Here is a 54,746-nt window from a genome sequence, read left to right as displayed (position 1 = left end):
GTCCTCTGGAGGAAAACGGCCCACAGAAAACAGCTGGTAATAACTAACAAACATAAACTGCACGGCCAAATGGGACATCAGGGAACCGACAGGACACTATCTTTGATTCGAGACCGCTTCTTTTGGGCATAGGTGCAGCGTGAAACAGAACAGCATGTTATGAGTTGTACGTGTTTAAAACAAAAGAAACCCAACCGTGAAACAAGAACACCTCTCGTAAGCATCACCTCAATCCATCCATTTGAACTTGTGTCTGTTGACTTCCTCCACCTTGACAAATGTAAAGGTGGCTATGAATATATTTTAGTAATTGTGGATAACTTTACGCGCTTTGCGCAAGCGTACCTGACCACATCGAAGTCAGGCAAGGTAGTAGTGGACAAAATATTCAATGATTATGCCCTCAAGTTTGGCTTTCTGATGTGCATTCATCACGATCAAGGAAGTGAGTTCGAAAATCAACTCTTTTCACAACTCAGCAAGTACTGCAGTGTAGCTGGCTTGAGAACAACCCCTTACCACCCACAGGGGAACGGCTAGGTAGAATGTTTTAATCGAACCTTGCTACAGATGTTTAAGACCCTCACAGACAAAGATAAGACCAATTGGAAGAACTCTCTGAACAAGCTTATATTTGCTTTGCAGAAACCTCTTATTACCATGTGATCACTTGGTAATGTAGCAGGTATTGAGAAGAGAATATTATTGTTATGATTGGTTATTTCATTGGTTCATGTAGTTTGTTATGGTGCAGTACCGAAAGACTCCAGCAGGGGGTGGGCAAGCATGGAGAGTTATTATCAGGCACACAGTTCCCTTCCCCCACTCATAATACAGAGATTGAGGGAAACACAACAAGCGTTGTTCCCCTTTTCAGGGAGACTACACTTTATTTTGTGTAAGAAACCACATAATCTCACAAAAGGATGCTCAAATGACACGTGTTGTTTTTTCAAAGGCACATAAGTGACTCAAAGGCTACGTTCACACTGCAGGCTGAAACGACCCAATTCCGATTTTTTTGCCCCTATGCGACCTGTATCTGATCTTTTCATGACAGTCTGAACGACACAGATCCGATCTTTTCAAATGCGACCCAGGCCACTTGGGTATGTGGTCCCAAATCCGATACATATCCGATCTTTTGAAATGCGACTTCAGTCTGAACGGCCAGGTCTCATGCATCCGACCTGCACGTCATTGATACGCGAAAAACGTCATAATTCTGCGTTGAAGTAGTCGCTGGTTTGAAAACGGACTGCATATTCGTCGAGCTGAGGTAAATCTGCCGAACGGGTCGACCTCGACGAGCCCGTTAATAATAAAAATAAAAAAAAAAGCCCACGGCCATTATATATATACGTTATGTTAACGTATTTGTGCTGAAACTGATATTAGATAGGTCAGCGGCTGCTGTCTGGCTCTTGTGTAACGGTCGCTGCGCGCGCTCGTGTGTGTGAGAGAATCACAGTTAAAGTTTAGCTACTTCCGCAAACAACAAGTGACGTCGTTGACCGTTGAGTACTCTTCTGCGCATGCGGGTCACTTCTGGGTCATTTCACGTTCACACAGGAGATCACAAAAGGTCGCATTTAATTGGAAATGTGAACGGCCTTGCAAAAAAAGCGTTTTTTTTTAAAAAATCGGAATTGAGCATTAAGCCCTGCAGTGTGAACGTAGCTCACAGATCTTTCAGATGGATTAGCATTCACTACTGATCACTGACATGATGTGCAAAAAATTATCGCAGCCTTTGCGATTTCATTATTACACTAAGCCACGTGTTTCCCAATTAGGAAACAAGTATTCATGGACATTTTTGTCTCTGTCAATAGTGACAAGTGCTAGCCAACTACCTTGCAGTTAACGTTCGTCATTGACTAGCAGATGAAGAGAGCCGTACCGCCCTGCAAATAGTCTAACTCAGAGCCTTGTTCTTTCTTTAAGTTGTGTTTGTTGCCCTGTTTAAATCATGGAAATTTGTCATTAGCCCACTTCACCTTCGACTTCAACATCCACTTGCTCTGGCTAGAACAGTAACAGTAAACACAACGACTTTGTCTGCATGCGTGAACCGGCGTAGATGCACTCAAATCAGACAGGAGAACCGTGACTGAGAACACAACGTCGGTAAGGTACAGAGGCTTTAGGGCAGTTGTGGCCTTATGGTTAGAGAGTCAGACTTGTAACCCAAAAGTTGCGGGTTTGAGTCTCAGTAGCGGCAGGAAATCTCTTCCACTCTCATTACCCATAACATAGGTGTCCTTGAGCGAGGCGCCTAACCCCCAATTGCTCCCTGGGCGCTGCAGCAATAATGGCTGCCTACTGCTCCGGGTGTGTGTGTTCAATACTCACTGCTGTGTGTGTGCACTTGGATGGGACACCATACTTGTCACTTTCAAACTTTACAGGACAGTCCTCACTTCAGGGTTTATACAACATTTGGCATCACTGGCGAGAGAAGGAGGAAGGGCATCTATAACAGCAGAGAAAGCTAGCAACTGAGCTAGCAAGCTGAGGCTTCAAACTTCTCATCCGGGTCGCCTCACCTGACCTGATAGAGGTTGACTGATTTTCAAGAGACCCAAAACATCACTGATGATGTGTCCTCGTAGATTACAAATTTAATGTCAAATGATACACCTACATGAAAGAAAACATTTGTATTGATGATCATGTCTCTACTTGTACAAATCACTGTATATTCATTTAATTCTGACTTTCGCAGACATTTTTTTTTTTTTTTTTGGTTGTGTATAGTAAGATGCATTTATTTGCAACATTTCAAGTTAATTGTGCATACATTTGTTAATTTTGAGAATAATTGCATTCCATAAAATCTGGACATGCCAATAAATTTTTGAAAATAAATCACACATTATAATGTGGAGATATAAAACTTTACTCTGTAGAGTTTGGGGCATTTGGAAATCAAAGGTTGAAACAAAACCTTAATGAAGACTATATAGCTAATATCCAGAGTCTATAACAGGCATATCAATTGTTTGTGGAAAAACCTTTACATCGCATTTGTTACATTTCAGAGCCCAACATTTTTATTTATTTTTTAAACTGGTGCATTGATGCAGATTTCACAATTCAAATAGGTTTCACAAGCTTTCAATGTGATTCGATACCAGTTCATTTCTAAATATATGTCATTTTTAAAGAAAAAATCTGCAAATGCCGTGAACTATAGGGCTAATGGCTTACTCTCCTTTATTTTATTCTTATTCTAGAGCTGATGTAAAGCCAAAACAATCTCTGTTACTTTAATTTCCTATTATATATGTAAAGCTGCTTTGAAACAGTCTATATTGTTAAAAGCGCTATATAAATGAAGGTGACTTGACTGACTTGACTGAACTTCTCACATTGCTATTGAAGGTTAAACTTGGGAACACAGCCCAAACTATTATATTCAATTGGTATGTCAGGTATAAAAGGCTAATTAACACTCAAACAAATCAGTTGAATACAAACATTCAGATTAAACATTTCTAGTTTTAGTGAGTGAATGAAAAAAGGCAATGATATATGAATTAAGCAGTTTTTAAGTAAAAATAAAACATATAGTGCAAATATTTAGCAATATGTCCTCTCTCCATTCTGGCTATTATGGACTTTGAATAACTTTCCTGAGGTAAATGTCATTTTGTTTTTTATTAGCTATTATTGACGTCTTCGCAGTAGAAACACAATATTTTATAATTATATAAAAGATTATGATATTATTCCCTGTGATGGACTTTAGAGTAGATTTAGAGTAGGTTTCAAAGGTAAGCGAGTAAATGTTCATGTAGAAATATTACCGCAAACGGTCTCCCTCTAATGGAAAAGCAGTGTATTACAGTTTTTCAAAAATGCTTACAATTTTTTAAACTAAACTATGACTCCATTTCTATAAACTCTACACACAAAACCACAAAACACACACACAAGATGCAAAACGTCACACGTCTCTTGCAAACACTTCATTCGAAACTATTTTAACTTTAAAAAACCCCGCTATTTGTGTGTAGTAACTCCACACAAACATACACACCAAACTACTCAGATGTAAAAACACTAGTTACTCTTTTGCTTGTTCAGTGTGCAGTACAGGATTTTGTCAAAGGTGTAAAAATAATTTATTTCATTTTTTTTTTTTAAACACAGAGTTTTGATTTATGACCAATTGATCAATTTATGTAAGCTATATAAGTTATTTCACATGATCATTGGGTGTAGGTCATCAGTAAATGAGTGGCATTTAAAATGGTAGTGTTTCTCACATGAAACACAAGAGCTGTTAGTTTTGAAGTGTCTAATGTAGAGAACTGTTTAGAGTTTTGCAAACTGAGTTTAAAGCGTATAATGTGCTTGTAGTTTTGCAGACTTGGTCTAAAGATTATGAGTGAATGGTTTCAGCGAGTGGGCCTCAAGTATCACTTTTAGTGTTAAGGATTTTTTTTGGGACTGCTTGGGAATAATGACTCATTATTCAAGACTTCATCATTATGTAATTAATATTCATAAATAAACGGCTGAAAGGTCTGGAAGACCATCGTTGTTTCGCCAATAAAATCTCAAAAGAAGAAGAAGAAGGAAGACCTTATTAATATTCATAACCCAATCCTTCGTCATAGTAATCTGGCGTGAGGTTAGTTAGTCGCTAGCCGAGCTCATCGATCTGGTCATCATGCAGTTGCAGCGTCATTGTGGGCTGTCGTTTGAATGAAGTTACAAGACACACAGATCTTCCGCATCCCAACTTAAAACCCGGCCTTTGGAGTAGAGCTGTTTAAAGGACAAGCAAACAGAAAGATGCCCGTATTTACAGGTCTGTTCACAGTATGATTGGACATAAATCATAGTTAGTCTTTAAACGATAAGAGGTAATTGAGAAGAGGCAGCGCCGTTAGCATGAGACATTAGCTTCAGGCCGCAGTTGATGGTTTCAGTTTAAAAACAGAGGGAAAGCTAAACAAGAAGCAGAAATCCCATAGCAAGCGTTCTGGTGTGACTTGTATTTAGGCGTTGCGTTTATTTTATATGGAAATGTATGATGTGAAATGTAAACGTTCAGACTTGAGTAACGTTATTAGTGATGAAGCATGTTATCATGCTGGCTAGGCGGCTCACACTTTATTTAAATACCTTTAAAACTAACCTATTAGCATTTTCAATCAACAGACAGTATTACTGAACAGTGGATACAGACTTTAACGTTACACTAAAAACATTTTGTTGTTGCAAAATTGGCTATAGAACAGCTTGTAGACATCAAAACTGATGCATCATGGCTTGTATCCGCCGTGCTGCAAATCTGGTGTGTTGTAGATATTTACTTGTTCACTGCAATGGATTTCCAGTGATAAATGTGTTAAAGCTATATTATTTATATATGTCTTACTGCTGTAACAACTTCCATGTGTTATTTTTTATAGCATCTCATGTGGTTAGCATGTTTTGTGTGTAGTTTCATATGTCAGCTGTGTTAATGGGGGTTCAAACTAACCTAAGCAGAAATAAAATTGTATTGTTTTAAAAGACATGAAGGTGAGTAAAAGATGAATATATATTTACTTGTGGGTCACTTGTAAAGCAGGTGTTTTAAAGCTGTTCCCAGCTCCCCACACATTTGGGAGGTTTCCCGTATGATTCTCAGAAGCAGCAAGTGTCATGAGTCATGTTTCCATCCGCCTATTGTTATGCGCATTTTGGGATATCACATTAAAAAGATGCTGGATGGAATTGTCAAGATGCGCATACAGTTGTGATCACAATTGTTGGCACCCCTGATAAATATGATCAAACATGATCTGCATTGTTTATCTTTTTGATCCTTCATTCAAACAATTCACAAAAATCAAACCATTCATTGAAGTAAAATAATTAAAAGTGGGGGCAAAATCACATTATGAAATGTTTTTCTCCGAAACACGTTGGACATAAATTATTGGCACACTTTTATTAAATACTTTTTGCAATCTCCTTTTGCCAAGACAACAGCTCTGAGTTTTCTCCTATAACGCCTGATGAGTTTGGAGATCAGAGACCATTCCTCCATACAGAATCTCTCCAGATCCTTCAGATTCCCAGATCCATGCTGGTGCTTCTGCCCTTCAGTTCAGCCACTCATCTTCTATAGGGTTCAGGTCAGGGGACTGAGATGGTCATGGCAGAAGCTTCATTTTGTGCCCATTTTTGTTTTGATGTTTGTTTTTGGATCACTATCCTGTTGGAAGATCCAACCACGGCCCATTATAAGATTTCTAGGAGATGCCGTTGGTATTATGTTGGTATTTGCTAGAATCCATGATGCCATGTATCTGAACAAGATGTCCAGAATCTCCAGCAAAAAAATATGCCCTCAACATTAAAGATTGAGCGGTAGATTTAACCGTGGGCATGGGGGACTTTTTAAATCCCTGTTTGCACAGAACCCATCTGGTGGATTTGCTGCCAAAAAGCCCTTTTTTTATTAGTTTGATCTGACCACAGAACCCTGTCCCGTTTGAAGTTCCAGTCGTGTCTGACAGCTGAATATGCTGGAGTTTGTTTTTGGATGAGCGAGGAGGATTTTTCTTGAAACCCTCCCAAACAACATGTAGGGGCTGTTTGATTTTTCGCCAATTTCCCAGGAAGTGACGATTATGTTCTTCTGAACACATTTTTATTTTTTTGTCTTTTTAACACCAAGGTAATATAAGTGTAGTTATTAATGTACAATACATTTTTTTTTATATATATATCAATATTTTACAATTTCTTATGTTAATAATTGTGAAAATCACTGTCTGTGAAAAAGTCCATTGGAAACGCCAAGCTCATGTTTCCAGCACTCTGCAGATCAGCTGAGGAGTTATTTGAGATGTGCAGTACTGGGTGTGGAGAACCATGGGATAGTTTGAAAACCCCTGCTTTAATTAAAACCATACATCTTTTCTTAAAGCACAAGATGCAAAGTATGATGAAGTCTGTATCTCGGTGCTCTTTCGATGTGGGATAGTTCAACTTGCAAAAAATATGAGGCCAAGGCATTTGAGAATGTAGAAAAAATATACAAAGCCTTCTGATGAAGTTTTATTAGCTGCAACACACACACACATTCTCTTTCTGTAGACTATCAGCAATGTGCAGATGCGTGGTACTGAATCATTTTGCTGTGTCACAATTTTTTGTGTCTTGATTTTTCTTTTGTTTTTTTCTTTGAATATCTTAGTGAATGTGAAATGGGGAAAGGAGAAGTTTGATGCGGTGGAGCTGAACACAGAGGAGCCGCCCATGGTGTTCAAAGCCCAGCTTTTCGCTCTAACAGGAGTTCAGCCGGAGAGACAGAAAGTCATGGTGAAAGGAGGAACACTGAAGGTACTGGCTGGGATCTGTAATGGAGAGCTTTCATATTTACGGTCCTCTGTTATTGCATGTGTGTGTGACTTCTTTTACTTTTTGTTCACCAGGATGATGAGTGGGGCAATATCAAGTTGAAAAATGTAAGTATGTGGCTGTATCTTGACTTCTGGTAGATTCAGAAAATGCCCTTTAAGAGTCGACCTGTAATAAGAGTTCAGCAGCTAATAGTTAAATATTGAAACATAAGATCCACAATAGATTATCCAACAGTACACCTTAATTTAATTCGTTCCTTAATACACGTTCCTGGTCTTATTGTGTGCGTTTGTTGATGGCCAATCGCGTGCTTGTCTATAACAGCGAGCAGTCGCGTGACTGACTGACTAGCGTAGCAGGCTAGCAGCTAATCGCGTGACTGCTGGAGCACTTCAGGTTTTGGTGGACTACCAAAAACAATGTTACAGCCGTTCATAAATCGTATAAATACATAACCATTACACAACTCCAGTTCAGAATACAAGATGATTGGCAAGATTTATTGATAACTTCCGAGTGAGCAGCTTTGTCATTTCAGCTCAATGCAGCCCTTACATAACGAAGCCGCGTTCCTCCAGGAACAGGGTGCTTCATAATGCACGACTACAAAAAAACTAAACTGTACATAATTCAATAAAAAGTAACTAAAATATAGTATTCATTTTGACAGCCAGTTTTGATTTAGTTTTAGTCATATTTAGCAAAATTTTGAACCTGCTCACCAAACCTACACCGTTGAGAGGGGCGCTTGGGAAAGAATCAAAAGACATTTGACTTATTAGAAGTCAGTGTACCATTAGGCGAGTTTTGAAACTGATATTTCTAGGTGAAAATAAAAACTTGCATACAGTTGCTTTCACTGCAAACTCAGGTCTGGCTCCATGGTTTCATGTTGACTTTAAATGTGTGTTTTCTTCAGCTAAATAGATGTTTTGATCCATGTAGGGGATGACTCTTCTGATGATGGGCTCTGCTGACGCCCTGCCTGAGGAGCCCGTAGTGCGACCCATGTTTGTAGAGGACATGACGGAGGAGCAGCTCGCGTCTGCCGTACGTTTGCAGCCGATAGATCTGCTGTTACAGTGTTTTAGCAGGAATCAGAGAAACAAGCCAACAGCTGTGAAATCATCTCTGCTATCTGTGTCATGTTCAGATGGAGCTGCCGTGTGGATTGACGAATCTGGGCAACACATGCTACATGAATGCAACAGTGCAGTGTCTACGCTCCGTGCCTGAGCTCAAAGGCGCTCTCAGGAGGTACAGTTTAGGCATGGCCTTCATGTCAAGTCCACGGATGTTATGTGGTGTAATGCATCAATGTGTTTTTGTGGTAATTCGCCTCCATCTGTAGGTATTCTGGTGCCTTGCGGTCTTCTGGAGCTAACGCACCTTCCCAGTACATCACAGCAGGTGATCAACTTCCACTATCAGTTTTGAGGTTACCAAATTCTTGACTCTTTGATTACTTATATCCCCAACTATTTGGGATCAGTATGTCCAAGCTAATGCATATAAGAGTCAAGCTGTGTAGCCATACTGAATCCCACAGGGTTTGTGGGCCGCATGTAGCTCATGTCTGATTCTTCTCTTAGCTCTGCGTGATTTGTACGAGTCCATGGATAAGACCTCGTCAAGCATTCCACCCATCATTCTGCTGCAGTTCCTGCACATGGCCTTCCCACAGTTTGCCGAAAAAGGAGACCAAGGCCAGTACCTTCAGCAGGTCAGGTCACATATCTCTGGCTTAATACATATCTCTGGCTTAATACATATCTCTGGCTTAATACATTTCAGCAGAATATGTTCTGTCAAAGTGGAACATTTTTATATATACATGTTATTTTTCCATTTACTCAGGATGCCAATGAGTGCTGGGTCCAGATGATGCGGGTCCTTCAGCAGAAATTAGAACCTGAAGAACTAGAAACCCCACCAGAGGCAAGGCTACTGTATTTTTTATATATATATATATATATATATATATAGTACCAGTCAAAAGTTTGGAAACATTACTATTTTTAATGTTTTTGAAAGAAGTCTCTTATGCTCATCAAGCCTGCAGTTTAAAAAACACAACAACAACAAAAAAAAAAACAGTAATATTATGAAATATTATTACAATTTAAAATAATGGTTCTCTTTTTTTAATATATTTTAAAATGTAATTTATTTTTGTGATGCAAAGCTGAATTTTCATCAGCAAGTACTCCAGTCTTTGGTGTCTTATGATCCTTGAGAAATCATTCTAATATGATGATTTGATACTCAGTTATTATCAATGATGGAAACAGTTGTGATGTTTAATATATTTTTTTGGAATACTTTTTTCAGGATTCATTGAGTAAAACGTTAACAGCATTTATTCATTAAAACAGCATTTATTCAAAATAAAAACATTTCTAACAATATAAATCGTTACCATCACCTTTTATCAATTTAACGCATCCATGTTGAATTAAAGTACTAATTTCTTAAAAAAAAAAAGTTATTGTTCCCAAACTTTTGAACGGTAGTGTATATTGTTACAAAAGATTTCTATTCTAAATAAATACAGTTCTTTTTAACTTTTTATTCATCAAATAATCCTGAAAAAAGTATCTCAGGTTATAAAAAAAATATTAAGCAGCACAACTGTTTCCAACATTGATCATAAATCAGCATATTAGAATGATTTCTGAAGGATCATAAGACACCAAAGACTGGAGTACTTGCTGATGAAAATTCAGCTTTGCATCACAAAAATAAATTACATTTTAAAGTATATTAAAAAAGAGAACCATTATTTTAAATTGTAATAATATTTCATAATATTACTGGGGTTTTTTTTTTTTTTTTTTTTTTTAAACTGCAGGCTTGATGAGCATAAGAGACTTCTTTCAAAAACATTAAAAATAGTAACGTTTCCAAACTTTTGACTGGTACTGTATATATATACTCATACATAAACATTAAAAAGTACAGATACTTTGTTTACAAGTTGGTATTGAACTCTGTGAGGAGCATCAAAGGTTTCTATTTACAACGTGTTTTTGAAGCGTTGATCATTGTAGCCAATCACAGACTTATGTTGCGCATGAATGCAATGAATGCCAATCAGAGATGTTTAAGTTAGTTATAATCCACTCAACATGCTCGTGAATCCTTTAACCAAAAAAGTGTAAACGCGATGTAAATAAGAGATTAAATTGTGCAGTGTGGACAGCTTTTTTGACAATATTCACAGTAGTGTGTATCTAACTGAGTACACTAGGGATTAATTGTCGATAATAATTTATTAACTATTATCGATAACTCATCGATTGTCGATTAAGCCGGTTAATGCACATACGTGCCGCTCAACCGCGAAACACGTAAAGCAGACACGAGTAAAAAAAAAAGCGAGCGTGCCGAAGTTATGTTTGGGACCATTTAGGCTAGCATTACAACTTCATGACTATAAGTTTGCATGTGCATTCACAGCCTTTTGTTTTGTACAAATATAAGTTGTAATATTGTTTATTTTGTGTAGGCCTATATATATATATATATATATATATATATATATATATATATATATATATGAAGAGTTCAGATGCAAAAGCCTCTAAATGCCATTTGAAATTTTCTTATAGAATGATCATTTTTATTAAGCTTGTATATTTAAGTTCAGTAATTTCACTTAAATTATAATTAATAGGTAATCTTCATGGCCATTTAAGTGAAATTATTGAATTTAAATATACGAGCTTGATAAAAATGATCATTCTATAAGAAAATTTCAAATGGCATTTAGAGGCTTTTGCATCTGAACTCTTCATATATATATATCTGATTGATCTCATATAGGATGCTACGGTTGAGAATGATGCTGTAGTAAAATACGCCGGTGTTCAGCTCAAACAGCAATGCACGATTAATAATAGCTATGATTTGGACTGTCATATTACATAACATCATGATAGAGAGAACTATATTGTAATAAATCATTGTGAATTCATTGGGTTTAGCTGCCGTGTTTCAGCGCATCCACAACAGGACTTACACATTCTGACAAGCACGCGCAATCTGAGGCGCCGTTGGTGACATGTTGTAGTCGTTATATTTGATTATTAAATTAGTAATTTAATGAAATGATCAATCACATCAACTCATTTTACAATCCCACCTGCCTTTTTATTTTAAATGAAAAACCCATTGCAGTATTAATGCTAATGATTAATTGATCATTAATTTAAACAATGATCGATCATGGGAATTTGTGTAAATTAACATCCATAGTGTACACTGCAAAGCTTCTTTACATCGGTTTTGAATTGCGAGATTGAATAATGAACTGCAATGATTGACAGGGATATAACCATAGCAACGATGGGACGAAGCAATCTGATACTGTACGTCAAAATAGATGTACATTAAGTCTTAGAGTGTAAATGAACACTAATTGACATGCCACTTGTTCTATCTTTTTATAAGCAATGTTTACTTCATACATTTAAATGTTTACATTTACTTATAATTAGTATCATCATAATTAAACTCATTGAATTTAATTAATATTTTTGTATTTTCACATAGTGCAATAAAATAATAAATTAGTTCTTGCTATGGTATTGAAATTGGTACTGACAACCGTGAAATTTCACTGGTATTTGTACCGACTACTGGAATTTTAATACCGTGACAACCCTAATATATTCAAACTCTTTCATTACAGAAATGCAGAGCATTTAGTGTTATAAAATGGGTCTTTATCATATTTGTCTGGAAGCTAAAAAACTATTTTACAAATAATGTATAATTTTTTTTTCTGTTTGTTTTTGGTGTAATAACAGACTGACAGTGATAGTGGAGCTGCCGTCGCCGCAAAAAAGAAGAATTTCATCGATCAGTATTTTGGTGTTGAAATTGAAACTACGTATCCTTTGATAAGTGCCTGTTGTACAAGTCTATATCATGTGCTCTCTCAGTCAGTGATTCTGTGTGCTGCCGCTGTTTTTACTTCAATAAACTGCATTTCTTCAATGTTTACTAGGGTTGGGAATCGAAAATCGAATACTTAAGGTCAAGACTCAGATACGTGTTTGATTCCTCTCATCGCTTCCTTTGTGTGCATTAATATGGCTTTAAACTATTTAAGCTCAAGAATCCACTGTTTTCTGTGCTGCGCACACATCCACGCGCACAGAAAGCCGTCTCTTATACTGTGTACTGCGTGATACTGAGTTCCTTCCGCATCTTTTTGCACTTGAACGGACAAATACACACAAAAACGTCCTCAAACAAAAAACTGAATAACCTTAACTATATTTGTAATGTATGTTTTATTTATAAAGTGCAGTCTTTTTACATTTGATTAGTTTCTGTACCTGAATACCTGTTTATTTCAATGGTATTTTTTTATGCGATTGTTAATTTTATTTGTTCTTTTTAAATTACTGAGTGTTTACTTGTCTTTAATAATACTTGAAATTAATATAAGTTAGGCTAGTTGTTTTTGCTATGGTATTTTTAAACCATATAGGCAAACATTTCTTGTGAACGTATTCTTTAGCCTGCTGATTTCTTTTGTTAATGGTATTCAGCTACAATGAAATGCTTTGCAATAAGACTTAGAATAAATGTGAATGATAACTACGTTTATTTCTTTATTGGAATCGAAATTAGTAATCGATTAGAATCAGAATCGATAAGCAGAATCGGAATTGGTCCAATTCAATCGATACCCAACCCTAATGTTTACCTGCTTAAGTGAATCATTCCCTCGCACCCCCAGAACCTGATTTGGATTTAGTAAAACGATTAAAATTATTCACACCCTGATCATAAGTAATAGCTTGTTGGCAGCCTGGCCTAAAGATAAATAAATAGATCGTCATTTGAATGATATGTGCTGGTTTGGGAGGTGGACAGATTACGCATCAGATGTTGTAGTCTGAGTTCACTTAAGGCCCGGGTATACTTCATTTTCTGAAGAATACTTTGGGCTTTACGCTACTCTGATAACACTGAGAAATGAACTCCTGAAGAAAATTTATACGAGAAGGATGATCGATATTTCATGTTTGGGGGAATGATCTATAATCCCGCTGACTATTTGATTATGTTACTCTTTTGAATTCACTGCACGATTATGCTTAGCAGCCATAATGATGTTATGGGGATGGCCAGACTGAGCGTAATGTGTTTTGTAGTCTTAATTTTCACCAGGGCCATAGATATGAACGTTTGCCATTTTTACAGTACTTAACCTTAATGTGTCCAGTATGAAATGTACCGAGTCAGAGGACGAGGATCCAACTAAAGGCTCAGAGAGCCAGCTGCAGCTCAGCTGCTTCATCAACCAGGAAGTGAAGTATCTCGCCACTGGACTCCGACTGGTGAGTGGAACGTCCCGTACGCAGATGAGCCACCAGTGCCCACAATCCCTGTTAATATTGACCTGTCTCTCATTATATCCAGAGGCTACAGGAGGACATCACGAAGTTCTCCCCATCCTTACAAAGAAATGCCCTCTATATCAAATCGGTATGTTTTACCTTTTGGCATTTCTGACTTTTGTCACAAAGTTTGAACAAAGTTCAATGTTTCCTCTTTCGTACATGAATACAATGAACAGTCACTTTTTATGTTTCTGCATTCAAGTCCAAAATCAGCCGTCTCCCGGCATACCTCACGGTTCAAATGGTGCGGTTCTTTTACAAAGAAAAAGAGTCTGTGAATGCCAAAGTCCTCAAGGTAGGTCTTTTACCGAGGAGGGGTTTGGGATATCAGGTGTTGTCACCAAAATATCTATACATTGATTGTAAACTTAAATTTTGCTGCATTTAGGATGTCAAATTTCCTCTTATGCTGGACGTCTTTGAGCTGTGCACTCCTGAACTTCAGGAGAAGATGCTTCCTATGAGGACCAAGTTTAAGGAGGATGAAGACAAGAAATTGGAGATGCAACAGCAGCCGAAAGCAAGTGCCCTGTGACGTCATGCTGAACACTTCGTGCTTTTTGAAAAGCCATCTAACATTTTGTTTCTCATTCAATAGGTGATTCAGAAGGTTGGGGCTCCAAAGGATAAAAAATATGAACCCTTCTGTTTTTCTGAAGGTGAGCACTCACTGCAAAGCTGCTAATTTCAACATGGTTCTGCAAGTTGAGTCTGCAGATTGATTTATAAGCTGTTCTCCACAGACTTGGGCTCCAACAACAGCGGTTACTACGACCTGCAAGCGGTTCTGACGCACCAGGGCCGATCCAGTTCATCTGGCCACTATGTCGGCTGGGTTAAAAGGAAAGAAGGTCAAGTATTGTCGTTGTCAAATCAAGTTTTTGCTTTCATTATTTGTTAAATGTATATGCATAGTCTTTATTTTTGCCTTTGTAACTGTAAACGCGACTTGATAGCATTGTTTCCTAGTGTTGGGTAATGTTACTTTTACAAGTAATCCATTACAATATTTCATTATTCCCTAAAAAGTAACTCATCATTTTAGTTGCTTTTTATGGAAAGTTATGTACCCACGGTTCCCTCTAAGCCACGCACGTCCGTGCACAAAAGAATTAAATAAAACGCTGCGGAAAAGGTAGAAGTAAAATGTGTGGGGAAAGCCATTACATTGTATTCTAGTGAATAAGAAATAATTGCAGTGTTTGGATCAACCGCTGTAGAGTTAGATAGACAGGTTTCATAGAGCATGATGTGAGCCAGATCACTCACTGTCGGTACACTTTAATGCACAGGGTACAAAAGAGCTCAATAGATTCTACACAAATGCAAAAACATGAGAAAAAAAGTCATGTTTTAAATAAGTGGTTTGATCAAGTGCTGGAAATAACTATGATTAGCGCAGCACGGTTTAAAATGACGCACTCACCACGGCTGTTGCATGCAATCTCAAAATAACTCGAGTCTCAAATAGATGTTTTTGTGTGCAGTGCATCATAGCTCTTGAACTACAGTATCTACATGCTCAAAGCACTTCTAGCTGTGAGACCGCAGCACCTTTACGGTATTACTCCGCCGCTTCTTCTTCTGCTTCTTCTGTGCATTCAATGAAATGCCCGTGGTTTGCTTGCAATTGGCAAAGGTGCATTATCGCCACCAACTGGGCTGGAGTGTCTATTATTCAAGCTCTCAACGGAAGAATCACGGGTGTGACGCATTTGGCAAAATAGGTCCACAAAAGCGAAATAAACCTAAAATTCTCGGGACAGCAGCATGTGTCCAAATTTTTATCTTAACCGTTCTATTTCATCAGATACGATCTGTAAACAGGGCTTTAAGTGTAAAATACCGAACTTGTCCTTTAAAGGGATAGTTCACCCACAAATGAAAATTGTCGTCATTTTCTCTCACTCATGTTGTTCTCAACCCGTAAGGCTTTTTGTTCATCTTCGGAACACAAATTAACTTTTTGATGAAATCTGAGCGATATCTGTCCCTGAAACTTTGACGCTTCAAAAAGTTCATAAAGAGATCACAAAACTAATCCATATGAATTGAGCGGTTTAGTCTAAATTTTCTGCAAAGACTCGAAAGCTTTATATGATGAACAGATTGAATTTAGGCTTTTATTCACATTCATCAACTCACACATCAGTTATGATTAACGGAAGCTCAAGTATGATCGTTTGACGTATGAGAACCAATGAGGTTCATTATCATGTTAAGCAGCACGTCGAGCAAATCTCAGATTTCATCAATAAGATCTTCATTTGTGTTCTGAAGATGAAAGTCTTATTGGGTTGGAATGACATGAGGGTGAATAATTAATGACTGAATTTAAATGTTTGGGTGAGCTATCCCTTTAAGACCTTGATTAGTAGTTTTAGCCAGGATTGGATCCCCCTGCTAATGAATGCTTTGCTGTTGTATCTGGTATTGATACTTCACTCTCTCTCTGAACAGATGAATGGATGAAGTTTGACGATGACAAGGTCAGCGTGGTGACCCCTGAGGACATCCTGAAGCTGTCTGGTGGAGGCGATTGGCATATAGCATATGTCCTTCTGTACGGCCCCCGGCGTCTGGAAATACTTGAGTAACGGTGTTTCACAGGAGAAACTTAAACCATAATTGCCATTTTCAAAGCACTGTCTGTATAGATGTGCAAATAAATTTGTGTCTTTAAAAACACGACCTTAATTTCTGAACTCTTCATGCATCAACTCGAGTGGCGTGTCTGTTAAGGGTGTTTTCCCCCTTTCATGGATGGTAGATTGATGGACCTGATCCTTTTTATTGGACTTTATTTTTTAATGTTTTCTATATGCATTGAATATTTTTTAAGCCTGTGAAAAGGTGTTCATGCTCAATAGACAGAAGTAGTGACTTGGTATCTAAAGATGCTCTTGGCCACAAGTTTTGGACATGTAAAACAAGGAGTTGTGTGATACTGGGATCTGTTGTGTCTGATCTATCAAAGGTGGATTTCATATCAAAGCACTTTGAGAGGATGTTTTTCTGCTCGATTACTGCTTCTGTCTTCAAGCTGCCATGCAACAAATGCCACTGTAAACTTATCTGTCCTGAAATACTCAGAAACAATCAAACAAAGAGAATTTACCTCTGTAATAAGTTATTGTTTACTGGCTTTTCATAAACCGTGAAGACAAATAAACATGCCATTAACACTCTTGTGTGTATTTTACAAACAAAACTTGATTCATTTCAAATGACCATTTATTTAAACAATGTAAAGTGAACAACTCATCGAAGTACAGCAAAAACATATCAAATAGTTAAAACGGAAGAAGAAAAAGGTTATGTTTCGTTGAGGCCATCTGTGATGTTCCTGAATCCAGCGGTGTTGAGGGCCGTGACCAGGCTCTCCATCGTGGCTTGAGGGCCTTCTCGGTCCTGCCAGGCCACCAGCAGCATCTTAGCCTGTAGCTCTACATCCTCGCTGTCCGACTCGATCACGCGGATCTCCTTCTCGCTCATCTCCAGCTGATCCGCCAGCGTCTTCCACCGGGACCCGAGCTTGGCTGCGATCTCGTCCATCTGACTGTTGGTCACCGCCTTGCTCCGAATGCTGGGACCTGGACAAAGACCATTTCACTTTGAGTCAAACTAAACGCTCCTAAATCTACACCATTCATAAAGCAGTAGCCGTTTATCTCATGTGACCACTTGTTCTTGGATTTCATAATCTACCTTACTTCCACTGACTCGCTGAAAGGAGTTCTCGGAGATAAGGCAAACCACGGGCATCCATATTGTTTATATGTTTTTAAGGGTGAAGCCACGGGGCAAAGACCTCTTGTGTAATCGTTAGGTTTGGCAACCCATAGAACTATATGGTAAAAAAATGTAATAAAAAAATAGGACTTGTGTGTTAGGTGAAACTTTGAGCAGTTCAGGGATTTGAAGATACTCTATAATTAAAATAATTATTAGCATGAACAAAGCCTATAACCAATTTCTGAGTTGAATGCATAACAGTTTAAGAAATTTCCAATTCGAATTGTCATAACCTACTCGTCTTAAACGGTTCAGTCCATCATGAAAATTGGCTCAGATCATTGTGAGGCCAAGCTGGCAAAAAAAGTTGTGTTTATGCCAAAGTAGAGGTGAGGCTGCATCTCTGAAACACTGGTGTGTTGAGATGAAACCGGACAACCTCACATCACACGCATGACCTGAGGAGCAGTTTTGGAAAGGAAATAAGAAAAACGGCTATTTTAAATTGGCCTTTTTTATTTTATTTATATTACAAGACTGGACTTTTAGATTTAGTGCAGCACACAGAGATAAACCAAGCCCAATTTTCATACCGGCCATTTTGAGTGTCTTTTGGAATTCTGACCAAAAAAGAAAAAAAGCTTTATTTTACGAATGCAGTGGTGTGTCATTATAAATCTTGATATGATATGCTCGCCACCGAGCCCTGAAGCAGTGTTTCCCAACCCTGTCCCTACCTTAGGTTTGGAGGACGGCTTTCAGCTATAATTACCATGAGTGTATGTTTTACTAATAGCAACACCATTCATTTCGCTGACTTCTTCAGTGTAGTTGTTACCTAGCAACAGCTGCCACTTTCGATAATGCCGTTCTGATCCAAACAGTCTAGTGTGAACAGAGTCCAGTGGAGGATATAGCAATGAAAAAGTCTTGAGGTTTAATAATACAAAAAGAGCAACAGAGACTCACTGTCATTGCTCTCTTTCAACAGGTTATCTCCATTCTCATCATCATCCTCCTCTCCGGTTTTTATCTCCTCAGAAGGAAGGTCTTTCTGTTAAAAGAAAAACAAACATTCTGTCACATTTATGCATTCATAAAATACTGAATATCTGAGTAAAATAGTAAATCAAAATATTTGAGTGAGTTTGTGTCTCACTTAAATTATATTATACATCGTCCTCCACTAATACGGGCATCCTTCATAAATACGAGCAAAACTAAAATATATGTGGAATAAATGTTTTTCTCCAAAATATGTGCCAAAATTATTGGCACAGCTGCAAATTCCAATGAGTAAAAAAAGAGGAGTTTTGGATTAATAACCATAGTTACCTCCCCCTTTAAACTAGGGATGGGCGATTAATTGATATATTGTTTTTGTTATTCCACATACATCATTAGATGATCAGGCGTGTATCGCTAAAAAGACTGCATGTAAGTTTCCATGGCAATATTTACCAAGGGCGGCAAAATGTGTTGACAGCACTGCATACGGCTTTCGCACAGGAGGAACATGTAGAAGTCGGGGTCCACCCTGGAGGCTAGTTCCTATAACTGAGTTGCTAATAGCTACCCGACGCGAAAGCCCATCAATATTAGCCACTGAAAAGGCTCTATTGGTCAAGCATAAGTTTGAATGTTATCTACTTTTCTAGAAAACTCCACTAGTGTTTGATAAGGTGGATGTCCACTCACAGGAAGCTCTTTGGCCAGTTTGATGACCATGTTCTCCAGATAGTCGGCCAGGCTCTTGAACTGCTGATTGGTGGGCTGGAAGAAGTGAGGACTCCGCCTGGACAGCAATCGCAAGGCTCGCCAGCCGTAGTTTGAGTTGCGCACAACTCTGAGGGAAGACGAAGACAAAGAATTCATTAATTCTGAGGTATAGTTTGTAATCATGTTGATTTAAGAGAGTAAATGATTAATGTACTTGTACTCATCCTCCACCATGTTTGATGGATCTGCCTGTTCAATAGCTTCTACAAAAAACTCCTCCAGTGATGGCATGAATTCCCTTTAAACAAGACATGTATTAATGCAAAATGTCTCGTATTAAAGCCTCTAAGCAAGTGTTTGCCAAACACACACACACACACACCTGCTTTCTGACTTGCAGGCCTCCATATTGTCAGGGTTCAGATTCCAGAGTCTTGTGAGTTCGTCACTGTTGATGGTCAAGAACAGCAGAAACGCAAATTAAGATCTGAACCGAAGTCTCGATGGAGTTACACAGTAATCAAATATTATCTTACTTTCCCATGATGATTTTGCGATCAGGACCTTTCCCCAAAAAGTCTTCAGGTGCTTGTCTCTTTCGGCTGGGGCGGATGGGTTTGGTCTCCGCGGGTCTGAGAGAAACAAAAGATTTGATTCACAGATTCATTCAGAGCTTCAAAAATAGCAGTGAGCAAAACGGCAAACTAATGAGAGATGAACAGAAGATTTTTTTTCCAAGTATAAGTACAATATGATAAAGTCTAGAAAAAAGGTCATCATTAACCTCGCATGAATGCAGTGTGTCTCTAATGTGTAATGGGATAAAGCTGTTCGTGTGCTGTTTTTATTCAATACCTTTCTTTCACAAAGCTTGGGCAGCCCTCATTTTTCCAAGAGTTCCAGTTATCTTCTGTGTTTAGGATGTGCTGTTGGAGACATAATTCATACATTTCTCAAGATGAGAGCGAAACCTAAAACCCATACGCCCATATGCATACTTTACAGACACTACTTACCTCAACCATAGATGCAAACTTGTCACCATCAGGAGGGGTTTCTCTCAGTAACTGCAATGGTAAGGAAATAGTAATAACACAGTACGACACAGCGGAGTGATTAATACAGAAGTCACTCCTGTTTGCTGTACCCAGGGTCCACTGTTCCCAGGATTCTTAAGAAAACATAGGGTTCTATTGCCTATATGTGTTAACATCATGTAAGTTAATGAAATACAGTAAATTTAAGTTCACTCGCATAAAACGTAAAATGCTGCTCCCATGTTTTTATGTCAAAGTGCTGGCATCCACAGATGCTGTTTTTTAATGTACATTTTATGGGTTTATATTTTACAGTGAGGGAACCTGAAAAAGGTCTCCATTTATATTTGCTTAATATGACATGGGATATTGTGGAACTTGTCAAAGGGGTTTTCTGCTCCTCTGCACTGCCGCATGGCTCTCAATATCATATCAGGGAACTAAACAAACGGTTGGAATATCACAAAAGGTCATTGCTTCCTTAGATTAGGGTTAGAAGTTTATAAAGTTGAGAGGGCAAATGTAGTCCTGAACTTTTAAAAAGTTTATTTACAGTGCGTTAACAGACCATTGAACTGGGGAACATAGGACCCTGGGAACATGGGACACTTTTTCATATCTGGGAACATAGGTGTACTCTCTTAATATGTGCCACACACCTCCAATCAGTGACACGTAAGGTTAAGACTGACCTGATATACTAGTTTAGCTGTGTCCTCAATCCACAAAGACTGATCATCATTCAAAACACAGCCGGAACTGCAAAGGTTAAAGACAAATTGCAGAAGAAAAAAACACATTTATTGACACTGACAGCAGGGTAAACTTATCTTCACAGCTGGAAAAGATAAGCGTGCGGTTTCCCCTGACCTCTTGAACTTGACCTGGCCCTTGAGATACTGGAAGAGGATGAGGTATTGAAGCAGAATGTGTCGTCTGAAGTTGCTGTCACTCAACTGAAGGTCCATCAACTGCAGAGAGATGGGAAAAGGCCTTGTGTTATCAGGTCAATGACTGGAGGTTTCTTTTTATTGAATAGTTGATTGAAAGACTGGAAGAACTGACTTTCTCACTGGTGAGGAACTTGGCAAAGTAGACATGGTCTCCAGCAGAGGTCCTCATCTCCTTCATCTTCCTCTTCGACGCTTGCATGTCATCCAGCTTATAGCTCTTGAACACAGCTAGAGTCTCATCTGAATACTGCACACAGAATACAAGGGAGGGAACATTAAAACAAGATGCATGTGGACCAATCCTGTCAGTTTTCCCTTTTCAGATGTTTCTAGTCAGTTCCCCTCAAGCTCACAAATGTGTCCTATAAGAGTAACCGCAGATATAGTTCATGACATCCACTACGGACAACCACAGTGTTGATATACTTTGGTCTTAAATGGTTAAAGTTCTAAATGTAGACAAATGACTTAAAATTACATTAATAACCAAATTTTAAGAGAAGCTTAGAAGTGCAAACTCTTCAAGAGTTGATTCATGAACTATCACCACTTTGCCCTTCATAAAATATATTCACCTCAAATGAAACCAACAGGACTGCTTTCGAGGAAGAGGTTTTGGTAACACTATTTTGAGGTGACCTTGTTACATTGTTACATGTACTAGTAATAACATAATAATGATGCATAATTTTCTAAGTGATTAACCCTAACCATAACCCTGTAGTAAGTACAGTTCATTAATATTAACTGATTTTTGTATATTGGTTTGGATAAAAAAAAAAAATCCACTACCTTAAGGAAAGTCATCCATGAGAACTTGTCGTAGCATTGTACCGGGTTTCTGAAATAGTCCTGCAGGGTCCAGAATTTTCTGTACAAGTTGTAGTCAATAGGAATGGAGCTGCAAAACAAAAGCCCTCTGAATTAGACTAACAAACAAGAGTCTGATAACAGGCTAAATAAAGCAAACGCAAGACTTGGGCTGCGTCCGAAATCACATACTCTATTTCCAATCAGTACTTACTATATGGATCGTTCTTCTTTAGCGCTCGCAAAGTATGAACGTAACCTGGACGTACTGCATCCTCTATGATGTCATTATCATGTGACCTACCGGCGCCAGTTACATCACTTCACTGCCATTCACAAATCCTCTCCTGTGGCCTCATGGGATAGTAAAGTGTCCATCATATACACACTTCAGAATCTCACCTGAAGAAGTGGGTGATCTGGGTACTTTTTGTCTACTCTTTTATGAGTACTGTGAATTCAGATATACTACTCTTGTCACATACTGCCTTTCGCCTACTATATAGTAGGGAAGTATGCGATTTCGGACACAGCCAGCCACTGACTTTGTAACTTAAAACTCAAATATCTTTTACCACGGAGCAGGTGCATCTTCGTCACCCATCTCTCCCTCCTCCACCTCCATCCCATCCTCCTTAACTTCTGCATGCTGGGAAAAAAACACACAAAAACATGTCTGACATCTGATGAACAACTCTCTATAGGTGTCTAACTGGCTATGTTTCCATTCAAGATGTCAATTTAACTTATGTGCAAAATTGGAATATCAATAAAACATCTGCGAATGATGCAGCATTTCATGTTCGAGAGGACAAAATCATCACTTCCTGGGAAACTGGCAAAATATATGACAAAATATCTGAAATAAAAATGGAAGTTGCCACAAACAGGCAAGAAACTGTGAGGCATTTATGATGGAGAAGAAAAGCATAGAGAAGACAGAGAACGCAGACAAAACGCAATAAACGCTGTCATGTTCTCCTGCGTTCGGACGCCTGGTGTTCGGGACTCTTCTGGCAGGGGAATTAAACAAATCATCCCGATGACAGACTTTGGCTCAGGCATTTCAGAAGGATCAAACCAAGATTAGAGAAGCTGTGCGAATGCGTTTGATTCGGTAAATGCGTTTCCATCATCGTTTATGCCATGTCTTCTTAGAGGATATTGAGAACGCCTTTTTTATTGGGATAAAACATTTATCCGCCTCAATTGAATTCATGCACATCGTCATTTCCAGCCAGCGTTTTTTTATGCATTATTCCAAAGATGTACATAAAGTATGTGGATTTTCTGAGGTCCCCCTGCAGCCAATAATTTTATCCCTTAAACTCATCTTCGATAAACAAAATTAAGCGTTTTTTCCCCGTGAAAATTTCTTCTTCGTGCCTTAAAATAGCTTGAATGTAACTCTACACTCTTGCTTAATTTCGTATATGTAGATACATGAATATGCATATTAGTCTCCGCCTCCACTCAAACACAGCAGATCGGCCTAGCTGATCCACTTGTAGTTGGAGATGCAGATTCACTGTAGTAAACGCTGCACAGTGGCAAGTGGATATATAGGTTTACTTCAGCCATATATGTTTGAACCAGAAACTGATTCAGAAGAAGCAGAGGAAGAGTGAATTATACAGGCTTGCATGTCTCAGAATGCGTTTTTATGTATCGCTTTTTACAATTTCGGTAGCCCTTTGCTTGTGACTACGTTATCAAACAGTTAATAATGTGATGCTTATGTTCCACAAACCATGTTCGCGTTCACCATCTCAGAGTCAGACAGATGCCTTCTAAAAATCAGCATCAGAAACGCTTTAAACAGCTTCAGTGGAGAAAAGCCCCGCCGCATTGGTTACATGTTTGTGACGTCAGAAACACCAGCGATTTCAAACCGTGTTTTTGAGACTGTCTTTGGTTCACTGAAAATACTCAGCAACAGTGTTGACTTATGAATTTGCACATGGTTTGTCTTAAAGCATATTAAAAACAGGAAACCGACACAAACAACATTAAAACCTTGACTTTAACATTATCTTCTCATATGCAGGTAAATCAAGCCCAATATGCATCATAACTTTACCTGCAGTCCAAGAGTGCTATCCTGCTCATTCTTGTTGAACACGGTGATGTTATCAAGGTTGAACTGACTCTGTAAGTTCAGTCCTGTAACACAGAGGACAAACCTGTCAAAAACAACCAATGAGCAAAGAACTAAGAAAAACAACTAATGTAAAAAAGTATACCTGATTTTTCGGACAAAGGGAAGAGACGTGCTAAAAACAGCTGGATTCGTCCACAGAACACTGTATTCTGAGACTTAGAGAGTCTTCTGAGGAGGTCTGTGGACAAACACATGGTCATGTCAGGCTCCTTCAGCACAGTCGTAAAGAATACTGATGTACTTGAGTCGAGTGTGTGCACATGGCCAGTTCATAAGACTCTGAACAGCAAATCCGTCTGTGGGAGCTAGATTATTTTTCCATGAAACACCTAAACTCTAAAACGGTCCTTCTACTCATCAGAAGCAGAACATCTGCCAGTTTAAATCTAGATTACAGACCCTTCTTTTTAACACCAATCAACTTGACTTCCACTGACAGACAAACTACAACCCCTGTGTGTGATTTCAGCACAGCCCACATCTGTATCCAAGAGAAAGGAGCTGTTTGAAGCTTTAGTGTTTACATTTGAAGAGAAATCCATCAATTAAATAAAGTTGCTGCCTTAAATTAAGTACAATCAACTTCGACATTTAAGTAATTTCAATTTCAATTACATTAAACTGACTTCTTGTATAACTTACAAAAAAAGTTGAAAATTGCTTAACTTATTTTGCTAAAAAGAAAAAAGAAATTGACAGTATACTGTAAAACCAGGAAGAAAATGTATTACTCTCAGTAGGACTGCTTAGATGTTAAAATTACTTTAAGAAACATTTGCACAGATTTGACAGTAAAACTGCTTTGAAGCTGTTTGGACTGGATCAAGTGTTTAATCTATAAATATAGATGTAAATAAACTTGAAACTCACCATTGCACATTCTTAACAAGTAATTTTTTCCAGCGGAGTAAAACGTATTCTGTGAACATGAAAGAAAGAGCAAACACATAAATATAGTTGCAAAACAAATACACTGAACAAACCATTCTGATCATTATTTTTGACAGCTGGTTTAAAATCCATTCAAATGTTGTAAATGGTGTAAATATCTCATTTGGTTTATGATAGCCATATCCATTAACATAAAGTGGCATTAACGCTACTTTTGTCAGCATCCCTTTGGCACATGAACTATGTTTGAACATATTCCACAAGATACACAAGAACACAATCAGCCAGGTTATTACATCAGTGGTTTCTTTTCTGATTGAACAAATGAGTTGAAATAATGCATTTTACTATAAAATTCAAAACTGTTGATACCCAAAATGGCCAACATGGTAAAATAATGTATAGCTCCACTGATTTAAGCATTGCTCGGTCTGCCACACTGAATCCAAGTAGACTAGTCTCCTGTTTTTTGGACAAACTGTTCAGTTAAGCAACTGTGCTGAACCTGTTGACTACACTAATGGGTTTCTTCATCAATTGTGAGAAAGGCTGATGTAAAAACATAACTTTCTATAAGTTTTTGCCAGCATTTTCTAATGATGACGACATTAGAAACTTAGAAAGACTGCCTGAACCGTCTTGCACAGATTTGAAAACAAAGGTTTTTCTGAAAAACTTCAGGAGGATATAGAAACATTCAACTCGGCTCAAAAGTTATTAGCATATAGGTGTGAAAATGTGAGCAGTTGGTGGCTCTGGATGGTTTGAAATAGAGATTACTCATTTTCTATGGGACAATGGTCCACTTTCTGTGTGCAAAATGTCACAACTTTCGGTTCTATGGGCTACTATAGACTTCAGTGGTGGAAGAATAAGAAGAAAACTAATGAATACAACAGGTTTCGACACTCCTTTGGTACCTGGCCTCTAAATATCTGTCTAATTTATATCTATAACAAAAACTAAGCACTACCAACTAAAAGCTCCAAACTTACAGACTTCCATGTAGAGACATTTTCTTCGACAAAGGAGAAGATCTTGTCACACTGATCCAGAGGAAGACAGTCGAGAACGTCTCCCAGCAGAAGGAAAGGAGTGGTAGCAGAGCAGATGCCTGTGTAGACACGAGAGATTGATGATCTGCGGATCAGTTTTCATAAGCACTGCTGTATGTGCAGACTAACAGGTGTACCTTCAGTCACGCCATCTATACTGATGTAGATCAGAGAAAGGAAATCTTCAACATTCACTTTCTGCTTCACCTTCAACATAAAATGCAATCATCGGACTCGCACGCAAAATAATTGCATGTATGCCAATGTTCCAAGATCATAAATAATGCACACATGGACTCACTATTTGCTCTTCCAGAACTCCACGCAGAGCTTGATCGAGAGTGGCCTTCTTCTCAGTTTCACTGTGAACAATCACACATCTCAACAGCAGTACGAAACTAATATACATTCAAACACATCTCTGGAGTTCAAGCGTAATAAACCAACTCCCTGCAGCGCAATTAAAAGCATGATTATATTAATAAAAAGCAGTTATTACTTTCCAGGCAGATGACTGAACGCGCTGGTCAGGGGTTTACAGTTCCTGATGTCCACAGCACTTTTAGTGGCAGCCTGCAAACAACACACAGAAAACAGCATGACTTCGACTGAGCCACTGACTGATGTGATCCTATTATGACATTACATGGATGATGATGATAATAATAATACCAAAGTAATAAAGTTTTATTAAGCACTTATAGTGTACATTTTATTTTGGACATGTTGCATATTAATACCATGTTTTTCAATCAGTAAGAAGGCATTATTATGGCCTTCACAAACATCATCATCGTTTTTAAAGCAATCACCAACAAATTACTGTACATACATATGACATATAAGTGTCCAATAGGCCTAATTAATTATAAACATATAAAAGGATAAGGTCTAATATTACATTAGACAAGAGGCAGAAACAAAACAAACAAAATAAACATTTTTATTTTTATATTAACATAGTTGTGATGACACTCCACTATTAATTTACCGTAAATGTATCTCTGGCTTCGGTGAAGTCGAAGAGAGACGGAGGAGACATCTTTACTCTTTACAGGCGCTTTGTCTGTCTCGTTCTACTTCCGGTTCTCCTTCTTCTTCGTTTACTGGCGATACACATTTTATGCGCATATCTCCACCTACTGGACTGATTCATGAGTTATTTCTTCCGATTTTTCTTTTCTTTCCCTGCAATCTGACCAGTACGTCTCACATTATAATATAATATTCAATATACCAGCTTGGCAGATCAATAACAGTACGGTTCTTTCATCTCTTTATTATTTTCCAGATAATAAGTAATGCATTACTGTTAAAAAACATCAAAATATCGGAGTTACTTTTCAAAAAAGAAACACAAGTTACTGTTTTCCCATGTATTGACGACAGGAGTGTTGTGTGCGCTGTGTGGACATATGATGCTTATTGTAGTTCAAGACTAAATGTGAGAAGACATTTACTCGTTGTCGTACACTTAATATACAACAATATTACTGGCTATTATAAATACACTATTGGATGAGAGCTGAACTGAGCTGGATGATGACATCACTGTTTTCTCCAGAGCTGCTTTTATAGATTAATTTAACTAATTTCATAATTAATGCATTTTACAGTTTATGAACCGAATTCATTTCAACTGAATAATGACTGTTGTTTACAACTGTCTTTTTTGAGCTGCTTTACAGCAGAATTGAATTCTGTTTGCATTTACTGAATCATTATTTTCCTGTTTATCTCTGTAAAGCTGCTTTGAAACCTTTGTACTGTATAAAGCGCTATATAAATAAAAGTGACTTTACTTGCACAAAAACAGTATTCCTCAAAATGAATAAAACTAGTGAACTGAAAACTTGGAATATTACACAAACCTTCAATATATTATTATGTTAAATAATACAAACATAGGGTGAGTCTCAATCAGGGTCTCTGACTCCTCCCTCAGTTGTATCCTCCTTTTATCCCTTAAAACTCACCTTTGATCACCAAAATGACACATATATATAAAAAAAAAAATCCGTGAATTTTTTTTGTCATGCCTTAAAATATATTGAATGTATCTCTACACCCTTGCCTCATTTAGTATACGTGGTTCTATGAATATGCAAATGAGCCCCGCCTCCACTCACTCACAGCAGCTCAGAGATCCACTGGTTGACGATCACACGTTGACCTGATTGGTTACAGGGTCGTTTGTGACGTCAGAAACACCAGCGATTTCAAACTGTGTCTTTGGTTCACTGCAGTTTTAAGGAGAAAATACTCAGCAATGGTATTATTGACATGAATTTACATATGGTTTGTGTTAAAGCACATAAAAAATAAAAAAAAACACATAGACATAAATAACAATAATTTCTTGGCAGCCAACAGGCAGGGCCGGCGCTCCGCACACGCACATCACGCACTGCGCGTAGGGCACCAAGTGCTTGGGGGGGCACCAAAAAATCTGGGTCGTGAAAAATCATCACAATAGGGTACTAGTATAAATAACAAATAAAATATGTCTAAAGCATGTTAATATTGGGTTTAAGTGGTCGTTCAATGAGGCCTATTATATGTTGATCCGACGAATGTGTGTATTTAAGTGGTCCAGTGGTAGAATATTTGCCAAGCGTGTCAGAGGTTCTGAGTTCTAATCCGCACTCATATAGTTTTTTTTTTTTTTTTTTTTTCATCAAAACCGATTATGTTTTTTAGTGGTTGTATATCAGGCAGGGACACTTTTTGTGCTTTTTGTTTTCTAATTGTACCGGAGCGAATAGAGAGTCTCTCCACAACGGATTGAAACGCGCGTCTGAGTGAAGGCTGTGCGCGAGCCAGAAACAAACATAGTATCCGCGCCACTGATCGCTCGGCAACGAGCACTTTGATCAGTTGATTTAAAAAAACAACACATTTCAGCGCTAGATCGACTCTTATTTAAAAAACGAATGAAATGAATGCTCTGCTGGTTAACTGGAGATGTTTTGTTTGTTTGTATTGGTACATTCGTGCCGCGAGATGTTTCAAAAGTGGTGGGGACATGTCCTACCCGCAAATTACGCCTATGCGTATGCATGTCCAGGGGCGTCGCTATAGTAGTGCAAAAGATCCGGGGCTTTAGCCCTGCATGGCTAAAATCTTTTTTTTTTTTTTTTTTTACTTTGAAACTGCAATTAGAAGAAAAAAAACCCCCACAATCTCAGTGTTTGTATATTTTCATATTCACAGAGTTGTCAAATTATGTACAGAATTATTATATTGTGGGGGGGGCACCACCAAGCATTTGTGCTTAGGGCACCCAAATGGCTAGCGCCGGCCCTGCCAACAGGCCAAGTCTTGGAAAGCTGAGGAAAGAAATATCGTTGGGGGCATAACCAAATTTATTAGAAATTTTATCCGAAGAAAATTAGCTGATCTACAAATGAAATGTGATGAAATATAAACAGGAAAAGCCAAAGGCCATATGCAGCACTGGCTTGATTATTGATTATAAATTTAGTTTAGTTTAGTTAGTTAATTCATACATATTTGATTGATTTTATTTTCTTATTGGCTAAATTACATATACATAAATGTTTTGTAATGTTTAAAAAAGAAGTAATACATTATGTTTAGTCAATCTTGCCCTTAAAAAACTGAAATATATTCCGACTGTACATGCATTTCTTTTCATGTTTTTGTATAATAGTCTTTGTGTAATATTTGTACTTGTTTATGTGCATGTTATTAAATAATTGAAAAAAGAAACTCAACAATGACTGTGACATCATCACAGTGAGGCGAAAACATACATTATCAAAAACGTGCCAGATTTTGTTCAAAACTACAAACATATAAAAAAACAACTATGAAAGGAATGTCATTGTAAAAACTGCACTCTGAACTGCTTGTCCTTATTCCAGCTTCTCTTTCTGCTGGTTGTATAAAGCTTGCGGAGGGCGTGAGATGTTGTTTAAATTTGTTATGTTTAGTACAGATGTTAAGTACACGACAACGATGTACTAAAATTTCCTTTGCGTTTTCCGCGTACAGATTGCAAAGTTGTCAAAATGATCCATGAAAATGACTAAAAACGCTGTATTCTGCTGTCAGGCCAGTAGTTGGCGATGTAACTTTGTAAAGAAACACTTATAGATTGAACACGTAATATGCATGCGCATAAAGTCGGCATTTTCACAAATTCGCAGTTTTGTAGTTTCCATGGAGACAATAATGTTATCGTTTCAAAAACATGCACTTTGAAACCCGTTTTCAAAAATTTGCGGTTTCAAGCCCCCAAAACGCTGTTCTGTACATGAACGGCCGAAAGCATGAAGAGTGTAAATGCCCCCTTAGTGATTAATTGTTCAGACTTAATGAAGCCACAGATGAACATATGGTGCAAATCAACTGACCAGAACAAATCTGAAATTAACTTCAGATTGTTATGCAACATTGGATATCAAAAATAAAATGATGTAGACAGAGAGCCATAACAATCTCAGCCGTGTGGGGTGAAATATATTTTATGAGAGCTTTTATTGCTCTTTATTGCATGTTATTGGGTCATGTTTGGTAAGGATGCAGCATTGGGATTGGATATGAGCATAAATTGCCTACTGTAATTTCGGACATGCACTTTTTGTATGACCAAGCAGAGAACCCAAATAAGTGAAACTCTTTCCACATGAATGACACTGATACGGCTTCACTCCAGTGTGGATCCTCTCATGTATTTTCACATATTCTGGCCGTTTGAATCTCTTGCCACATTGCGGACACTCATAAGGCTTTTCTACAGTGTGAACTGACTGGTGCAGTTTCAGTTCAGAATCTCTAATGAAGGACTTTCCACACTTCGAGCAAATATGATCCTTCACTCCGCTGTGTCTTTTCAGATGTATTTTTAAATTACCCATCTGTCTAAAACCCTTCCCACACAAAGAACACACGTGAGGCTTCTCGTTTGTATGGAGCTTCACGTGGTCCTTCAGGGCATCGGCCCTAAAAAACCTTTTACCACAATGATCACAGTTATAAGGTCTTTCTCTAGTATGAGTACGCAGATGTACTTTAAAAACGCCGGCCTTTCTGAAACTCTTCCCGCACTGATCACACGTGAACAGATTTTCTCCAGTGTGGATTTTTATGTGATCCTGAAGGCTTGGTTTTCGTCTGAAACTCTTCCCACACTCGTCACATTTGTGCGGCTTCTCTCCGGTGTGGATTTTCATGTGTTCATTAAGGGTTACTTTTAGTTTGAATTTCTTCCCGCACTGATCACACGTGTGCGGCCTTTCCCCAGTGTGGACTTTCATGTGTTCGTTCAGGTTTCCTTTATGTGTGAAACTCTTCCCGCATCCATTACACGTGTACGGCCTCTCTCCAGTGTGGACTTTCATGTGTTCGTTCAGGTTTCCCTTCTGAGAGAAACTCTTCCCGCACTGATCACATGTGTGCGGCTTCTCCATAGTGTGGACTTTCATGCGTTCGGTAAAGCTTCCATTATGTAGAAAACTCTTCCCGCACTGATCACGTGTGTACGGCTTCTCTACAGTGTGGGTTTTCAGATGATCATTAATGTCTCCTTTTTGAGGGAAACTCTTCCCACTCTGATCACACATGTGTGGCTTTTCTGCGGTGTGGATTTTCATGTGTTCAGTAAGGTTTCCTCTAATTGTGAAACTCTTCCCGCACTGATCACATGTGTGCGGCAATCTATGCAATCTTGCGTGAAAATTACGATTTTGTTCGCATGAGAAACTCTTTTCACACTGAGGGCAGGAGAAACATTGTTGGGTTTTTCCTTCCAATGAGTCACTTGAAGACATTTCTTCAGTTTTGACATGATGTTTCTCCTTCGCTTCAGTCGGTTCTTCAGTCTCCTTATTCGCTTCCATCAGGTCTAAAATAAAAGTACAATAAGTTCCTACGGTTTGATTTTCAGTAAGTCATAAAAAAAGCTCAAATGAGAAGCAATTTTAAAGCAATTGTTTTCAACGAGTCAAAACTAATATGATGGACCTGTTCACATTAGCCTTTATTTTTTATATTATGTCTTTTCTTTTCAGAGGTACAAGTTATGCCATTGGTGCCATCTGCTCTGATAAACTGAATGCCTTTAACAGGTACCAATAAACCTCAAACCATTGTATTCATCATTTCATAGCTCTTATGATTTTCTAACTGCAACCACTAAATCTGATAAACTGCTTGAAGTTTTATAACCTAACTGAAGAGTCAAGAATAAACACCAACCTATTTGTTCTTCAATATCTTCCTGTTTTATTCTGCAGGATTCAGGATAATTTATGTTCTCCATGTCCTTTTCATAAACTCTTCTTCACTTGTAGGCTGACTGGAATATTCCAGCATTTATTGGTGAATTTCTGTGGGAGGAGCAGATCTGCAAAAATAAATCTGTTATTAAATTGATGCTTTCAGTAATCCACACTGTCACATTTTAAGCATGTTTTGTGTTCATCGATCTAACTATCGAAATGTAAATTTATTTGCTTTAAACATATATTAACATATTGTTATATTGAGTTTTTGTTCATCGTTTTTATTGTTGAAAACATTAAATGTGGTTTATCACAGACTTTATAGTTTGTCTCAAGCTATGGACATCAATCAACTGACCTGTAACTGTCAAATTTACATGTGATCTGTCAACATCAGCATGACAAATGAAGTAAAAATGGGGACTATTGACATGAAATAAATAGTTTTTTCAGCGGCTCTGTTAATAGATACTCCCGAACCAGTCCTTTAGAGAGATGAGAGACCGTTTCATTAACCACAGTTAAATGAAAGTATCATATAGCAGTATAGCATTAACTTTAACAAACATTGGAACAATTATACCCAAACAAACAACTGCACGATATATCGGCCACCATATCGGTATAGGCTAATATATGTTCATTTTTAATGTTATCGTTATTGGCCCGATGAGAAAATTTGGCCGATAAATAGTGGATTATTTCCTTTTAACTGAGACACTTCAGATGCGCACTAAGGCTACATAAAATTAAAATAAGACTTGGGACATGGATTTTAATGGTAAGACTTTTGATTTTGTAATCAGGCTCTCAAAAATGATATAAAAATTTGGATTTAGATTTATCGGCCAATATATCAGTTATCGGATTTCAAATGCAAAGATTTATCGGTTATCGTTATCGGCCTTAATTTTCATATCGCTGCATTGCTCTGAAGTTCATCACATCCTTGCCTGCTAAATTATTATTTCAGCAAACAGATGCCAGAGGTCCATGTACGTTTACCCGTTTGAAAGCTTATCTGAAAAGGAATGGAAAAATGGATTGTGTTTTCGTTTAGTTTAACAAACAGAAAATGAGATTTTGGCTCGATTTCTAATTTTTGAAACTCACCTTTCATCTGATTGGTCAAACCGCTCCGTCTTCAGTCCAGTCGGTCAGGCAGAATAAGAGTCACACCGCCAAGTCCCAGTTTAAGGGCCGTGACACACCAAGCTGATGGTCGGCCATCGGTGATGACGTCTTCCACACGTCGGCTCTAGTCGGGCTCACGGCGGCGGCAGCTCGCCCAATTCAGCATGTCGAATCTGCAGTGGAGCCGTCGACGAGAGAGAGATCACTCTGATTGGCTGTACAGTTTAGCAAAGAGGTCCTATCACCCCATGGCATCGACACTAAACAATCAGCGAAACATTCACTCTATGAACACAATAATAATAATAATTTACAAAAACTGGGTACAATGAGATTTACAATACATTTGTTACATTATTTATTCATATTTGTTAATGTTAGTTAATACAGTTGTTAATAAAAATACAGTTGTTTGTTAATAGTTTACAGTGGATAAACTAATGTTAACAAATACAACTTTTGATTTCAATACATTAGTAAATGTTGAAATTAACATTAACTAATAATAATGCTGCACAAGTTTTGTCCATTCTTTATTAATGTTAACTAAATTTGTTAACTAATAAAACCTTATTGTAAAGTGTTACCGAAAAAATAGCAGCAACTGAGAAGAGCTCTTGCCATATATTCTTGTTATATATCATGCCACATTAAAATACCAAAAGTTACGTTATTCTCTTGACGTCTGAAAAAAAGTATATAAAATGAAATTTTACAGTTCATTCAGTCAAACTGACGGATAAGAATATGTTTAGCGAAAAAGGTGCATTTTTATGCTGTTTATCCATTTTGGATTTATTGTATTTGTGATATGAAAACAAAAAAATGTATTATTAAAAAACGCATCTACGTGATGACAAATACGGTCGAAATGATCCGAAGGCACCGGAAGAAAATACGCACAAATAGCGCTGTACCAGTTGAAAACAATTCAGAAATGACCCTGAACAAACTGTGTTTTTATAATTGTGTAATATGAGAAGCACTGTGAACTAACCTCAGCTCAGGGGAGTCTGTCACTGACGTAACATAAGGGGCGGGCGCTAGTGGTGACGTCTTCTTCTTCCTCTGATTTGATTGGCGGTTGGCAACCAGCTTTAGAGGCACGTTACCGCCACCTACCAGACTGGAGTGTGGAGCAGAAGAAAGAAAGAAAGAAAGAAAGAAAGAAAGAAAGAAAGAAAGAAAGAAAGAAAGAAAGAAAGAAAGAAAGAAAGAAAGAAAGAAAGAAAGAAAGTTCTCTCTATTATCACAGTAGTCTTAAAATGACCTTCTAAGAGGCTTTTAACAGTAATATTTTGATGATCTTTTTCATTTTTCTCCGATCTTTCTTTCCTCCTCATAGCCCTACACTCCAACAGCACATGTTGCTCCGATTCCATTTCATCACAGTTTGCACATATCGGGTGTTTACCTGAGTCCAGCGTGACCATAAATCCTTATCGAGTAATGACTGCCTCTTCCTTTCGGTTCCTGTCCCACCACTCGACCACCACTCGGATATTATGTTTAGCTGTATCCTTTATTTCCCAGTATTCTGGCCATTTTTCATCATTTGTCTCTTTATAAGCGCTTCCCCCCAGCTTTACTTAAAGGTGTATTGTGTATAATTTAGGAGGATCTGTTGACAGAAATGCAATATCATACATATTTATGTTTTCATTGGTGCATAAAGACCATGAGCCGCTGTGTTTTTATTACCTTAGAATGAGGCATTTCTATTACACACACCACGGGTCCCCTTACATCGACATGTTTTTACAGGAGCCCTAAACGGACAAACGTGTTTCGTCAATATGTTGTTCTTCGTGCAAAGAAGCTAGCTAAAGTCAGCGAATAAAAAACTGACACAATGATGATCAAGTTACAATAATATTCGCAATAACATATCGTTTAACTGAATAATTAAGTAAAACTAATTTTCTTAATTTATCTTTGTAAAGAAACCTCATTGCTGAACTGGCTACTCTCTGCTGTCTCAGACGACCACATCTTTTCCTGTCGACCACCGTAACTTCTGTTGGTTGCAATTCGCAACCTCACCACTAGATGCCACTAAAAATTACACAGTGCACCTTTAATGGGATATTAATTTTTTACTGTTTGCAATTTTGGTGATAACTTAGCCAGTTTATCAACAACCTCATTTCCATCTATTCATGGGCAGGAATCCAAACATAAAGCCAAATATCAAATCTTCTTTATGTAGTTGTGTAAGCAGGACAGGGCCGAGAGCCGCGGGTACAGAGCGAGAGGGACAACGGTGGCGACAGTGAAGGATGAGAAAGGACCAGGCCTGGACTTTATGTGTGTGCGGCAGTTGTCCTCAAAGTTACCTTTGTTTAGTTATTTGCGTTTTTTTATAAAAACGCTTGTCGGTTCCCGCACTATAAAAACATCCGTAAAAATAGGGCACTCTATTAATTTGACGGAATTTTCCGTATTTATTTTTTACAGGTGTTTTACCTGTATTTTGAATGTTGAACTTCATTGCGTTGTGTTTCAGCGTTAACGAAAATGACCTTTTCTTTATTTGTAATAGCTGACTTTCTATTGTCTTCCATTTCATGTTTCCTTTTGAAGCTGTCAAAAGGCTGCAAACACATTTCAACAAAAACTCAAAACACTTCAGATAAATGGGAAATCACACAATGATAGCAGAACAACACCAACATAATGGCGAGAACTGACACCATGATGGTGGGATAGACTGAGAAGCTGCTAAATGAAAGCCATTCACCACTTTACTATATAACTGTTATCAACACTACCCTCTACTGACAGATTATTGAATTGTTCTTCACATAGCATTCAAAATTTCTGCCAAATCTGCCTTATTATATGCCCATCTTACACCATAATAATTTAAAAAATATATTTTTTATTTCACAGGTCACTGGAAAATGATCACTGCCTGTTTTATAATTAGATACTGACAATATACATTTACAAGCTAATGATGCTGAAACTATTGTGATATCCAAACATGCTATTCTAGTTGGCTTCCCATTATTTAGACACACTAAAGAGTTCTCTTCCATGAATTCTTCTATCCCCCATTTTTATCTGTAACCCTGCTAACCCCAAACACCATTGTGAGCATTAAAATCACCACATATAATCATTTTGTTTGACATTTCTCCCATGGCCCTTTTCAAAATATCTATTGTTAATTCTGAACATGGATAACTTTAATACTCTGATTGTCCTCTGTGTATATATATACATATATTTAAAATCCTGTCCATTAGCGATCAAGCTTCTGGCATTCCAATGAAGCAACAGGAAATACATGATAATGTTACAGAGCTCTACAAAAAGTATTGGCACATTTGGCAGTGACATACATTTTGTGTTTTGCAAAGTTTGTAGATTCTTTTTTTCACATGTTTCCATGGTATGCTGGAAAACAATGATAAGCATTTAATAAGTTTTAAAGGCTTTTTATTGTCAAAAACATTCAATATTATGCAAAGAGTCAATATTTACAGTGTTGACCCTTCTTCATAACCTCTGGCGTGCTGGATATCAGCTTCTGGGCCTAATCCTGACTGATAGCGATCCATTCTTCCCTTATTAGCGCTCGGAGGGGGACACGATTTGTTGGCTTTTGTCCACTAGCCTTTTGAGGATTGACTACAGGTTCTCTAGGGGAGTTGCACTCACAAACACCTGTTGCCAATGTTGAGCAATACATATGGTATATCGTCACTTACAAATGACACAGAGATTAAAATTACATTTCAAATACAATAATAATATTCAACCAAAAAAATAAAATAAATAAATAATCACATCATAAATGACATTCCCCTCAGCCAATAAAATTAAAATCTATGTGCCATGTGCTTGACATTTGTTGCAACAAGGAAGTAAAGGAGACATTAAGCACATGTTAGGTCACATGCTGTCAAGGCTCCTTTGTGAGTTTATTCAGGAAATACATATAATACATATATAAATATATATATATAAATCATTGTACATCCAAATGAGTTTTAAGTTTTTGGTCAATTTTAACGCCCATTTTAAAAAATCAATAACTCAAGGACCAAAAACAGTCCTTTTGAGATACATATTTTCATGAGTATTGCCTGTGTTTTAGGTTGATGTTAGTAAGTTTTATAGAAGACAGAGAGGAAAAGCTGTACCTTTTCCAGAAGTATTGATGATAGTGACGGCAGTGCATCAGAAGATAAGGTTGTAGTAAAAAAAATGTATGTGCTACTTACTAAAAAAAAAAAAAAAAAAAAAAAAAAAAAAAAATGGTACAAATATTACACATGATATTTTGGAGTAGTTAAGGCTTGATTTCTTTCATGGAATCTACCTGAATAAATCATGTAAAATCCCCTAAATTATTGAGTCTATTGCACATTGAATTTAATATTTTTAGGGAAATATGCTTGTGTATTTTAAGTTGACTCTCAAAATCGTGCGAATTTAAGTGAATGGAAATGATCTATTAATATGTAACTTTGAGTTATGTTGTATAATTAAAAACACTATACGCTACTACCACAAAACAGACACAAACTTGGTATTAGCAAAAGTTATTGCTTAATGATCAAAGCATGCTTCAGAATATTATACAGTTATTCACAACCTAAGCCCTACTCTTCTGCACAATGGTAACCATCAAAACTTTAACATAATAGAAACTCTTTCAATTGTCAAACATAACTGAATATTAAACATTACCAGATGTTTCCTTTTACTCAAAAACACATAATATAACACTTAATTTCAATATTTGCAGCAACATAGGCGAGAATAAGAACACAAGTCTGTGTTGGCTCGGTACTTTTAGCAGTTTTAAAGATAATTTTTAAAGCACTCTCTTTTACTTGTCCTTTTAAAAGCAATGTTTAAAAATAGGTCTATTTGATTTTTTTATAGCTATTTTATAATAAATCCAAAATCAAAATGTGAAAAGAACTACATTAGGAACTACAAATTAGTGTCCTCTGCTGCCATCGACTGGTTATAATGGTAATGTCATTATGTCATTTTTATTTTAAAAGTCTTTGTTTTATTGTCTGGGGTCCAAACATCCAAGTGTGCACAATAGAGGAACGGCCCCGATTACGCAGACCTCCTAAAAGAGTTCATTTTAGTATGAAAAGTCAACTTAATATGCTGGAATTTTGCAGATATCTGAAAAGGAGGCATAGTTGTACATCTCTTAGTCTCGCGTAGCCAGACCTTCAAACTGACGGCAGAAGGTCTGGACTCTATCTGAGCTTTTCTTGGCCAAGGACCGCCCAAGAGGACGTTTGACTGACATGTAACCCAACCAATCACAGTTCGTTTTGTTCCGCGTCATGTTTAGGGGCGTGGCAATATAATGTCGATGTCCCTACAATAACAGACCGGTGTGCATCTAATAAATTATTCATTCATGAACGTTGTGCAAGTTTACTGCAACAATGGAGCCGCGAACTTCACATACTTTTTGAAAATCCAGCGTTTAATTGATCCTGGCAAGCGCTATTGTCGCAGTTGTAAACACAACGGCTTTCTTCTTCCACGAGGGGTTTTGGCATCACGGCATTTGTTTCCAGGCGGGCCGATAAAGAATGTGACACACACGTCTCCCGGACATCCTGTAGAATTCAGCCAATCAGATCGCGACTTCGAAACTCCTGAAGTGTTTCCAGAAAAGTGTGCCATATGCATCAGACGTTCAGCCAACGGTTTGTGGGCGTGACGTCTGAGGCTGAGACTATACATCTCTAAACTGTTTTACTCATTTGGAATACAGTGTCAGTTCATTTATTTACCTTAATTATTATTTGTGGAACAGAAAAGGGTCTAAACAGACCGCCTAACTAATGCTAAACTGTGGCTTTGTAATCTGATTTAAAATGATATAAAATTGACCTACACTCTTAACCCTTGCTGTAAAAAAAGGCCAAGTTTTGACAGCATCATAGCATTTTACATTAAAACAGTAATATCCCGTAGTTATATTTGTCATTTTCGAAAAAATAGCCTACAGGAATATACTGTGAATTAACACCGCTCAAAGTCGACGCTCAGAGGCTGTTTTCCAAATCACACTCATTCACTATTCCCTACATTAGTTCTCTTATATAGTCCACTTGAATGAAAAGAAGTGAGTGAATTGAGACACTGATAAAAACACATGATAAGCACACAGCAAAAGTGTTAAATGAACACTGCTCAGTGTTTATATAATCCACACTCAGAGTGTTATAAGTAACGCTGAAGCAGGGTTAAAAAGTTAATGAGATAATTAAGTGATTAATTGAGTGATGATTGAGCATTACTGAAGACACCTGATGTTAACAAACAGAATCACTGAAGGAGAAAATCACAAATGTTAAGTCATCATATGGTGATCAGTGTGTGTTTTAGTTGGGCTACTACCGGCAGTGGTTTACTGTAAAATGTAGTTTTTTTTTTGGTCACCATTGTGGTGAAGAGTAGGGCCTGTGCTTCAGTCCAGGAGAAGATCTAGAAACATTGCTGATATGCTGCATGTTGCTTTATTTAACAGGCGATGACTGTATAGTTGCTGGTCCACTGGAAATCTATTTATTTACAATAGTTTTTTAGTGGTCTCAAATTAAATAAGATCACAGTAATACTTTGCTCACATTATACATCTGCAAACATCTGTTTGTGTATGTTTTTTTTAAACAAATTTTTTTTTTAATATTCATATAATAAGTGACACATTTAAAACATTTACACATTTGTCTACGAAACTTCTGGATTTATATATTTTTCTCACTTAAGATGCAAATGAAATAAATTATTTTGACAACATATACCTGAAAAATTATGTTTTTTTTGTGTTGTTTTAATTTTGATAATCCATTTCATATTAAAATTGACAGAACCCCCACCACCCCCTTTCAGACCAGTGCTACACCCCTGAACATTAGTCTGAGGCGATGGAACTTCTGGTTAAAAAGGGAGATGACCTCGTAATCAATCGTCTCTGTCAGATCCCGTTAAAGGAATCGCCTGGATTCATTCCTAGCCTTGGTTTCTTGAAGCACAGCAGTACATTTGGGATAGCTAATTTAGGCTTTTTAAAGTCTCAACTGATTGATATTGACTTTGCCATTTCCAAATTCAACTCCACAAACGCGCAATTCTTACAATTATAACTTGGATCTTAAGAAAACATTGTGGATGGGATGAACAGAAACTGATGAATTAAAGCCTGTTTCAATTTATTTTGACATTATGATATGCACCAAGGGAGAGAGAAAACTAGGAAATCGTCTACAATTGACCATGAAAACTTGCATTTAATCATTCTTTTAACTAAATAATAATAATAAAAAAAAGTATACTTTCAGTATAATTATTATTTGTAGAATCAATTATTTCATACATCTTTGGAAAATGGATAACTTTTGATTGGGTGGGCCACTGGTCTGCTGTTTGCTTCAGTAAAGATCACAAATTATATAAAAAATCATGCCTCTCTTTTTAAAATTTTTAACTTATTTTAACTTGAGCGCTATGTTTTAAGAAGCCAGCGTCATGCGCACGAGTAAGCGCAGTGGTCAAACACATTTGTATGTGTTTACATGCAACAAAAACGATGAAAAAGCAGAGCAGTGGAGATGTTTTCTGTGTGGTCAACACAACACATCACAATACAGAAGTAAAGTTGGTCGCAAATTTCATTTAATACAGACTTAGTGCAAACAGCACAATCAAAAAGGGAAACACTCACTCAATTATTTTTATTTTTTGCAAGATACATTAGCTTTAAAAAAAAAAAAAAAGTTTTTTGTAATTTCCAATAATGGCAACATACTGTAGATAGGGCTTTAAATATCTAATTTCAAGAATAATATATTTATGATGTAAATCATCAGTGCAATATTACTTAAAAATAAAATATCATACTGATCTGCAGATCATGTTCACTGTTGACATGATGGAATATCATACATCTCGCTAGTTATTTTGGCTAGAAGTGGTTTACTCATAGGCGGACTATATGGGGTCTATAGGCTATTGCTTGCTGGGTATCCAGTTAACTTAAATCTGTCAAGAGAGGAGTTTGCCTGGTTGTTCTGTAATCCATGTTTACTCATCTCCCAGACTTCCTGAAATAAAAACAAAAAAGACAAACACAAGTCAGATAACAACTCAATAAAAAAGTTTTATGCATTTTTATTGTATTTCTGTAAAAACAAACAAAACCTGGAATTACACTCTTGGCAACAAAACAAATAAAAAGAAGAGTCTGTTTCAGGAATAGTGGTGTGGAGAGTAAGGATGGAGGTTAGATATTTTGACAATCATCCTGAGTTTGAATCCCGATCCCATTCTTCTCTCCTATAGATTGCGGCTCATGCATAGATTGTTCAAGACACCTTTAGGGTTAGTGGTGGGAATGCCTGAGATTCACTGGGGGGTGGGGGTATATTTTGAATTTTTAAACCATATTCCCACTATATTTATGTATGAAATTTGCATAGCATTTGGATGGGATTACGTGGATAAAAGATGTAAATCCTCTACATTGTGAAGTTGGACTGGTTCCCGCTTGAAATTCACTCCATGAACTCACAGTCCCCCTGAGACTCCTTGAATTTGCTTTGCATTTCGCTTTTGTCAAGCAATGCAAGTGTGCTCGAGGAGATCTGCAGTGTGTGCTTGTTTATGCCTCATCAGCACAATGTGAGGAAACTGATAACTGAACTTTTGGGTGTTGCAGTTCTGTCACTTGATAAATGTTGCTCAAAAGTCTCACTCCACCCTCAGCAAAGCCACCAGTATAAACTCTTCTCTATGTGTTTAGGTTGCAGGGGAAGTTAAAAGCTCTTAAGCCAGCAAAATGTCATAACACATTTGGTTTACAATTTTTCTTCAGTTGCAGAATGACTATTATTATTATTCTTTTTTTTTATTATCTTTGAGTGTGCAAGTTTAAAAAATGTTGCAATTCCCATTATCACTTCATGGTTTTTGAGATGACTGGATACGCTCCAGCATCCCTGCAGAGGACAAATAGTTTGGAAAATGGATGGATAGACAGTCTGTGTCTGGCAAGCAAAAAACAGAACATGTAAAGTATCCAAAAAATTGGAAATTACCACAAGAATCATTTCACTTAAATTAATATTTTTTTTGTGACAATTTATGAATTGTTTCACAAACATTTATATTTGCATTCTATGACAGATTCTGCACGGATATACATAAGGATTGCTTTACAATTACTTGCAACAATTGTTAAAGAGACTACATGTGCAAATATGCAACATGCTCTATGAATGAGGCCCCAAAAGTATTTTGAGTAAAGGGAACAGGTAATCGCATGCCTTGGTCATCACCTGTCCATTAGATTGTGCTGTTTCCAATCGTGGGAAACTGTTTTTCCCTATACTTGATTACCAGATATACAAATATTGTCGAAATCATTTGAAATAAGACTAAAACTACCTCATCCATAAAACAATAAAACAGAAATCATAGTTTTACAATGAAACCGAGTCAAAAGTTATGATTGCTATTTGAATGCCGGCCAAGAATGTTAGGCATGCTTCTTAAATTCTTGGCAATGCTCCAATGCAGATCCACTCTGATGCATTTTGGGATGGCTTTTTTTTTTCTTTTTCTTTTTTAAAAACAGATGCTAAGCATTGATGATTATTTCTCATAAGCGAAATGCTCTCCCTAGTGCTCATTAAAATGATAAATGCCTAAGTGAGCGGCATCCATGCATGCAATACATCTGACTGCACCAAAAAGGAAACAAAATCATTCCTTTCAAAATGTGCTAGTGGATATATTCATTTCAATTATGTTAACAGTTAGTACAGAGCAAACAGCATGAGACATTCAGTTCGTGATATTGTCCAACAAAGAGTTTTGTTAATTCTTTGTAACTCGTGGTAGTCAACAAAATGCTGACTTGTGTGACAGCTTTAGCATCGGTTAGTCTGGAGGTGATACAGAAGTTGACATCAGGTCGGTTTGGTTATACTTGTTAACTGCTTCGCAGAAGTGTTCTCATAAACCTCTCAGTACAAAGCTGAGCGTATATTGCTACAGATTTGCAAATGCTTAATTCTTTCAATGTTAAAACACTTTCCTCTTTCCCAGTGTAATATCAAGAGACAGCATTCATAAGGCGAGACTTTTGAAATGTGTTGAAGCTGTGGCTTTTTAACTTCTTCAAAGCTTTGCTGTGTTTGTTTGATTATCCCAGTTAGGCCGACATAACAACATTGTCTAACCAAATAGCCTGGCTGGACCCTCTATTCAAACAATGGCAGATGGGGATAGTGTTGGGGAAATTTATAGTGTTGGGGGGGGATAGTGGGGATAGTGTTGTTTTGCAAATTTGATATGCTAGTGCCACATAAACTTCTGTACTTTTAATTTGACTTATTGTGGTTCTTGTCTAATTGTCTAATTTGTAAAAAAAGTTTAAAATCATACCGTTCACAGTCCATATATTTTCAAACACAGAAGAAATATTCTGAATATTACTGTTTACATGGAGGTCTTCAACAACCACTGTCTAATAATGCTGCAATGTCTGAGAGAGGAGAGAGACTTAATGAACCCATTATGCATCTAAGAGAGAGAAGAACAGAAGATCTAAACGACATCACCTTATTATACAGTTGTGGTCATAATAATAAGAGGGGTAACAACAGGATGATCAGAGTAAGTTGTACTTATTTTGTCTAATGTTGGAAAATATTGTTGTTCAAATATGCAGAAGATGCTGGAAAACCAAAGAAGATGAACAAATCTTAGAGGATTTTTCTGAAGAACAGTGTTTAACTGCTCATGACAATTAAGGGAATCATGTCAACTACGATAAAGAGAAAAAGCAGTCGTGGATCATCCAGGTAAAGAGACACATGCAGTATTAAGAATCAAGTATATGTAAACTTGTGAACATTTTGTAAATTCATTTACTGTTTTGTCTTGTGGACAACATGTAAACATCTATTATGTGAAATAGGTTATTCATGAAACTACCAAATAAAAAAATAAAAACAAGCAATTTTTATAATCCCTCTTATTTTGTTAAAATTATTATTATTATTTTGTACAGATTCTGCAAGGTTTATTTAAACTTATAACCACAACTGTATATGTTTACAGTATAGGGCCGCCAGCAAGTTACCATTTGAGACTGATTACATAAGAATTTATAGGAAAATAAATATAGATTGAAAAATTATGGCAAACTCAAAAGTCAAGATAAGTCACGGTAATGCTGAAAACAAGATTAATTTATTCAATCAACTGCCAGCCCGTAAAGCAAAAATAATCTGCCTCCCCAAGAATAAACTTGTAAGTGCGCTGGATGCTGTTACAGGAAATTCCTGAGATGTTATAGACAGAAGACGGCAGAACACTTCCTTAAGTGTTGGAAGTAGCCGTGCAAGTAGTCAATCTAGCCAGAACGATGCTGCTACACAGAGTAAGACACTAGAAGAAGCCGACTAAACAATCATTTTGACAACAACAAAAGAAATGATGTTGTATATTTTGGTAATGTATGTAGACATTTAATGAAGGTTAAAGACACATTTCAGGGCCGAGGCCACTGACCAGACCCAGATCTGGGGGTTCGGGGTTCGATTAGGGGTTCTGTCGCCGAGGCGTCCGGATCAGCCGTGCCCTTCAGAACCTTCATACGCTTGCCAAACGCTTCCTTTTTTGGGTAGAGCAAGAAGTCATACACAAGAGCAGCAGCCACCCCACCGATCATGGGTGCAATCCAGTATATCTATACAAGGAAATAATTGTTAATTATTTGATAAAAATTTTTATTTTGCACATAGTACGCAAAAGAACAGAACCAAACGTTTTCTTTTCTGGCCTATGAATGCTTTTGAAGAAATAATACTGTCACAATGTTTATAATGCAAAAATCAAATATAACCAAATCATAAAATGACTAATCTCTACCCTCAGCAAAGCATTTAAGTTGCCATAAATTTTTGTTTTACTCAAACAGCAAATGCAATTTGTTCTGACAAAAACCTTGTTGATAAAATGAGGTTCGAACTTACCCAGTGGTTTTTAAAGGATTCAAGAATAACGGCTGGTCCAAAAGATCGAGCAGGGTTGATGCCGCAGCCGGTGTAACTGATCTGGGGATGAGAATGAGGAGCTTGTAAGGTTATGCATGCAGCAGAAAAGAGTCTTGACTAAGCTTGGTTGGAAATCTACTGATCTAAGAACATTGCGTATCATTTACGTTTGGTTGATGAAAAGTCAATTATCAAGTGCTTGCTTACTGCTACCAGGTGCCCTAAACCCACTGATAGTCCAATGGCTAGGGGTGCAGAGCCTTTGACATCGGTCCGGTGTTTGTCTGTTGTGGCCAAGACACAGAGGACCAGCTGAAAGGTTGCAAAGAGCTCAATGGCAAATCCCTGTCCCTGTGACACACCGTTACTCAGCTACAAGAAAAAAGAAAAAGAAAAAAAAAGAAAAGGGGATTACCTTGTAATGATGCAAAAAGTTCAACATGATACTACTACTGTCATATTGCAATCATAAGACAAGATAATAAATGTGATTTCAAGAATACCTCCTAACATCTGATTGAAATTTGAACATTTGCACCATTACTGTCAGAAGAAAAAGACTGCTCATTTAACAAACATTTACCCCATTAGCAGGGAGTGTAGTCACACTACATGGGGAAAATAGTCACAATGGGAACCTATACCATTAAATATTGTAGACTTTTTATAGTAAAAATTTAACAGTAAAACAATTATGAAATAAAATGAAAGAGCAAAAATGGAAAATATAATATAAACAAAATCAAACAGTTGTTTTGGCCTACAAAAAATGGAAATTAAAACATTAAAAGAAAAGAAAAGTTAATTATTGCCTTTGTATTTAGTTATGGCACTAAAGCAAATTGTTCAAATATTACCTGGAAAATATTTACATTGTTTTTTGAGTTGACAGCTTATGAAAATGTATTATGTATACAAAAATAATTACATTAAAAATATTTCCCTAATATTTTAAATGCACATGTCTTCGTTTCTTCTTTTTATTTTTAATGGACTCCATAGAACCCTTTTGCAGCCCCAAATAGAAAGAAAGAAAGAAAGAAAGAAAGAAAGAAAGAAAGAAAGAAAGAAAGAAAGAAAGAAAGAAAGAAAGAAAGAAAGAAAGGAAAGAAAGAAAGAAAGAAAGAAAGAAAGAAAGAAAGAAAGAAAGAAAGAATTCTAGTTTAAGACAATTTTGAGTTTGAAATCAACATACAAAAAATCACAGCTAGATAAAAAAAAAAAACTTTTGTGTAACTTATAGTTACTAAAATATCCCCATATGACAACTAACCATGTAATACAATTTTGAATAGTATTAGTGGTTGAAATTGAATACTCTGTATAAAGCAACTTACCATATTGAGCCCCAGTGTTGTGTCAGGGTCAGGGCTAACTTTGAACATAATGCCACTTGCCAGCACAGCTCCCAACATCTGGGCGATGACATACATGAAGGCCCTGAAGAAACTGATCTGACAGCTAACCAAAAGTCCTAAAGTAATAGCTGGGTTCAAGTGGGCTCCACTGATATGCCCCAAACTCTGAGCCAGTGTGGCAATCGCCAGACCAAAAGCTAAAGCTACTTTAACCTCTTGGTCAGGATATCTGTTGTGCCTGTTTCCAATGGCAGAGGCTATACCAATAAAAACAAAAATGGTCATCCCAACAAACTCGGCCAATACTGCCCGCCAAAAGGACCAACTTTTAAGCTCTCGTGCCATTACAAGAATTGTTCCTCTTCTGCCTTTTAGCTGGTAAATGAAAATGCCTGCTAAGCTACCACTTATAAACACCTAGTGAAAGATGACTGACAGGAAACTGGTTTTAACAAAGGAACCACAGTTTTAGACCAGAAAACGGTAGGAGGTAGTTAATTGCTAACTGTCCGAGAGCTAGTGTCACACAACAACCCTATTAAATTGTAGTTCTACCAGAAAGACTCAGGAGAATAAATACCGTAACAAGTATACATTAATTAACAGCTCAGCAAGCAAAATGATGATATAAAGTTCTTTGGCGTAACTCTGAAGTCTGTAGCTCGCATTCCGAGGGTACGGAATCTGCATTTCCTGCCTGAAGACGAAGGCAGGGGTGCAGCCGACCCCCAGGGAGGCATGGGAAGGGATCATCCTGGTGGTGGTGGGGAGGATGGAGGTGAATGTAGGCGTCAGCATCTGCAAACTCAGACATGTGTAAGTTTCGATCTTTTATACTACAAGTAGTTAGAGCACGATTGGATAATGAGAAGGTAATTGGTGACGTAACGAGGGGGGGGGGGGGGGGGGGTGCACACAACCCCCCCAACCTACTACCCTGAGGAGCAGACCACACCCACCAATAAGGTTCAGAGGCCCACAAAATAATTTAAAACAAAGAATTTATTGAAGTCGAACAATTAAGAGCATCTTTAAAAGCAAGGCAGTCGCCCTTTGCCACAGAGTATCTCTGGGCCTGGCTTTAGTTCCCCCCACACTCCCCCACTCAGAGGGTGCCACTACCCGACCGGAAGAGTCCCCCCCGGCAGATGAACTGGAAAGGCGAAACAAGAGGTTACTTTGGTGCAGCCCTGGCTGCCAATGGTTGAATTGCAATGATTCACTAGCACACTACACTGGCTATTACCTGGCGGTAAGGTGTGCCCGGCTCGCTCCCAGGTACTTCAGCTGGCCGCTCGGTCTGATACGGCCCCGTCAACGAGGCCTGGGGAAATTCACTGCAAACATGGGACACACTTTGAAAGAAAACACCACAACACACCAAGGTTCAAGTGAGACTTCACCGCAATCTTCACACCAACAGTCAGCAGGTGGTTGACTCAGGACAGTGGCAGGCAGGCGGCGACGTTGGCGGTGCTGGAGTGCGATATTCAGTCGGGTACATGCCAGGGGTGAGGCAAGTGGGGTTGGTGGGGTTACAGTTACACACTTAGGGCCCTATCTTGCACCCAGCGCAATTGACTTTGTACACCGACGCATGTACTGTATCTTTCCTATTTTGCACCCGCGCACAGCAGACTTTTCCCTCCACAGACGCACGCCGGTAAACTAGGGAATGAACTTGCGCTCCCGGGGGCGGTGCAGGGGGACCTGTTAACACACGAGGGAAATCATTGTTGTGTCCATGAAGATGTGAAAAAATAGACATAAATCTAGCTTACACATTTACCCAAATGATTATACACCTGTTTAACCGAAGCTAATTTGGGTGGGTTTCTCCCATCCCCAACGTCACTTCTCTGTGTTTTACGGCCCTGACGGGAACGTTGGTCTCCTCGGCTGTGAACCGCTCCTGGCGTGCGCCTGGCAAATCCGCCGTTATAATAGCAATCCGCCATGGAACAAACGCGCCTGCTCTTAAAGGGAATGTGAGATGTCGCTTTGATTGGTTTATTTCACGTTACGCCCAAACCACACCTATGAATAATGAAGCTACTTCAGACCAACCCATTTTAGATTTGCGTCGGGCGCAAGAGTCATTTATCCCGGTGGTATAATAGCAACAGCAACCAAGACCCGCCCACAAAGTTATTGCGTTTCGCGCTTGATACTTGCGTTTCAGATCGTTATAATAGGGCCCTTAGAGCGAAAAGCTGGAGGCCTCTGCTGTAATGCAAACTGGTAATGGCAAGGCACAATGATGCAAAGGCTTTATAGGACAATGCAACAGCACTCATGGAAGTTGGCTACAACACATGCACGGCAGCAATAATGCACATCCAGTATGGAAGTGACTAGAATAGTACAGTGGGGCTGGTGGGTCGTTGGCTACAACACAGGCAAGGCAGCAATGATGCACATCCAGTATGGAAGTCGCTAGAATTGTACAATGGGGCTGGTGGGTCGTTAGCTACTATACAGGTGATCTGTCTATACCGGACATATACTAATTAACAAGACTTTGATCACAATAAATGAGGGGGGAGACGGGAGATGGGCAGGCGCTGGCGGTATATTTCAAATGTTCTACAACTCAAACAATCACGTTAAGTGGAAGTGTTTACTTAGCTTGCAGTAGCCCCAAGTGATTCCTCTCCCCCTTCGTTATTTTTGTTTTTGTAAAAAAGTCGTTTTTTGTTTTTGTTTTTTGCACACAAAAAGTATTCTCGACGCTTGATAAACTTCATGTTGAGCCACTGTAGTCACTTGGACTATTTTAACAATGTCTTTACTAACTTTCTGGGCCGACAAGTTTAAATTACAGAGAAGTCTATGGAGGAGTGAGACAGCTCTCAGATTTCATCTAAAATATCTTAAGATGAATGAAAGTATTACAGGTTTGGAACAACATGAGGGTGAGTAATTACTGACAGAATTTTCATTTTTGGGTGAACTAACCCTTTAAGTTGCAGCTTTTGAAATGTACATGAGCTTGCATGCATGTGAATTTATTTTAATTTGTTAATGTTTATTCACTAGATGTCCGATGATCACAGCTCAATTCTTGATGTGCCAGTGGGGATTGTGATAGTTGAAGATGGGACGACTCTTAAGCCCCTCAACTCTCTGCATTCGTCTCCCTCTTCGATTGGAATAGTAATCAAGGGAAAATTAGTGATGGACAATCTACATGACCTTCCTGAAGCAATGTGCCTTCTGTTCGAACTAATTTATGCATTGCACCTGAGTTACCCAAAGTCGCTGAGATACACGTTTGACTTCATTCAGCGCATTCTACTTTCCTTGGGGCAGATTGACCTGCAGCCTAAAACACAGTCGTTGGAAAACCGGCTGTTTGGTTAAAATGGCACACTTTTAATTGCAACACATTTACATTGCACATGGTCTTTTGAAAATGAGCTTACTGTTTTGTAAAAATGTGAGCTTACTGTTAAAAAAAAATGTGTTTACTGGTTTGCTCATGTGTCTTTTAAAAATGAGCTTACTGTTTTAAATATGAGCTTACTGTTTTGCTCATGTGTTTTGTAAATTGTGAGCTTACTGTTATAAATATGAGCTTTCTGTTTTTTTTAATGTGAGCTTAATATTTTGTAAAAAATATAAGCTTACTGTTAAACATGAGCTTAATTTTTTAATGTGACTTAAAAATGCAGCTTACTGTTAACAATATGAGCTTACTGTTTTTTTTTTAAATGTGAGCTTACTGTTAAAAATATGAGCTTAAAGTTTTGTTCATGTGTCTTAATGTAACTTAAAAATATGAGCTTAATGTTGTGAGCAATGTTTCTTAAATTAATGTAAATGTATAAACCTAATAAAGCAGTTTATGGAAAAACAATATTTGTATTAAATCATTTATAAATCATTAAAACAAGTAAACAACCATATAAAACTGGAAAATTTAAGTTAAGTCTATTTCCCTGTTTAAGTTATCTGTACTTGAACATTTAAGTTAATTAAATGAAGAGACCAACATTAGGTCAACTCAATTGAATTGAGTTGTCAATTTTGCCATTATTCAATTTTACTTACGCAACCACTTTCCTCAAATCATTTGAGTAGTCTCAACTTATCAGGGTTTACTTGAACATTTAAGTTTATTCAATGAAGAGACCAACATTAGGTCAACTCAATTGAATTGAGTTGTCAATTTTGCCATTACTCAATTTTACTTACGCAACCACTTTCCTCAAATCATTTGAGTAGTCTCAACTTATTAGGGTTTACTTGAACATTTAAAGGGATACTTCAGGATTTAGCATTAAGCTTTGTATTAGTAGAAAACCTGTAGTATTTTCGAATTACCATGCTTTCCACCCTCATATCCCCCTGAGATGAGAGATTTATGCATTTTTTGTCTGGAAAAAATCCTCTGATGACGCAAAAATCGTCATTTTGCGTCATCGGAGGATTTTCTGCCCATAGGCTGAAGATTACAGCCAGTAGTAGGGGCTGTCCCGCATGTTTTCAACCCGCCCATAGAGGGTGGGATCTCACTCACAGAATGTACACAGTATCAGCCGTCTTTCTTTGGAAACTAAGCTAGCAGGCTCTTGTTCTGTGGAGAAAGCTGAGTTGTAGGAGAAAGCTGAGTAGTAGGGGTTACCATTCTCGTTTTCCCGGACATGTCCGGCCGTCGAGATCGTCCAGAAAGTCCGGGATTCGGCTTTTGCTTTCTGCAGTCGCCATTCATTGTTTACATGCACACCTTTTGTTTCAATCTAACTGAATTAATTCCGATTGGTGAATCTGAATGTAGTGTTTACATGAACGCTAAACAAGTGATCGGTCAATGTGCGTTTTAACATTGCTAAGAAAATTCCCGCTCCTCCATGAGAGATAGGAGACCTGTGCGTCTCAGTAATTACGCCACCGGCCTCGCGCCGTTCTCCCGCGGCCCTCAGCCTCGTCCTGCTCGCCACAGTAAACATGATGAATGGCGACTGTAGAACGCAAAAGCCGAATCCCGGACATTTTGGGCGATCTCGATATCCCGGGCAAACTCGTCACGGAGACTCACTAGTAGCATAACCTTGTTGTTTTCAACTGCGCTCTCTTACCGGGAGGCGTGGCTTGGGAGTGGCCTCGTAGAGCAGCGAAGCAAGTGCATTCTGGGAGTTGTTGTCTTTCATCCACATAAGCCAAAAATACATTTTCTGGGTTTTCTCAGTCTAGAAAACTCCAAATTCAAAAATTTCTTCACATTTCTTCTACATAAATGGCCTATTTTAAATACACATTCATCTTTCCAGAGGTGAAGTATCCCTTTAAGTTTATTCAATGAAGAGACCAACATTAGGTCAACTCAATTGAATTGAGTTGTCAATTTTGCCATTACTCAATTTTACTTACGCAACCACTTTCCTCAAATCATTTGAGTAGTCTCAACTTATTAGGGTTTACAGTGTAATTATATCATTAACAACATGTGCTTTTGAGCAGAGCTCGACATTAAGTCATTGACGTGCTTGTCCCTCGGACAAGTAAATCGGTCATTCACTTGTCCATGTAAAAAAGTTGCTTTTCCGGAAAATATAGGATTTTATAGCTTTAAAATATTTAAATCTGCATATTTGTTATATTTACCACAAGGTAACCCCTAAGGTAAGCAGCTAAGGTTACGTGCTAACGTGTCGTCGTAGGAGAGGAATGTGGACAAACGTTGACACAACATATCAAAGGCTGGTTTGCTCTATCTAAAATTTCTGACCCACTGCTCCTCGTTAAAGCCGGCCACAATATGCTCCCACCAGTCCTGAGATCTCTCTCGCACACAATCACTGAAGCATATGCGCAGGCTGCAATGATGGCACTTTTCGTCCTCCTCCGCCTCAAAATCATGGTGATGTTTGGCGAACTTTGCATATATCACTGGGCTAGCATCAAGCATATTTCATGTTTGTACATCTGTGCAAGAAAATTGAACCCTTTAAGCATGCACAATGTTTCAGATAGTAGCCTATGGCTAGTGTAAACATATGAATCGGTATGGAAGTAAAATAATGCCAAAAGTTTTTGAAACAAAAAAGCATGTTGAATTGCACTACTTGAAAAAAAAAAAAAAAGGCGTTGCATTAACCATACTTGTATTTTAATGCATTGCATTTTTTGGGCTTGCATTTTTATGGGCTGAAATTCAACATGGTTGAATATTTAAGCTGTGAATATTTCAATTCAAAACATTTCAAACACATTTTCATTATAAAAAATTAAATAATCCATATTCACCTTTATTTCACTTCCAAAATATTCAAACTGTTTAAAAATACAACCTATAATATTCAACAGGTCCATTTTATTTCGCTTTTCAAATTCGCTTCCACAAATTCAGTGGTTCAAATTCGACAGTAAATTCAACATTGACATCCAGGAACTGCAGGAAAAGCAGTAGATTGCCGAGCATACTCTCCATCTGCTGTTAGTCAACCTCACCAGCAGGTGACCAGACCAGCAACAGTTAGAGCAAGCCATTCATTCATAAAAAACTCATTTACAGCAATTGAGCATGCATTACGTTTTTTCGATGATTATCTGGGTCAGTATATATGCGGAAAATATGATAAAGACATAAAAGCTGTGTTTATGTTTCATTCAACTTCATTGTTACTTTCCCTATGTAGCCTACATGTCATCAGCTTTCTCTACCATGAATGGGATTATAATCGGTTTCCCTCAATACCTCATCATACTGAAGGATTCCCCTTCCGTTGTTTCCCAGTGATATACTAGCATAAAACAACACTTGATCAATTAATACTAACACTTTCTCTTCTCTTCTCTTCTCTTCTCTTCTCTTCTCTTCTCTTCTCTTCTCTTCTCTTCTCTTCTCTTCTCTTCTCTTCTCTTATATATATACATGTACATGTACTGCATTAGATTAAACTGGGAAGGGTCATAGCACTTGCATATTGTAGTCCTATTGTTAGTTTAACTGTAAGTCGCTTTGGATAAAAGCATCTGCTAAAAGACTAAATTTAGCCTAAATGTAAAATTTGCTTGATATTGGACATTCACACATTTAGGGATCGTCTCTAAAGTTGCATACAACATTGGCATACACGTTTCTAACTTTAATAGCAAACTTAAATTTATTTGAATAAATATAAAAAATCTAAAGGGTGCGCATTATGCCTGACACCCATGAACACTTTACATTTGGTTTTATGACTGTACGTCGTTCTATTCAAATGCTATCGAAGTTAGAAACGTGTATACCAAAGTCGTATGCAAGAGACTAAATGTGCGAATGTCCAATGTTAAGCCAACTTTGTGCCAGTAAATCACTGGGAAACGCTCAGCATTAAACTTTGCGTGTTTAATTCATATTCTGAGTCCATCTGCTTGCCTGCGAGTTTGGTCTTTTATATTACTGTATTAGTCCATTAAGCTACGTTAAGTGTTTTATGTCCAGTAGGGGAATCCTGAAGTATTGAGGGAAACTGTAGTAGCCTATTGCATGCAGCACATCGCCACAATATAAAGTTAAGGCAACTAAACAACCAAGAGAAATACAGTATGTCAACCTCAAATGTAACACTGGATGAACATCCGCATCGGGGGAATAACATAATCTTGTTCACGGTAGAGAAAGATGCATGTAGGCTACACAGGAAAAGTAACCATGAAGACACTGAATTTAAAGGGGTCATATAATGGTACATGCACTTTTACAAGCTGATTGTACTGAAATGTGTGTTGGCAGTGCCTGTACACAACCATCATAAAATGATAAAAATCCATCCAGTGTTTTTAAAAAAAATCTTCTTATATGT

General features: G+C 37.7%; 4 protein-coding genes and 1 long non-coding RNA gene across 8 annotated transcripts; 2 read left to right on the top strand and 3 right to left on the bottom strand.

Annotated features, from left to right (window-relative positions):
- The first annotated feature begins 4,664 nt into the window (after positions 1 to 4,664).
- On the top strand, positions 4,665 to 16,978 carry usp14 (ubiquitin specific peptidase 14 (tRNA-guanine transglycosylase)). The gene is made up of 16 exons (XM_082174377.1): positions 4,665 to 4,822; positions 7,208 to 7,353; positions 7,446 to 7,478; positions 8,320 to 8,424; positions 8,528 to 8,631; positions 8,726 to 8,784; positions 8,967 to 9,097; positions 9,232 to 9,312; positions 12,186 to 12,268; positions 13,616 to 13,730; positions 13,813 to 13,878; positions 13,996 to 14,088; positions 14,182 to 14,313; positions 14,392 to 14,452; positions 14,537 to 14,644; positions 16,254 to 16,978. The coding sequence occupies exons 1-16, from the start codon at positions 4,807 to 4,809 to the stop codon at positions 16,388 to 16,390; spliced, it is 1,470 nt and encodes a 489-aa protein (XP_082030503.1). The 5' UTR covers positions 4,665 to 4,806; the 3' UTR covers positions 16,391 to 16,978.
- A 31-nt stretch (positions 16,979 to 17,009) lies between these two features.
- thoc1 (THO complex 1) lies at positions 17,010 to 27,267 on the bottom strand. The gene is made up of 21 exons (XM_082174376.1): positions 27,146 to 27,267; positions 26,654 to 26,727; positions 26,456 to 26,516; positions 26,292 to 26,361; positions 26,095 to 26,213; positions 25,079 to 25,127; positions 24,291 to 24,386; positions 24,128 to 24,210; positions 22,623 to 22,696; positions 22,030 to 22,138; positions 21,350 to 21,484; positions 21,155 to 21,255; positions 20,977 to 21,043; positions 20,264 to 20,314; positions 20,103 to 20,173; positions 19,784 to 19,879; positions 19,630 to 19,695; positions 19,462 to 19,545; positions 19,227 to 19,374; positions 18,498 to 18,582; positions 17,010 to 17,386 (listed from the first exon to the last, which is right to left on the bottom strand). Exons 1-21 carry the CDS (start codon positions 27,194 to 27,196, stop codon positions 17,109 to 17,111), a joined length of 1,968 nt encoding a protein of 655 aa, XP_082030502.1. The 5' UTR covers positions 27,197 to 27,267; the 3' UTR covers positions 17,010 to 17,108.
- Positions 27,268 to 30,640: 3,373 nt separating this feature from the next.
- LOC309501299 (uncharacterized protein) lies at positions 30,641 to 34,662 on the bottom strand. Of its 3 annotated transcripts, none has more exons than XM_082173323.1 (4): positions 34,534 to 34,662; positions 33,516 to 33,821; positions 32,377 to 32,524; positions 30,641 to 32,023 (listed from the first exon to the last, which is right to left on the bottom strand). In XM_082173323.1, exons 3-4 carry the CDS (start codon positions 32,438 to 32,440, stop codon positions 30,735 to 30,737), a joined length of 1,353 nt encoding a protein of 450 aa, XP_082029449.1. In that variant the 5' UTR covers positions 32,441 to 32,524; positions 33,516 to 33,821; positions 34,534 to 34,662; the 3' UTR covers positions 30,641 to 30,734. The 3 variants fall into 3 exon arrangements, with proteins under 3 accessions (XP_082029449.1, XP_082029451.1, XP_082029450.1); XM_082173325.1 differs by having other exon boundaries at positions 33,516 to 33,709; positions 34,534 to 34,615; XM_082173324.1 differs by having other exon boundaries at positions 33,516 to 33,796; positions 34,534 to 34,591.
- A 2,675-nt stretch (positions 34,663 to 37,337) lies between these two features.
- On the top strand, positions 37,338 to 41,394 carry LOC309500234. Its single transcript, XR_014206507.1, has 2 exons — positions 37,338 to 38,709; positions 39,261 to 41,394. It is a non-coding gene; the product is annotated as an uncharacterized lncRNA (long non-coding RNA).
- Positions 41,186 to 47,351, bottom strand: aqp1a.2 (aquaporin 1a (Colton blood group), tandem duplicate 2). Of its 2 annotated transcripts, none has more exons than XM_082171799.1 (5): positions 46,933 to 47,351; positions 45,803 to 45,967; positions 45,575 to 45,655; positions 45,111 to 45,288; positions 41,186 to 41,635 (listed from the first exon to the last, which is right to left on the bottom strand). In XM_082171799.1, the coding sequence occupies exons 1-5, from the start codon at positions 47,296 to 47,298 to the stop codon at positions 41,616 to 41,618; spliced, it is 810 nt and encodes a 269-aa protein (XP_082027925.1). In that variant the 5' UTR covers positions 47,299 to 47,351; the 3' UTR covers positions 41,186 to 41,615. The 2 variants fall into 2 exon arrangements, with proteins under 2 accessions (XP_082027925.1, XP_082027926.1); XM_082171800.1 differs by having other exon boundaries at positions 45,116 to 45,288.
- Positions 47,352 to 54,746: the final 7,395 nt, after the last annotated feature.

Source organism: Leuciscus leuciscus (assembly GCF_965113295.1).
Source record: "Leuciscus leuciscus genome assembly, chromosome: 6".
NCBI classification, from domain to species: Eukaryota; Metazoa; Chordata; class Actinopteri; order Cypriniformes; family Leuciscidae; genus Leuciscus; species Leuciscus leuciscus.
This window is presented reverse-complemented; position numbering and strand designations above follow the sequence as displayed.

Excerpts from the sequence above, each read along its gene's own strand:
- usp14 (XM_082174377.1), top strand. Across the intron at positions 8,632-8,725 it reads CTCAAAGGCGCTCTCAGGAG|GTATTCTGGTGCCTTGCGGT; the intron begins GTACAGTTTAGG and ends CTCCATCTGTAG. Across the intron at positions 14,453-14,536 it reads ACCCTTCTGTTTTTCTGAAG|ACTTGGGCTCCAACAACAGC; the intron begins GTGAGCACTCAC and ends TGTTCTCCACAG.
- thoc1 (XM_082174376.1), bottom strand. The coding sequence starts at position 27,196 with ATGTCTCCTCCGTCTCTCTTCGACTTCACCGAAGCCAGAGATACATTT. Across the intron at positions 26,517-26,653 it reads TTCAGTCATCTGCCTGGAAA|TGAAACTGAGAAGAAGGCCA; the intron begins GTAATAACTGCT and ends GATTGTTCACAG. Across the intron at positions 19,546-19,629 it reads GCCTGCAAGTCAGAAAGCAG|GGAATTCATGCCATCACTGG; the intron begins GTGTGTGTGTGT and ends TCTTGTTTAAAG.
- LOC309501299 (XM_082173323.1), bottom strand. The coding sequence starts at position 32,440 with ATGGAGAACATAAATTATCCTGAATCCTGCAGAATAAAACAGGAAGAT. Across the intron at positions 32,024-32,376 it reads AGATATTGAAGAACAAATAG|ACCTGATGGAAGCGAATAAG; the intron begins GTTGGTGTTTAT and ends CTTTTATTTTAG.
- aqp1a.2 (XM_082171799.1), bottom strand. The coding sequence starts at position 47,298 with ATGGCACGAGAGCTTAAAAGTTGGTCCTTTTGGCGGGCAGTATTGGCC. Across the intron at positions 45,968-46,932 it reads CAACACTGGGGCTCAATATG|CTGAGTAACGGTGTGTCACA; the intron begins GTAAGTTGCTTT and ends TTTTTCTTGTAG. Across the intron at positions 41,636-45,110 it reads AACCCCCAGATCTGGGTCTG|GAAGTCTGGGAGATGAGTAA; the intron begins GTCAGTGGCCTC and ends TTTTTATTTCAG.